Here is a 71201-nt window from a genome sequence, read left to right on the forward strand (position 1 = left end):
ACTTGTTAGTTTCACATGCTCCACATGAACATTATTGTAATTAGTGACTAGACAGCATTCAGAAAGTGATAACATGTGATCGAAATATCTGTTTCTACTTTCAATTGCAGGGAGATCTGAGAGAGCTTGTATAAACAGCATGGCTCAGATTGATGCAAAAACGTAAGATTTTTGTTCCTTTCTTTTCTAAGTTATATTAGCTTGCGGACAATGGGTTCTTTCCAATTTTGTTGCCTACTCTTGCCATAATATTCTGATTTCTGAGTACTTAACTATCACTTTTACAACATGTATCCACTAGCGGCATGCAAATAACGGAGGCTCTGCGGTTACAACTGGATGTCCAGAAGCGTCTTCATGAGCAGCTAGAAGTATGACTCCCCTGCCTTTTGCCTTCTTTTTTCACATATTTATATCATCATAAGATAATGACATTCTTTTTCTATCTCATCCTTTTCCTTGTTGAATCAGATTCAGCGAAATCTACAAATGCGGATTGAAGAACAAGGGAGGCAACTCAAGAAGATGTTTGAGCAGCAACAGAAAGCAAACAAGAACTGGTTTGAGACCCAAAACTTGGACATCATGTTCCCAGATGACCAATCAAACAGTCATGAAGATGCTCAGGTTTCTACTGTAGGTGAAGGATCAGAGGATGCCAACTTTACATCCAAAACTGACAACCAAGATACTTCCCATCCAAGATAAGTTCACCAGTTTTTGAAAGCTTGTTTTAAGCAGGATATTCATTTGTCCATTAAATGTAAGCCATGGGTTATTACAACTTTGACTCAATGCAACAGAATCAACACAATCTCATGTTTCTTGGTGATTTTGGAAATTTATTATGAGCAAACAGGGTGGCCAATTTACATGTATATTTCTTCTTGTCTTGAGCTAAAAGACTTGAATCACTCTTTGATGCACTTTGTAAACTGAAAAAAAAAAAAAAGAAAAGAAAATCTTGCATACAAATTTCTTCACTTTTCCATAACATCTCTTGGCTTGCAACTGAACCCTCGGATGGGTAGGCCTTATCTTGGTTCGGGTGGGTTAGAATTGGGTTGGCCCAACCCAAGTTCTGGTCTTACTAGAACTAGGGTCGCCAGCAAGCCAAGTTTGCATCAGGGATACCTGATACGATTCGATCTGGTCATCAAATTTAGGGTGTAAAACTGTAAATCATTTCAGAATTGTAAATCCTTGGATCTGGTCATCTTTGGCTGAATCCATATCCAGCGGTTAATCGGATTATAACTGATATCCGAGTCATTGCAATTTGCAACTTCATTAAAGGGAAGCCTTATTCGGGTAACCCGCTAGAACCGACTGCTTTCTTTTGCAGTTGACCCGAATGATCTATTATTGACGATATCGGTTTGCTAAACGGTAAGCGCGTTTAACATGACCCGACGCAGTTACATGCCAAACCCCACATGAGATTTTGGAGGAATCCATCAATCCAATGTCCCTCACGGCATTACCAGCCCGCCTAGGCCTCTAGTTCAACCTCAAAAAAGAGTAAGGGACAGAAGAGGAAAGGGTGACAATGGAGGATTTGAAGAGGAGGAAGCTCGACGAGGCGGGCATCGGGCAGCTTCTTTCTGTGCCGTCGGCAGAACAGCTGCAAGGGCTTCTTGACCCCCTAAGGAAAGACCAACTGTTCGATCTCCTCGTCAAGCTGTAAGACTAACGGAAAACCCAGAACCCATTTTCCTAAATTCATAAAAAGATACACCAGTTTGACCTCTGCTTCGTTTTTTATCCTCTTCGAGATTTCTGAGGTTGTTTTAGATTATCGTTTTAAGAACTTTCGGGGTTAACCTTGCTTCAAATATTTACGAGAAGGGCCTGCTTAGAACTTTAATATATCTTTTTTTGTTCTTTTTACGAAGCTGCGCTATAGAATTACGAAAAGTAGAACCTTCATTGTTTTTCGAAAACTTTGGTTTCAATGGTCCGGGTTATTTCGTATGATCCTAAATGGTTATGGTTTTTTTTTTTTTGAGAAAGGTAAGGTAAAATTTTTATTAATAGAACAACAAATTACAACAGAGGTCCCCAAAGACAAGGAGACAAACACACTAATCAAACTGCATTACATCATAATTCAAGAAGGTCCCTAGATCTCAACTGAGAGCAGAGGACTGAGTTTTGAAGACCCAAGAAATGAGCTTGCCAAAAGGAAAGGAAATCAAGCAATCTAAATCAGTAGCTTTACTTTGAAAGATCCTCCTATTTCTTTCAATTTAAATCAAGCAATCTAAACGGTTATGGGTTTATCCTAATTTATCAAAAAAAAAAAAAAAAAAAAAAAGAAAAAAGGTTTTAACTTGTACAACCATATGAGGCTTGATCATAAGTTACAATTTGTAACACCACCAAATCTAGAGCCTTGGTATCAGTGTTGGGAACCTTGATCCTAACCAAGGGGTTATTCACTACCGCGGCAGGGGTTAAAAGATCGCATGACTGTTGGTATGCATGTTATGTTTTGGAAAATATATTTTGTTTGCATAATGATTTCAAGGAAACTAGAAAAAAAGGAACATCTTTTAAATTATATTTTTTTTTTCTTTCTCATTGTTTTAGTTCTTTCTGGCTCTTTTGTTTTGTTTTTTCTTAAATATTGGATACGTAGCAGAATCTTGAAAGCAATCAATGCCGATTTAAAGGATTTCTGTGTTATCGTCAATTATTAGGATTCCCATTATTATTTGCTTATTTACTTCTCTGTTTGACTGGGTTTGTAAGAATTTTAGGTGGGTTCTAACCACTGCTTTAGTTATGAGGTCTTCTTCGGGTATGAATCATTTCAGACTCTGAGCTTTAGATATTTGATACCTCTACTAGGATACTAGGATAATACTGGGCATTCTGGGTAGAAATTCTGGTCTGTTGCTAACAATCCAGTTACAAGTACCTACTTTCACATAATTTCTGGTATTGTTCTTTCCTTTTGTTCGTGGCTTGTCTTGTGATACTACTTCAGAAACCCTGTGTGCTGTGAGTGCATTAATAATTGCCAATCGTGTGCTTGGATTGTCTGTGGAGTGGTTGCTTGTACATAAGAGTATAAGACTTAGAACAAAATCATCCCTCACTTTTAGAAGCATTTTGCTTCATTTATTGAGCATGAATATTTTCTTATTATTTTAGTTGGAGTGGATTGATCGGAACCTCATTATTGACTTATTGACGGCATCTTTTCAGGCATTTTGGGTTCATTGGGAAATTGAGGAAGGAGCTGTGATCATTGACAAAGCTACAGGAAAATCACGAGGATATGGGTTCATTACATACAAACATATGGAGTCAACTCAGAGTGCTTTGAGAGAACCTAGGAAATTGATTGATTTAAGCAGAATATCAATATTGTCTTGTCTAATGTGGTTACTCTTCTTTGAATCTTAGATCAACACAGTTTTTTTATTTTTTTTTCACTCATGGAAAAACAACCTCTGAAAATGAGAAGAATAAGTTGCAACTGGTAAGAGCAAATTGCCTTTAACTTGATATTGCATGGGGTAACCCAATAGGCAAAAACTTCCTCTTTACTTCAACTATTTTCTGGTGAGTACCAGCAGATGATTATTATGATTCATGGGCAATAATATGATACAATATTATATGGTATTTTTATTTCCTGAAAGGAAGGACAAAGTGATGCTAGCCTCTGGGATTACCTTTTAAAATTTTGTGATAATGCATTTGGAACCATTATCTTCTGTATTGCTTCCATTTTGGCCCCTCTTTCTCTGCTGCCTTCCTCCTTAAGAATGTAGTTTCCTACCACCTATTCATTATTTCATTAAAATGTTTCATGTTATAAAATTTTGGGGTAATTTTAGCATTATAGAAAGATCAGTGCCCCTTCTCTTGTGGCAGTTATGAACATCCACTCCCGATTGTCCTTGTTCTTGTCATGGCAATGGCCGTATGCATCTTGAGTGCATGCAGTTTTGTGATATTTCCAGGGTCGCATAGCTGTCTGCAATCTTGCTTGTGAGGGCTTAAGCAGTTCCTGTGTAACCGCTGACCAAGCCCTGAGGAAGCTCTATATTGGAGGCCTATCACCAGAAATTACTAGTGAGATGCTGCTGAATTTCTTTGGCAGGCATGGTGAGATAGAAGAAGGCTCTGTTGCTTATGACAAGGAAACAAACAAATCATGGTACAAACCATGCATTCTCTTCTCTATTCTGTAGAAGAGGAGTATTTTCCCTTTGCATTGGTGTAGCATCCCTTTTTTCAGTGCAATTAACTTTTTATTTTTCTCATTGGCAGTGGTTTTGGTTTTGTTACATACAAGACAGTGGAGGCTGCAAGGAAGGCCATAGAGGATCCAAACAAGATCCTTGGGGTAAGGCAAGATGGCACCAAATTGCTAGTTTTTCTTGCATAATGAAAAATAGCATAAATTCTTCATTTTATTAAGATTTTTTTTATTGTTTTATAGAATAATGCCTAGAAGTCAAGCTTTATATGTTCAGACTTATTTGACAGGGTCACTTTCACTTCATCACAGTAAAGGAAGAAAAACAAACAAGAAGACAAACATACCAAAAAGGGAATGATTTTTTTTTTTTTATTGTTTTATAGAGTAATGCCTAGAAGTCATGCTTTATATGTTCAGACTTATTTGACAGGGTCACTTTCACTTATCCGTGTTATAGAGGGACAGAAGATGAACTTGGAAAACTGTTCTTTCTGACACTTGTTAAATCATGACTATGCTGACAAATATATTAATGTGTAAACGCTTAGACAAAATTCTGTTTAAGTTCATATGATGCGGCAAAGTTTTTCACCACTTCTTTCTTATCTTCTTTCCCTTTTTGGTATGTTTGTCTTCTTGTTTGTTTTTCTTCCTTTACTGTGATGAAGTGGAATATCACAAAATTCTATAATTAAGAAGACATCTAAGAATGAACATGTAATTGATTAGGTTTCTCCCGACAGTTAGGTGAAGCTTCTTCAATCTGGATGGAATTGAATGAAGTTTTCCAACATCAGTCAAGTCTCAGTTTAGCATTGCCTTCGTACTTTATCTGTTTTAGTGTTTCCTTTATTATTTTAGGATATGGTATCGTGAATTGATATATACTAAATTAATTTATTATAATCTTGTGATTCTTTGGAAGGCCCAGTATTCATCAAATTAGTCCTAAAAATTTTCTCCTTGTAACTGGGCCTGCTCATTTATAGTCAGATAGTATTTTCAACCCACAGTTGAACTGGCTGGTTGGGCTTGTTGACCTGTCATCCGGCTAGAATTCTGGGTCCACTTTGCCACTGAACTGCTAGCTTGCAAAAAAACCTTTAACTCAGTCAATGACCCAGTGACCCTACCAGTTGAAACTTGAACCATTGAACCATTTGACCCAGTCAGTGGTCATGGGTTACATACTTATATATTAATTCTCTTTGTTCTGTTTTTTTTTTTTTTGTAGTTTTTAGCAATTTCCATCATTAAAAAATATTTTTTATTTATCACACTTAATTTGGTTTATATTGTATTAGAGATATGCCCAATTTTTTTTACATAGTTTCAGTATTTTCCGTATTTTTTGTAATATTATCTATTTTCAAGTTTTTATTATTTAATTATGACACCATGAATTACCTATTTGACCCAGATGGGTGAACTCCACTAACCTGCCACTGAGATGGAGAAGCAGTTCTGTTTTGTGTAAGTGGTAAAAACACTGAGGCTATTGTGGAGTTGTTGTGGGGGGAATAGAATAACAAAGGTGGTGGAATTGCTACTATGGTGCCCATTTGGAAAAGTTGTAGCACATCCTACATTATGAGTTTCTTTTCACTTGATAATTCTTTGTACCTAACTCTGCAGCGATTTGAAGGCAATTTTAATTTGCTTTTGCCTTGTTCTGCTGTTGCAGGGGAGGAACCTTACTGTCAAGCTGGCTGACACCCAAAACAGAGGAACCTTGTTCTTCTGCAACCCTTTCCCAGGTATTATTATTTCCCATTTGGCATTCCGTGCTTTAAACTTCCTTTCTTCTGGGTATCATCTTTAATTTCTGTTCCTGGTTTGTTTTTTGCAGTGCTTCATGGTTGAGATTTGTGTATCTGGGGAGAGATAAATGCTGGGGTCTGTTACAGAAGACAAGGGTAAAGAATTACAAATGTTCTAGAGGAATTTTTAGTGGGCTAGGAAACATAAGTTCTGATTTTGAAAGTGTATTTAATAGTATTATTCAGTGAAACATTGTTGTGGGTTTCTTGTAATTTAATTGAAGAGTACCGTCTCCCCCCCCCCCCCCCCTCTCTCTCTCTCTCTCTCTCTCTCTCTAACATGATGCAAAGTCGGATCTGACACTTTAATGTGGTTTTGACATTTAATCGTTCTTTGCTGAAATTCCCTCATCCTGAATCCATTGACAAGAAAGTTCGCGTTGAATCAAGACATCAATTAGATACAAATGCCCACGATTGATGAACTTGAGGTCCTCGATTCTTAGAATCTTAATGAAGGCGTTTTTGTCGGAAGATGCCATGTCCTCAGATTTAGTGGGGTCTCTGTTGCAGAAATGCATGAAATTGAAATCTCTGCAACAGGGTAAGCAGATCCATGCTCAGTTATTAACCAGAGGAGTGGACATTACAACTGGATCTCTGAACAAAAAGCTCGTAGGGGTATATGCGGGTTGTGGTGATGTGCAATCGGCGAGGCTAATATTTGAAAATATTCGAAGGCCATCTGTTTTCGCTTGGAACTGGATGATCTCAGCTCTAGCATTTCAAGGACACTCTGAGGATGCAGTTAGATACTTCTCCCATATGCAGGAAGCAGGGATTCTTCCAAACAAATTCACTTTATCTTCTGTCCTCAAGGCTTGCGTAGGTCTGATGGATATAAATATGGGGAAGGAACTCCACTGCATAATAAACAGAATGGGTTTCGAATCTGACGTTCAAGTGGCAAATGCTCTGATAGATATGTACTCTAAATGCGGGAAGCTAGACTCTGCTCGTCAGCTGTTTGACAGAATGCCGAAAAGAGATATTGCATCATGGACATCCATGATTTGTGGATATTCACGTGGAGGGAAGCTTAAGCAGTCGTTGATACTTTTTGAGCAAATGAAGCTAGAAGACTTGGAACCTAATGACTTTACATGGAATGCTATTATTGCAGGTTATGCTCAGAATGGAGATTGTGATCGAGCTTTTGAGCTCTTCTCTAAAATGAGGAAAGAAAGATCGGTCCCTGATTTGGTTACCTGGAATGCTATGATAACAGGTTATGTTCAAAACCATCAGAATCTCAAAGCTATACAGTTGTTCAAGGACATGTTGGTCTCTGGGCTTAAACCCAATTCAGTAACCATTGCTAGCCTGCTCCCTGCTTTTGGGTTGATAGGCTCACTACATAGGGGGAAACAAGTTCATTGTCTGATCATCAGATTGGGGCTTAGTATTAATATTTTTGTCAGTACTGCTCTTATTGACATGTATTCAAAATGTGGGAGTGTGAAATATGCTTGGAATGTGTTTGATCAGGTTGCAACAAAAAATGTTGCTTCATGGAATGCCATAATTGGGTGCTATGGGAAGCATGGTTTAGTTGATACCTCAATCCAACTATTTGGGAGAATGCAGGAAGAAGGCGTTCGGGCAAACCAAGTCACTTTCACTTGTCTTCTTTCTGCTTGCAGTCATGGCGGTTTGGTCAAGAAAGGTTTAGAGATTTTCAGGTCAATAAAAGAGACTTCCGGGACTGAGGTCAGCAAGGAGCACTATGCATGTACAGTTGATCTTTTGTGCCGTTCAGGAAAGCTTGAAGAAGCCTATGAGTTGATAAAGGACATGCCGGTGGATGTCAATGATTCCATTGTTGGAGCCTTCTTGAATGGCTGTAGAATGCATGGAAGAAATGACTTAGCTAAAAAAATGGTGCAGGAGATTCTAGAGATGGAGAAACCGGGAGGCTTTGTGACCCTGTCAAATATTTTTGCTGCAGATGGAGAGTGGACAGGAGTTGAGAATGTGAGGAAGGTAATGAAGGAGAAGAGTATCTTTAAGAAGCCAGGTTGTAGTTGGGTTGAGAAGAAGGATCTATTTGTTGGGTTCAAAGTAAGGGAAACAGTAGTTGAGGCCTAAGAATTTGGTTTTCTTTTCTCAACTATAAAATTGTATGCAAACTTCATGTCATCAAACTATGTCTGATATTTATTATTTTCCAAAATCAAGCTTCTTAACAGTACAGTGACATCATATCTCAAACTCTACTTCCAAATTCAGGCAAATATACAGCCCCAACTGCCTACCAAGTACGATCAGTAAGAAACAAACATCTTAATCCAAGTTTTATATCTCGCTGTGGTCAGAGAGTGATTATCTATCATGAGAGAATTTATGTTGCCAGTTGCAGAATAAGCTGCAGAATCTTTCCAAATGTAGTAAAGTAGCAACCTCGGCGGGCTGGGATCTTAATGGTTTATAATACTCCTCTGAGTTGTGATATCAAGCTTGAAACCTGAGCCAACCACGGAAATTATAGAGGAGAGGTGTATTCAAGCGGACTCAAGATATCTGGCTATTTGAGCTCAGTTATTAAAAAAACTATGATGGTTCAAGTTAGATTTAAATTAGAGACTTGATATCTAATTCGGTTCGTCTCGAAAATTCATACAGTTCGTTGAGATTAAGTTCCAATATGAGCCAAACTTTTTATAAAAAAAAATACGCCTAATTGAGCTTTTCACGAGACAAGCTCAGATACATCTTAAAAATCTCGATTATGTCCGAGAGAGTACAATAATTTATCCCTGTTTGCTGCATGTCAAGATGAGACTGGAGATGCCTCATTTCTTAGATAAACTCTTAATTCTGTAATTGTTATCTTCTGTACATAGTTATCCTCTTGTAATCAGTTCTCTATTTAAATGACTCAAGAGACCAGTCATTCTTGAATGAGTCATTCCCTTCTCATTGTTCTAGTATTGCTCTTATATGGTATCGGAGTCATTTGATGAATGTCATGGCTTCAGAGACAAGCACCACTACTCATGTCATCCAGAGACAAATGCAACCTGAATCGACAGATGGTCGAACCATTATGGTGGTATCCCTTTCCAATTTTATGAATGTGGTTTTAGTAAAACTGGATTGTACTAACTTCCTGCTTTGGAGCTCTCAAACTACACAAGCTCTTAGAGGGCATCGTTTATATGGCTATGTGGACGAATCTTTTCCTTGTCCTCCACTCTTCTTAAAAACAATAAAAAAACAGACAACCTGAGTTTTAGATGTTATAGGAAAAATCCATATATATTTGCTGTAAGCATTAACAAAAATCAAATAATAGTGAAAATCGTGTCTTGTAGAGACAGGAGCTGGTCCCCAAACATCAGAAAATAAAAGTTCTAATGGATACTTTGCAACAAAAGTACTATTAGAAAACGACAAAGTATGACTCTTGCCTAGTGGACAGGATGGACAAAAAGAGATATCTTTATTTGAAACTGGAAGCTGAAATGAAGATAAGATGTGGGCAGCAACTCGCTTGCTAGGATGTCCTAGCCGCTGATGCCATACAGAAATCGATACTTTCTCACCAATGAATGTCGATGGAGCTTTAGTTGTGCAATTTGTCTTCAGTTGATAGAGCCCTCCCTTAAGCAGCCCTTGGAGGAGAATTTTCCCGGTCGCTTTGTCCTTAACAAAGAAGTCAATAGCGTCAAAAAGAAAAGTTGCATTATTATCCTTACAAAACTGACTGATAGAGAGCAAGTTCTTAGATATATTAAGAACTTTGAGAATATTATTCAAGACAATGGACCCATAATCAATATTCAAAACAGAAGAGCCAATATGAAATATGTCTAGACCCGTACCATTGCCGACTAGGATATGATCTGTTCCATGATATTCATTGTGAAGAGAGAGATTTTCCCAAGATCTTAAGTCATATGATTAGTTGGTCCAGAATCAGGGTACCTGTTTTCATCACGAGCAGATCGTAAAGATGAGGTTGTATGAGTTTGCTTGGTATTCTTATTGGCAATGAGTTCCAGATAACAACGACAAGTAGCTATTGTATGGTCAGGATACCTACAGAGTTGGAAAACCACTGTGGCATTCTTGGAATTGGATCTACTGCGATTATTGTTATTATAGGAAGTTTTCTTGGAATTGTTAGAACCACCATCATTATTAAATTGTCAAGATTTATAAGAAAATGATTGATTGCAATTGAAGTTTCTCTTCTTATTGGCCAAATTAGCAGAAGGAGAACTGGTTATAAGATTAAGAGATGTCCAGATGGGTCCATTGAAAGATACAAGGCGCGATTGGTGGCTCAAGGGTTTACTCAACAAGCCGGTATTGACTTTGCTGAGACCTTTAGTCCAGTTGTTAAACCAACCACTATTCGGTTAATAATATCTCTCGCATTTCACTATGGCTGGAATCTTAGACAACTTGATGTGAGTAATGCCTTCCTTCATGGCTACCTCAGTGAAGAAGTTTTTATGAAACAGCCCATGGGTTTCGTTGATCTAGCACAACCACATTTTGTATGTCATCTTAAACGTTCCCTTTATGGTTTGAAACAAGCCCCACATGCCTGGTTTATTTGATTAAGGGGTCATTTGGTTCACCTTGGTTTTCTAGAATCCCGAGCCGATAGTTCTTTATTCATGTGGCAGACTGGCGCTAATGTCATATTTCTTCTTGTATATGTGGATGACTTATTGATCACCGGATCTTCTAATTCTGCTCTTACTCAACTCATTTCTCAGCTCTCTACCACTTTTGCTCTTTAAGATCTTGGGGAAGCTCAATATTTCCTAGGTTTGGAACTACATCGCAATTCAAATGGGATGCACCTATCCCAATGTAAATATATTCATGATCTTCTCGTCAAGACCAAGATGCATGAGGCTAAACCAATTCATACGCCTATGGCAGCATCTACCAGTCCATGCAAATAGTCCACGGTTTGTTGCTCCAGCACAGAATCAGAATACCGTAGTCTTGCCTCCACTGCCGCTGAAATTCTTTGGCTCTAGATGTTACTCATGGAGCTTGGATTGAAGCTCCCTCGCCCACCTGTCATCTGGTGTGACAATTTGAGTGCCAAGTTTCTCTCCTCCAATCCTATCCACCATTCTTGCACCAAGCACATCGAATTGGATGTTCACTTTATATGGGAAAAAGTATCCCAGTTATGATCAAATTGCAGACATTCTTACCAAACCTTTGCCATCAACAAGGTTTAATGACCTTACAACCGCTTACCGTCTCCAAGAGACCGCTAAGCTTGTGGGGGGATGTTAGAGTATCTCAATAGTTATGATAGATTTGTAACTAGGATCGCTATATTTGATAGCTATCCTAGATAACTGATCACCTTATCTCATTATCATGTAGCTTATTCTCTGATAATTTCCTAGATAAACTCTAACTCTGTAATTGTTATCTTATGTACATAGTTATCCTCTTGTAACCGATTCTCTATTTAAATGACTCAAGAGACCGGTCATTCTTGATTGAGTCATTCCCTTCTCATTGTTCTAGTATTGCTCTTATATTGACCCATTTATATGTTTAATTCTTTTACGATGCAAACTCTCTGCAGGTTCATTGTACTTGCTCGATAAAAAAGTGGGGGGTTTCCGTCTCCATTTTCTTAGCCTCAGAGTTCATAATTAATTAGACTGGACAAGTTGGCTATTCATCTCGAAATGGAAACAGAAGGCCAGAGAAAGGTTACCAAGAAAGATTGCTCCACCCGGTTTCAAATGTTAATTTGTTTATAGTAATTAATGATCAACGGTAACGCACATGAACAAGGAATCCGGTTTGGTGGTGCTTGGGTTGGAACTTGGGAAGGACATTGCAAGTTATTTGTCTAATTCCTATTTTTTTCCATCTATGGCAAAAAAAAAAATTGTTCTAAGTGAGCCTATAATTTTTCTTTTCATTGTGATTTATGACTGCATGATTTGGGTGTAACCCTTCCACAGACAGCAAGTGTTCCGTCTTCATTGTGCCCAGTTTTGGCTGAACAAATCTGTGCGTCGATTGTCTTCTCAACAAACATGTATAGTTTTCATTGTCTTCCATGGGCGTCTTGTATCTTCCTGTCAAACTGTTGATCACTATCTTGGAGACTTGGAGTCACCTTCTAGCCATAGATTAGTAGTGTTTTTCCATAGTATAGCTTTCCTTTACTGTCACTGCTTCAGCTACCTTGATTCTGGTAATATTTCATGCCAATATCCTGGTGGGCTCTATCATTCCAAACAGTGAGTTGTTGGGTTTAATTGTGGATGGATGGATCAATTTTGACAACTAATCCAAGATGGGTATTTGCCAAATAAGCCAGAATCAATCTATACAGGGTAAGCCAAAGTCCACTACAAACTCTTGGGCGCTCAAATTAAATCTAGAGAAAAAAAAACTTCTAAATCTGATCCATAAGGCCTTCAAAATTAGATTATCAGCATTGTCAAAGTTCAAGTGTTCGACTTAATTTTGCAACCGGTTATCGGTTCAACTAATCCAATAATCCTAACAACTGGTATAGGTGCTCAGCACTTGGCAGTAGAGTCGGAAGTGAGACCAGATGCCCAGATCCAAGCTCAAAGCAAGAGAAATCGTGAAGTAAACTGGGATGGCTAGCTCACCAAGGGGTACAAACTGCACATGCCATGCTGTGCAGACCGTTCAAAAAACCACTTGAGATCAATCTCAATACTGTAGGCTAAAAGCTGGCTACAAATAGCACATCAAGAGAAGATGAGATGCACCATCTATAAGCAACTCATATTGAATGGTTATATGCACCAGATCAAATTAATTAGGCTGATGTAGGGAAAAAAAATCAATTTATTAATAGAGGGAATAATTATATGTGCAGCTTATAATGGATATACTAATATTGAATTTATTTGACAGAATTGAAGCTTATTTTTGTATTGATGTTTAATGTGTACCGTAGTTTGTCTCTTTAAAGTAAGTAATCCCCTTTCCTTTGATCTCTCATACAAGTAATACCAACATCAAAGCTTCCCAAACTAAAATCAATAAATTTCCTATGACTCCCCTCCGGAGGGACACTGAAAAACCATATGCAATCATGATCGGAAACCGACATTCTCCAACTGATGGATCCACATCAGTCACCACTGCTAGACCAGAGAAATCACAGTCCCAATTCCTCTGGTTGTTCCATTGATAAAACATATTAAAGGAATACGACGCATTCCCTCGGACATCCAGGTGGTTGCATGAAGACCCATATCCCAGAGCTGTGCAATCGGAGAAGCTACAAGCATACTGGAAATTGGATGATAATTCTGTGAGATCATCAGCGTTGGGATTCATTACACACCATCTCATAGGGAAGTATTCCACATTTTCTGCCCCAATGAGCCCCTTGTTTTCTTCATGGCCAGACAGATCGAACTCGTACTTGGGCTTCCCATCAAACTCGAATATACCCCAGTGCCTCTCGAAGTTGCCTGGTGCAATACTCTTGGCATTTTCATCAAGAAGGCTAAACAAGTAAACATTAATCCTTCCTCTTTTCATTGGGGTTCCTTTCCCACTGAGCACATGTCGCAGGAGACCCTGATTGAACCTCTTTGCGTTCTTAATGTTAGCATGCTTGTCACCATCAGTAGGCCAGCCAACTTCTCCCACCATTATCTGCATGCTGGGGTAGCCAGCTCTCTTCAGTGACCACAAGAGCGTGTCGAGGTTCGCATCAAACACATTGGTGTAGGCAACATCTCCATCCTTGATGGGCTTCTTTGTGCCGTCGAAGAATGCATAATCCACAGGGAAGTAGGGATCCCCGTAAAGACTGAGGAATGGGTAAATGTTTACAGTGAAGGGTGCATTGTTATTGTAGAGAAATTCGACTACTTCAAGCACAAGGTCACGTATCTCCCTGCGGAAGTCACCAGCAGATGGGACTGGATTTGAGGCCGGCGAATTGTAGATATCGGCATTGAAGGGGACTGTTGCTTTGATTCGGGACCCAAGGTCAGCATCATCCAGGGCTCTCTGGATGTTCTGCAGGGCTGGCAGTGTAACCTTCAGAAAGGTGCCATTGTAAGATCGAAGAAAGGGTTCATTTCCCACAGCAACGTACCTGCTGAAATTGATCAGCAAATTAGGAAACTGAACTGTGAACAGTCAAAATAAGAACTCAGGCGGGTTTTCTTTTCTCACAAGTGGCATAGAAACAGAATATGAAGCACTTGAATAAATATTTTCTGAACAGAAATCCCAAAAGAAGATAGGAATTGAAAAAGATAGTAGTAAAATTCTTCAAACAAGTTGAAAAACCCATTTGAATCAGAAAAGCATCTCATATATGAAAAATTAGAAAGCAAAAAGCAAAAAGGAGAAGAAAATCAAGATTGGAAAAAGAAATGGCATGGGCATCAGGCAATGGAAGTTTTCCGAAGAAAGAAATGAAATAAGCTAGAAAGGTTAAAGGATCGAGAACTCGACTTGATATTTACTCCGCCATTATTGAGGTAGCTGGTCACATTCTCTTCAACCCAATTGGCAGCCAAATCGGGATCAACCATGTCCTGCAACATGTTGTTCGGAATAGCAAGCATAACCTCGATATCAGTCCCAATCAAAGCTCGGAGAATCCCTTCGTGGGCTTCAAACAACTTCACCTTGTCGAAACCATTTACACGTAACATCTCCACAACCATTTCAGGGGGGAGGTGGTGGGTGGCCATTGTCCCCCAGTTCACTCCAACTCCTCCCACATTCAAGACCAATGCCATGAACAGAACAAAATGAAATGGGATAGCTTTGGAATCCATCTTTATTTCTCCCGCTGCTCTCTTTTATGAATCTGCAATGCTTCATAAAAGAGAGATGAATGACGCGTGTTCTTTACAAGAGCTTAGAGACGCCTCGACGGGTGGAAAATTTTCAACAGAAGAAGATTGGCCTGTCTCTCTGTCAACCTATTAAAAAAGGTCACTGGAGTCATTTAAATTAAGAAGTTAGCTACACTCGGTTCTGATTCTCACAAACGCCTTCACACTTTTGAAGTTAGTTAATAACGATATTTATTTGGGAGCTCCATAATAAAAGGGTTAATAATAAATGGCAAATTAGAAAAAAAAAAACAATTATTCTTGACAGGTAAAATGGCGCTTCTAAATGCTAAAATGAATACAATGCCACAATTTTTCATGAGTTCTTTTAAATTTCCCCAAAATATCATTGATGAAATTGATAAAAGCCAAAAGAACTTCTTATGGACAAATTCTAGTGAAAAAAAAAAAATGGTTCATTTTATTGGTTGGAACAATGTGTGTACCCTAAAATGTTGGAGTGGTTTGGGACTAAAAAACCCCCATTGGGTTAATAAAGTCAACTTAGCAAAGTTGGGCTGGAAAATATTATTTAACAGTGATAACCTTTGGATTAAAATTATTAAAACAAAGTATCTTCAAAATGATACTTTTAGAATGTGAAGGAAAAGAAATGTATATCATGGGCTTGGAGAAGTATCCTTAAGGGGAGAGATCTCCTTAAAAAAGAGTTAGGCTGGGAAATAAACAATGGCAAATCTATCAAGTTTTGAAAAGATACGTGGGTTGGCAATACCTCCTTGGATCAAATTATTCCTCCTGATAGGATTGAAAATGACAATCTTCTTCTTAGTGAAGTTATTGATTAGAATAGGAGTGTATGGATTGAAAATATAATTTGTAGCTTGGTTCCTTCGAATATTCTGGGGAAAATAAAATTTATCTTTATCCCCTCAAATAAAAAAAAAAAAAGATAAATTAGTGTGGAGACTTAGCTATGATGGAAAATTCTCAATTAAGCCAACTTATAAATTAAAATGTAACTTGCCTATTCATGAAGAGTTGAATCCAAAGTGGAATTTGACTGTTTGGAAGGTTAATTGTCCGCCCAAATTGAAAACTTTTCTCTATTCCTTCTTAATTAAAGACTACCAACAAAATTGCTTATGCAAAATAGAGATTTAAGTGTAGATGGAAAATGAAGATTTTGTGGAGATAATGAGGATGTGGGTCATATTTTTAAAAATTGTACAGTTGTTAAATAAATTTGTGATGCAATAAATTCCTTTTTGGAGGGTCCTTCAGGATTTAATCTTTCATTGGAAGATTGGTGGCTTAAAATTGATAAGAAAATTTCAAATGGAGGAAACAATGAAAGAGAAAAGTGTGCATTCTTATTATGGTACATCTGGAAAAATAAAAACAAAAAATCCCTTAATAATGCGCCAACCCCTATTCAAGTGGTGATTGAAAGAGCTCTCTCTATCAGCCTTTTCGGAATATTATGAAACCAATTTGAAGACCAATGGGGTTGATTCTCATAAGTCATGCAAATATATTGTATGGCAAACTCCAAAAATTGGTACTATCAAAATTAACTTCGATAAGTTCTAGCTAAACAATGGATTGTGCTCAGCTATAACTAGGAACTTCATAGGTGAGGTGGTAGATTACAAGGCTTACCACTTAGGTTCTATGACAATCAACTTGGCGGAAGCTTGGGCTGCGTGAGAGACCCACAACTTGGCAATGAATTTTCCAAACCATTCCATCATCATTGAAGGCAACTCCTTGATTGTGATTTCTTGTCTGAAACAACTCATCGACCCCCCTGAAACCTCCGGAACATCATTGAAGAGTATTTGGATTTGAAGAATTGAACAAACGAAGACTTGGTCTACAATGATGTCTATCAGGAAGCTAATCAAGTGGCAGACTGATTGGCCAATCAAGCCTTTTCGTCCCTATAGGGTACAGTCTCAATTTTAGTGATATTCCTTGGAATTATGGGAACGTGCATTGACATTTAACGCCCGAACCTAAACCTTAACTTGCGAGTTGCGAACAACAGATACCAATACTCAAATGGGGTGATGATGGGCCCAGGCCCAGGCCCTGAAATTTGTGGGCCTGATGCGACCCTTAGTCCTGAACGTAAAACCTGATCCCAAGCCTGGAATTTCTGGGCCGGGCAGGGCAGAAATGATCACTCACGGTCGCAAGTGCAAGTTCACGTATTATGTGCTCTTACACAAGTATAAAAGGGAAACCAGCGATGTACGTGTACCTCCTTAGCTAGAAATGTCTAAGACCCCTTTGAGATTCATGAATGCTAATAGTTGAAATCGTGGAACAAACGAAACATGATAAAATTATGGATTTAAGATTTTAAGGGGAACTTTGTTAGAAATGTCTAAGACCATATCAGAAACGACAAAGGAGACTTTTAATTTTGTGTTTTGTCTATTTTTTTTTTTTAGTGTTAATCTATGAGAGTAAAGCTAGAATTGAAAAAGGCCCTTCATAATTTTAATTACTTTTCAATTCTATCATTTGTTACTGAAAATCTGAAACAATTGGATTACAAAATTTTAACCGTTAGCTTGCGCAGATTTCAGTTTTCCAATGAACATCGATATTCAAGTTTTCTCCCCTGTTCTATCACTTCTTTTTATATCTTTAACAAAATTATAATTTAATTCCATTATTTTAAGGAAAAAATAATTTCAAAGCATTAGTAGTAAATGATATTAATGTTGAAGGTCTGCCGCAAAACTAGATATAACAAATGGGATGATAGATCCCCTTACAAATGAATAACAAAATCAAAATTCCAAAATAAAAAAAAAAAAAAAAAAACAAACAAACAAACAAACAAATAAACACCAAAATTTGACACTTCACGGGTGTCTGTTGAGTGTAGGCTCATTGGTGAATGCTCCCGCTGGTTGAAGTAGTCTGGGATCAAATTCTGGCAATAAAACCTTGTTCGTTATTCCAAATAACATTAACTATGGTATGGACTCTTATTAGCTTCCAATCCAGGAACATATTTGGAATATTTCTTAATTTTTAGAATTAACTATTGACCTTATATGCTCGCCTTCAACTCAGACAAATAATCCCCTCAGTCCACTTGACCAAGACAACCAAATCCTAGAACCCCAATTAGAAAACTGAAGAGGTTAAAAAGAGAAGAGGGAGGGGCGGGGAGGAGGGAATGGGGAAGGAATTAAATGCTCCAACCAATCTCGACCAGACTTAACTAACCATCAAATTAAACATTCCAAGGCTAGTATCAAAACTCAAACCCCAGATTGAAGCCCAACATATGAGGCTTAACATCCTTCTACCTCTGTTTCAAATCTCAACGTTTCAGTGTACATTCCAATCTTACATTTCTATGCTTTTTTTATCTGTTTAGTTGTATTTTGCTTCCAACCAAGTGTGGGATGTCATTAACATAATGGAGAAATTTGAGGAAACGCTAGGGGAAAATCCATGGACTAGCTACCCAACACTCTTGCAGATCCTCAAGGTTTGAATTCTGAAAACCTTGAACCCACATTAAAATATTTGAATTCTTAAAATTTGTACCCTAAACTGAATCAAGGTTTCTCCAGATCCTCTATGTTGGGGGAATCAAGCAAAAACAGTTTCACACTGCCCTTACTCTTGATCTTCCTTTTTCCCCTCATTTATGATGCTATAGAATTACAATGCTCCATGGGTGCTCAATGTTACAGACCAAAGACAGAACATATTAATGTTGGCTTGGCATTGCCATGTTAGGCATTTACAAGTAACCTGACTTGAGGAGCCAGCTTTGTCAAAAGCACATATGAAATTGAGATTGGCATCAAACAAATTACTGTCAAGAAGAAAAGTAAAAAGAAACACATTTTGTTAGAGATCTGCATGAAATTATATTCCTGAATTCAGCATTTTCACTTTTAGCTGTATGTTTCCTACTTAGCTAATCTAGGATCAATTTATTAGGGGAAAAAGAAGAATCAGTTTCCAACCTTGAGGTTGATACATAAAGCAACAGGATTGACTCTACTCATTGGATTTGAAACTCCCCTTGGGAAGATTGGAGGGTAACATCGGTGACAACTTCATTGAAACAGGCCTCATCAGGAAGCCTAAAGCTTAAGCAATACATCACCTAAAACATCAATATAAATCAACAAACCGAACAATCAGAAGATGCTTATGATTTTAAGATCAAGCATGCAAAATGACTCATATAAATTCATACCTTGTTTGGAGCAACGTCCCGAACCCTGTGGAATATAGGGCCTTGTATCCTGGCACTTAAGTTGGACTCTGCCTCCTGCATAAGGGTTGGAAAGACAACTAAAATAAGCAACAAAAACAAATGAAAGAAAAGAAGAGTTCTTTTATAAGTAGAAAACAAGAAGACGAAAACAAAGTCGAAGGCACTGCCAAATAGATGGAACCCATCATAGTGTAGGTTGTTTGATCCAATTAGTTGCCTGGTGAGCTGCAAACAAGTTCCCTAGCAAAAGGTTTAGTGAACAAAAAAGGATTGACTGACATCCAATATATTGCCTGATTAATCAATTATCACCAAATTAAAGTCATCCTTTTTCATCTGGAGAAGATGGGAAAGCCAACTTTTTGGTGTCTCTTCCACTTTATGCAAAGCACCAATTGAAGGAAAAACAGAAAATACCAAATGCCCATAGCATGTCTTCTTTAAAAGGAGCACTTGAAATCAATCCTCAAGCACAAACTCTGTAAGATGAAGAAAGACGGCCAAAGGGGAATGGTTCTATTCCCAAATGCTTGCTAGGTAGGGTAGCAGGGTGTTGCTTGGTTTTTTGGTGGTGTGGTTCAATTTGCTTATTTGGTAAGGAGCATGTCATCATGTGGAGGCACATCTTGTTTTTGGTAGTATGAGGGAAATGGAGCTATTGTAAGGATTATAGCCTGGGCCCAGGCTGCACTTTGGACCTAAGGCCACTAAATATATATATATATATATATATATTATTTTATATTATATGGCATATACTTTATGTAAAATATATGATATAATCTACATGATATAAAATATTACATAATATATAAAATATGTTTTATGTTATAATATTTATTATACATAATATAATATAATTAGAATATAAAACATACACAAGTATATATTTAATATATATAAATAATATATTGAGGGCCAGGCCAGGCTGGGCTAAGAATGATCACCCCTAGTTTTGAGCCACTTTTTTTTTTTTTTGCTTTTTGTTCAAGTACATTTTCTTATAGTGTACCCTCTGTGATTCAAGAGTTTTGTCTCTAGGAGACAGGTGTTAATTAATGATCTTTTTGTTTTCCCTTATTTCTGTTTGTATTCACTGTTATATATACCTTTTTCTTTAATGTATAATCTACTATCCATCAGAAGATAAACAAATATTAGCAAAAGTTTGGAAGAATGAAAAGCATGTGCCAGAAAAGACAGCCCTAGTACTTGCTTCCTTCATTATCACTTGAGCTTAAGGAAATATGTAGAAATATTGGCTGTAAGAACTGTCAAGAGTGACATATTGTGTTAGATACTTCAATTTTTAGTGCAAATTTCATTCTGGTACTGTATCCAACCATGTCCTTGCCATATCTGGGTAACATAGTTTAAAACAATTGATTGTTTTTCTCCCCCCGCCCTTTTTTTGTGGAATCAATTTTGGCCAAAAACCCTAAATGGCATTGCTATATGTTTAGGACAAGCTCTTCTTTATGGGAACTTGTAAAAAGAAAAAATCAAAAGCTTGGTGATCAATATAAGTTGCACAGACTTCAATAAACAGTGGGGCATAGAGCTGAGATAGACTGCAGGATTGAACACTAAGCCAATCTAGAAGGTCTCAAATTGAAGGACTGCCTGGATTACCCACAAGATTCCTCCACGTGGCAGGTAAGCCTGTCTAGGCCCTCTAGGGAGCCTTACATGTGGGCGTCTGTGTGTTAGGGGAATAGGGTGAGAATGGATTTGCCGATCAAGTCGTATGGTGAAATCCAAACAACCCAGAAATGTCCCACTTCGCAAGATGGTAAAACTCCCTAAAGAGACTATGGCTTGATCTCACTACACTGTTAATAGAGGAAATTTCATCCTCAAAAATTTTCCAAATGCCTAGAAAAGCCTTACTTTTTGGACATGTCATATACTAAAAATTAATGAATATGTATTTGATGTCATCTGTGTGACTGTTTGTTGTGATTGGTAACAGTTCAAGACATTTTGTTGCAAAACTTTTAATGTCAGTGCATGTGCTGAGAGAGAGGTACAAACATCTGAAGAAAGTAACTTACAGAAAGTATTGATTCTTCTGTTTCAGTTGATCTCATGAAGCAATAGCAATGAATCCAAGGTAAAGGTCCTTTCCAGTATCTTCTCTGGATAAGGCCCTTAAAAGCATCTGTAAGAAGGATTATAACAACAAATCACAATAGCAACAAAATAGAATAGAACCACATAGGCTTCCTAGAACTTGAGCAAAACAAGGAAATCAACATGGTAACATGAAAATAACTTTACTGAAACTGTTATTTTGAACAGCAAAATAGTTAGATCCATACACACCAAGTGGCAATTGTAGATAGAAATAACTATCTTATCAATGGAAATTAGGTACTTGGACAAATGAAGAGAACTATTGTAAGATTCTGTTCCTTAGGAAGAATTAGTGAGATATATTGCACAAGATACAATTCTTGTAAGACAATAATTCCCCCCTCTGCCAATTCCATATAATAAATTATGTGCCAGAGGGACAACAAACAGAGGGCATGTACCTACCAAGAAATTGTAAGGCAGAAGCAGGTAGATTCATAATCACATGATCAACATGCTCCCAAGTCTTCATATTGGAAAACACAGGGCCTTTCATCCTCTTTTTCATGTTGCCCTTTCTCCCACTGCCTGCAGGAACACCAGCACCATCCACACTTCTATTTTCTGCATAGGAAAATACACGGAATAAAAACAACTCTGTCAATCAAGTAATTATATCCACAACTTACAGCAAATTCAGAATGTTTGCATAGCTTTAGCTTATCATGTATGATGCCTAACATCAAAGAACATCATGTCAACATTGTATCTTAGGTACATAAACTATGGTAACCTAGGATATAGCTACTTAGCTAGGTGATTCCAGACTCCAAGCACTTACACAATTACCAGCTTCTACTAGTCAATGCACAGGACCAAGTTGATAATCAACGAATGCTCCTTGAGGCAAGCCCAAACAAGTCTGTGCAGTGGTTTGGGGCAGCACCTCTGACTTAAATGATTGGCCCATTTATATAAAGGAGTTGGTTTTCTAGTCGCAGTTCTATTTCCGGATTACAGATGAGATATTAGTTGTACTGCTGTTGCCTCTTTAGTGAAATTTTTACCATTTGAGACCTGTTTGTAAGAACTAGGGCTTCAGGTATTTGAAAGGTCTTTTTTAATTCTAAAAGCTAATAGACCATTACTAGTGTAGAGTACAAATAGCAATAGAAGATAATCTAAAAGTTGATAAACCATTACAAACGGGCAAAACCGCAAAACACAAAAATCTACAAAAATAAAAACCAAAAATGCATATTTAAAAAAGGTTTGCATCTGGGCTGAGGCACAGGGCACACCAGGCCCGTAACTTTTGAAAGAGGACTGCACTTGGGTTCAAAGCAAGGTAAATGCCTCAAATGCACCTCGCTGGCCAGGCAAGCCCTTAAAACATGAGAAGCCCATGGATACTGATAAAAAAAAAAAAAAACATGAGAAACCCATGGAGTGTATGAGTCTCAATCCATAGTTGATCTCCCCAGGTTCCATAATGGATATTGTGTTTTTAATATCTTGCCTCTTATTTATTTATTTTTTATATAACTGTTTCTCCCCCCATTGATCAAAAGAAAAGTTATGATATTGTTTTTTTATTTAGCATTCAGTTCTTATTTCTTAATAATTTAAATATTAGGACATTAAATAAGTTATTGTCTGTGTGTAGACACACACACACACACACACACACATCTTAAAAGGTGTTGGAGCCTTACAACTGGAGGTGCACCTCCAGGAAAGGCGCCCCCCAAAATGCCCTGAGGTGCATGCCAAAGGTGTTGATGCTTCTGAGGTGTGCGTCTCAGGTGCATGAGGTGTAGGCTTCAAATGCCTTTTGCATGAGTCGTACACCTCATGCACGTTTCATACAAAAAGAAAGAAAGAAAGAAGGAAGAAAAAGTGAAAAGACAAGAAAAGGAAGGGGAGGGAAAGAAAATTTTACTTATCAATAAAAAAGGGAAAGAAAGCTTGGGCCAGGGGATCTGCCCCCAGACCCTCCAACACCTTTTTAATGCAGCCCAATTTGGTTTTCTTGTGCTCAGGAGGAGTATGCCTCTTTCGTTCTGAACTACACCTCATGCCTCCAGGTAGAGGAACAACTCACGACACACCTCTGCATTTTAAAATATTGCTATACATATTATGTGATTTTGTGTTATTAATTGTTATCTTAAGTTATTTGTTACCAGCATTTTTTTCTATTGCCTAGGCCATGCAGCCTAGTTATGTCAGCTGCACCTTGGAAAACTATAAGTGGCAGGATGCATTACCATGTAATTAATTCAACTATTGCTTAAGTTACCTTCCTCACAAATTTCCGCATGTCTTTTACCAGCAACATTTGCAGTGTCAATAGTCAAACATGAACTTTCAATACCCTCATCTTTTGAGCCATGTAAGAGCACTTCTTGCATCTGAACTGCAAGAGATACACAAGTCAGCAAGCAATATTCAGTGAAGGAAACAAATATTCTGATATACATATTAACTATTGACTTCAGTCACTAGATGAGATCCAGAGGCTCTCGCTCATAACCTCCTTAAAAACTTATATACTAAATAATAAAGCAATAAGTCATTCAGTTAAGCCATTTCAGATGTTAATAGATCGGCTCCTGAGACATCCTTCTCCTATTCCTCTATGAGGAAGATCATTTGAGGAGTTGCAGGATAAACCATAAATGGAAGGAGGGGAATGCTAGTCTTCTCTAGTAAAAAGAATCAGATGGAAGTACTGATTTGATCTTGTTACCAACTTACCATGCTGTTCATTGGTTCCATACTTAGGAGTAGTTTAGTGATCTATTGGTTGATGATAGTGCACAAGGTTAGTCTCATGTGCCTGGTCATCAACCCATAGACTGATTACAGAGAGGCATGGGTCCCCCATGGAATAGTCATGCTGAAAGTGGATAGCTGTTCCTCCTGAAAATCCAGGCCCTTCAGGAGTAGGTGGTGCATTTGGGAGTCAGGAGACTATGAGAGAGAGAGAGAGAGAGAGAGAGAGAGAGAGAGAGAGAGATGTGCTATACTCTCGACCAGTTGGTTCAGGAGACTATCAGAGAAGAGATTCTGGCTCTTCTTCAGATACTATAGATGATTCTCTCTTTATTCACCTTAGTGGAGATTGAAGGTGACTCACCAATAATGATTGGTTGGATGAGGGTTTTGAGGGGTCATGGAACTTGCAACACTATATTAGGGAGGCCAGACCACTAGGTCTCTGACTTATAGAGTGAAATCCTCATTCTGGTGGATTAATAGATTATCCAACTCATGGACACACACTTTCTCTACAGGAGTTCAGAGAACTGACTTGCATTGGGGCTGATGTCTATAAGGATTGATTCAGACAATGAGCTTGTAGTTAGACTATGTAGGCTGATGTCTACCAGGATAAATTCAAGCAATGGGCTTGTAGTTGTACATCTTTTTTTTTATGTGGATATATACTGATCAAAATGGAGTAATGGGTTTTGTTTACTATTGGAATTTGCTATTGCCAACAAAAACAAAAAGCACCTGTTGGCCGTCTATTTTCAGAGTCTGCCTCATTGTCAGCTTTTAAGCCATATCCTTCACAAGTTCTGAGTGTGAGAAGCTTGGATTCTGGTTCAGCCTCACAACCTGGAACTGTCATTAACTGAGATATGAATGCTCTTGCATCCATATTGTAAACACAAACATGATCCTCAATCTTGTTGATCTCTGCGTTTATCTTCAAATAGCAAACACTATCTGGGTTTAAGTCATTTGCATACACTGTACATCCTTTCTGTGCTGCTGGAATCGCAAAAGGGCCAATGCCAGCAAACATGTCACAAATTATATCTCCTTCCCGGAACTGAGAAACCAATCTCATATGTTCATGTTCCAGTCTTGAGTTCCAGTACACTAAGCCATAATCAAGCTTGAATGTTGCTCCGTACTGCTTCACTTCTGTAACCATATCATCTTTTCCTGCCAGAATTTCAAATTTTGGCACACGAAACTCATTGGTAATTGTTCCAACTTTATTTACAACAGTTTTGATTCTTGGTTGGTTTTTCTGCCAAAAGAAGTACAGGAAATAAATTAGGAAATTAAAAAGGGCTTCCTCAGAAGAAAGAACACCAAGGATAAATTTAAGCAACTGATGGTAGGCTCTAGATACAAGCTCTTGTAATTATACCATAAATAAATCTCTTTGCCCTATTGCTTATCCAAAAAAAAAATATAGAATTTAAAATGAATATACTTTTCTCATTCAAATTTATTTTTCCTTAAAAATAAGATCTCATGGGGTATAAACCCCATGCGTTAAGGATTGCTCCTCAAATACCTGAAGTTCCAATACCTTGCTTCACATATCCACCTTTTAAAATATTTGTTTTCCTACTTTTCCCAACCATTGAAATCTAATAAAAGTCTGTTAGATTTGTTCTTTTTTTTTTTGGCTCAAGGAAAAATAGTATTAGTTTCCTTTTATTTAACCTACTAATTAAGTATAATAGGAACATTTGATCACTTTAATGCAAACTTTGCACACAAAAGAAGTAAGAATTTAACTCAAAGAAAAAGTCCTATACATTGTGATTTTATTTTCAAATAGCAGTACATGTTTGTGTGTCTATAGACCAAATCTACTTTAAGATGCAAAGGGAAACATTAATGTCTTATGTAACATCAGACATACATCATAAATAACTTTTGCAATAACATCCTTGTAAGGGAGCAGTTCGCCGGAGATATTCAGATGAGCAATATGGCCTGAATGAACAAAAAACATGTTGGTTCAGTACTTAAAAAAAAACGCCCCAGAAGCTGAAATAATACAAACAGATCTTCTAGAAGCTAAAGTCAAAGAGAAAAAGTGCATCCAATAAAATAATAAGAAAAATCAGATTACAAATTTTAGGGGATAATACAAATAAGACTACTTAACTATTGTTTCAAAAGATGAAGGAACCTCCACTCCAGGGGGCAATATCTGCTTCAAAACATGGTCTAGAAACCCAAAAAGAAGAAAACGATGAGTTAAAGGATTGTTAATAAGCAACGTAATAGAGCAAATTGCAAATTAGTCTCAAGCAATAGCTTGATCAAATCTCAAAACTGATCAAAAGATTCAAAACTCGATAGAAATTCAATAGCTTACCCAAAAAATTAGAAATTCACTAAAAATAGCTTTTGCAGATCTCAATAGAAATTATAAAGGTTACAGACATGCAAAGCTTCTGTTTACTAATATATTAGAGCTGGACAGATTGAACATTGAAAGTTGTTGGTGGACATGGTCGTTTCATGGAAGGGAGGTATACAATTGATATTAGAATTTTGGCCCTTCTAGCGGTGATTTAACAGGGAAGAAGAATTTAGAGAGAGAGAGAGAGAGAGAGAGAGAGAGAAGGGGTAGAATCTCATGACCCAGTCCTAATTCATAAGGAATAAGGAATCCTTTTTTAGCTAAGCATGAGGAATATGAAATCTTAACCTCTAAAGAAACAAGTTTTTTGTCTTTTTATTGGTAATGGATGAACAATTTTTTTTAATCAGAACGGACTGGCGAAACAGAAATCATGTAGCCCACCCCATATAGTTGGGATAAGGCCTGGATGATGATGACGTGAAAAGAATAGATTATGTACAACTGTCATGCACCCCAAACTTGGCCTGGCCTGGTTATGGCCAATCACCCTGCCCACTTTTATCCCTTTTTCTTTTTTCATTCTAACATCACACGGTACCCAGAAAACCCCAAAACAAGTTTTCTCTATCTACCCCAAAACAAGAAAGGGAAAGCCTATTGGAGCACGCTGACTCATGCAGTACTATGGGGGGTGTGGGAAGAAAGAAACAAGTGAACTTTTTGAAAACAAGGCAACAATCACTGAAGAAATTATTTCCTACAGAACATTTTTGTGCAATACATGGGTAACAAGCACAGAGATTTTCAAAGGCTTCACTCCTTCAAACTTACAGAGGAACTTAGTGGAAACTTTACACTCATCTCCCTTGACTATAAACACTCTTCAGGTTCCCCCAGTTAGGGAGGAACTGAGGCAGTGGGGACAAATTTAAGCTTCAATAGAAGTGCTATGGGAAATTCAGGGGAGGTTGGGATTGGAGGTGTGATCAAGGAGGAAGACGGAAATATTTACTGGGCCTTTAGTACACAATAGGGATTGCAGTCTCCTCAATAGCTGAGATTATGGCTGTCTTAACAGGACTCTGAGTTGCAAAAAGTTTGGGGCTCTCTCCTAACCATTGAAGGAGACTCTGCAGACACCATTAAATGGTTAGAGGAGGACAGTGGCCCCTGGAGACTAGTACACTTTCTGGATGAGGCAAGAGACATTATGGCCTAGATGACTATAAAGACTAGGTAGATCCCTAGACAACTTAACTCTTTGGCTGATGGTTTAGCCAAATCTGGGGTCCATAGGGACTCTTTGTTTAGTGATTGCTTCCTGCCCTTGTAATCTCTCTGGAGAGTTTTCAGTTGTAAATCTTCTTATGTACCCTGTTTCTTTTTTTCTATTAATGAATTTCATTACTTCCTTCAAAAAAAAAAAAAAAAAAGCTTTCTCTATCTACCCCTTGTTTTTCCATTGCATCTACAAACCCATTAGTGGATCTGTGTACCACTATGTTTTATGTGGTTATTCCTTTATTAAAAAGGGCATTCTTGAGACTTTTGTCACAAATTAGCATTTTAAAACAGTGATTTTGGCATACTACACTGTATTCTATTATTTTATTTGGCTTTACTTAAGTTTAATCAATAAACAAGCAAAAAGCATACCTGGAAGACATACACACATTAATTGTTCTTTACTGATAACATTAATTGTTTCTTTCAATGCATGGCAAATCATCATATCTAAAAGACAATAGAATTTTATATTTTTAATTTAAATATTCCAAACATAACACTATAATATTATAAGTATTTAATGGGAAATTGCATATCTAAAGCTGTAAACAACTAAAGAAGGCTATAATTTTTTTTGATAAGTAACTACAGAAGGCTATAATTTTAAACTAATAAAATTTAAGAGAAAGGAAAAGAGGAAAAAAACAAGGGGTGGAGCCCCTATTCTATTTCTGTGTGTGTGTGTGTGTGAGAGAGAGAGAGAGAAAGAGAGAAAGAGAGGGAGAGGGAGAGCAACTGCAGGAACAGAAAGAAAAAAAAGAAAAAAAAAAACAAAACAAAAAAGAAATTCTCTTTTTTCTTTTGATTCTGTCAATACCCTCAACATTGATTGAACAATTTGGCTACAAATAAAGAAACTTCATATTGTTTAAAAGAAAAGGGCAACCAACCTGCACCCCAATAGGAATATCCGAGAGTCAATGAATAGGGAACTACTTCAATTTTGCATAATTTCTTCACTCCATCAAGTGTTTGGTCTGGAATGTCAGATAAGTCTGTTTCATAAAGAAATTCCCCATTAACGAATAATCATAACAAGAAGAACAAACTGCACTCAAACATGTAGGCATATTATATATAAATATTTTAGGGCAAAAACTGTAATATGAAGCCATCAGCCACAAGTCCATAGTATAAAAGCTTACCGTTCTTCATAGATTAAGTGGGAGAAACTAAGTATAAATGTAAAGTAACAAAAATGAAAAGAACATTGTTCAAACTTCAAAGTGATACGTGCATGCATGCAGCAGCCGAAGACCCGGTCAAAGTGGATAGCAGCAGAAGACCCGGTCATGTTAGCTCTTAATTGGGATAAGCCTTATCCATTCAGTTTTAATTCTGTTAGAATAGATAAGTCTTCAATTCTGCTCCTAGATAAGTGCATTAGATAAGTCTTCAATTTCTGTTCCTAGATAAGTGCATTCTGTTTCCTAGATAAGTGCATTCTGTTTTTTTGTTGATAAGCTCCTAAGATTAAGGGGCAGTAGTTCCTATTTCTACTCCTAGTTTGTAGCACCATAAGGCTATAAATATAGCCTGAATGAATGGAGTTGGCATTGGCTTTTCTACAAACAAACTCTCTTCTCTCTTCTCCTTATTCTAGATCCTTCTCCCTCTTGTTAGATAACTTGAGCGTATCATTGGTATCAGAGCCGGTTCGACCATGGACACCCGTGGAAAGACGAACGCGGAGTTCCGCAATGAGGTCAATGAAACCTTAGCACGACATGAGTCGAGCTTCGACCAAATGAACACTGTCTTGCAAGCAGTGTTAACTGAACTCCAAGCCCTTCGAGCCTCACGAACCACTCCCAATACCACTCCCGAGACCAACCCCTTCGCCCATGAAGAATCCTCACAGCCCCATACTTCCCGTTCAAGCTCCACCCATGACCACCCTCATCAACACGTCAAGCTGTCATTCCCAAAATTTAATGGGGATGATCCGAGCGGTTGGATTTACAAGGCGGAGCAGTATTTTGAATTTCAAAATATTGTTCCGGACCAACAGGTGCAGCTAGCTTCCTTCCATTTGGAAGGCATCGCCTTACAGTGGCACAGGTGGTTGACCAAGCATCGCGGACCGCTCACATGGGAAGAACTCTCCAAAGCGGTGTTACAACGGTTCGGCCCCACCGACTACGAGGACCCATCAGAGGCATTAACCCGCCTAAAGCAACCCACCACTGTGACGGCTTATCAAGAAGCCTTCGAGAGGCTCTCTCACCAAGTTGACGGCCTGCCCGAGAGCTTTCTCATTGGCTGTTTCATTGCAGGACTTCGTGATGACGTTCGTTTAGATGTGAAGATCAAGCAGCCTCGAACTTTGATAGAGGCGATTGGAGTGGCCCGGTTAATTGAGGAACGAAATCACTTACAGCGGAGAGCTAGCCAACCGATTCGATCCCCATCAGCCATGACAACCCAGAAGGCGTCACCCAACCCCATGGCTGGTGTACTTGGGCCTCCACCAAGCTCGCGCGCGAACCAGGTTTCCAGTGCTCCTTCCTCAACATTCCGGCGACTCACCAACCAGGAGGCGTGAGAACGTCGTGAGAAGGGGCTGTGTTACTACTGTGATGAGAAGTTCACCTCCGGCCACCATTGTGCACGTCCACAACTGTTCATGATTGAGGATCCGGAACCGGCGGACGCGGAGACTGTCGAATCAGAGGAGGAAAACCAAGAAGCCATCCCTGAAATCTCCTTCCACGCTATTGCAGGAGCTGAGCACCCGCAAACCATACGTGTTCTTGGGAAACTGAAAAAGAAGAACGTGACCGTATTAATTGATGGCGGCAGCACCCACAACTTCATTGACCAAGCCATCGTCTCCAAGCTCGGGTTGCTAGTGAACCGAGACAAGAAATTTCAAGTTATGGTGGCCAACCGTGAAAAGATCGAGTGTATGGGGCAGTGCCGATCTCTCACCCTCGCCATTCAAGGACACCCCGTTACCGCTGACTATTATGTTCTTCCCGTCGCAGCATGCCGGTTGGTGTTGGGAGTACAGTGGCTAGAGACGCTTGGACCCGTCGAGATGGATTACAAACAACTAACCTTGACGTTCAAAAAGGAGGGACTCTCTTGCACCTTCCAAGGATTGGGACGAGCCAGCATCGAAGCCTTAACCAACAAGGAATGCAATGGGTTACAAGGTACGGGATTTTTTTTTCAAATAGTTCCTTCACATAGCAACGGCCAACCAGGTTTTCTTCCACCCAAGATGGACCACCTTCTCACCGAATTTTCCCATGTGTTTGAGCCGCCCACAAGCCTGCCTCCTAAACGACCACATGACCACCGGATTGCACTGCTTCCCGACAAAGGACCGGTGAGTGTGAGGCCATATCGATACCCGTATTACCAGAAAACCGAAATAGAGAAGATGGTGAAGGAGCTTTTGCAGACAGGGCTGATAAGACCAAGCAATAGCCCATTCTCATCGCCGGTTTTGCTAGTGAAGAAGGCTGATGGAGCTTGGCGGTTTTGCGTGGATTACAGAGCACTGAACGAAATCACTATTAAAAACAAGTATCCCATTCCCGTGATTGATGAATTATTAGATGAGCTCTACGGCACCAAATTTTACTCCAAACTAGATCTACGGTCGGGATACCATCAGATTCGAGTGCAAGAAGAAGACGTTCCTAAAACGGCTTTCCGAACACATGAAGGGCATTACGAGTTCTTAGTGATGCCGTTCGGCTTGACGAATGCACCTGCAACTTTTCAAAGCCTCATGAACGACCTCTTCCGCCCATACCTCCGGAAATTTATTTTGGTCTTCTTCGACGACATTCTGGTTTATTCTAAATCATGGGAAGACCACCTATCTCATTTGAGAGTTGTTCTAACTGTATTATCCTCTAACAAATAATTTGCAAAAATGTCAAAATGTCAATTTGGGGTTTCGCAGGTCGAGTACTTGGGTCATGTGATTTCAGAACAAGGCGTGTCCGTTGATCCAGCCAAAATACAAGCTGTTCTCGCATGGCCTACACCGACATCAGCAAAGGGGGTCCGTGGCTTCCTCGGGTTAGCAAGATATTACCGGAAGTTCATCCGCGACTTCGGAAGCATTGCAGCTCCCTTAACCCAACTGTTGACCAAAGGGGGATTTCAATGGAACGAGGCAGCAGAGCTGGCCTTTCAGCAATTGAAGAAGGCACTCACTTCACCGCCAATCCTACGTCTACCAGATTTCTCCCAACGGTTTGTGATTGAATGCGATGCGAGTGGAACCGGGATTGGCGCCATCCTCATCCAGCAAAACCGACCGGTGGCCTACTTCAGTGAAGCATTGAAAGGTTCAGCCTTGGCATTATCCACCTATGAGAAGGAGATGTTAGCTATTGTCAAAGCCGTTAAGAAATGGCGCCCATATCTGCTTGGGAAACCATTCACAGTCCGCACCGACCAAAAAAGTCTTAAATATTTACTCGAGCAGAGGATAACCACACCGGCACAAACGCGGTGGCTGCCAAAGATACTGGGCTACGACTATGAGATCGAGTATAAAAAAGGGGCTGAGAACCAAGGTGCGGATTCCTTGTCACGTATGGCTGAATTTCAGTTTCTTTCCATCTCTATACCACACGCAGACTGGTGGCCGACGCTACAAGAAGAGGTCAAACAAGACACCTTTTATGGGGAATTGATGAAAAAGCGACCCTCCCACAAGTTGCTTCAACGGGATGGGGTATAGTTCAAGGGGGACAAGATTTATTTGAGCCCCACCTCCACCTTGATTTCAAAGGTGGTGGCGGACTGCCACTCATCCCCTGTAGGGGGACACTTTGGGTTTCATAAGACCCTCTCTCGCATCAAGCACAGCTTCCTTTGGCCCCACATGTGTCGGACGGTGAAGGAGTTCTTGCAACAATGTGACGTATGTCAGCGCTTCAAAACAGATTGCATGAGACCAACGGGATTGCTTCAGCCATTACCAATTCCTACTCAAATGTGGACAGACATCTCCATGGACTTCATCGAAGGATTGCCTTCCTCCAATGGGTACACGGTTATCATGGTAATTGTGGATCGGTTGACAAAATATGCCCACTTCATTCCCTTAAAACACCCATTCACTGCCACCACAGTCGCGAAGGCATTTGTTGCCAACGTTGTCCGCCTACACGGAGTACCAACATCCATTGTTAGCGACCGTGACAAGGTATTCATCAGCTCATTCTGGCAGACACTTTTTCAGATGCATGGGACGAAATTGTGTATGAGCTCCAGTTACCACCCCCAAACCGATGGGCAAACCGAAGTTGTTAACCGGACGTTGGAGCAATATCTACGGTGCTTTGCAGGTGACCAGCTGCGAAAATGGGTAGAGTGGGTTCCTTGGGCAGAATACAGCTACAACACCTCCACTCACTCTTCCACCAAAATGACACCCTTCGAAGCAGTCTACGGAATCCCACCCCCTAGTCTCCTGACCTATGTACCGGGTACAGCTCGAGTAGGGGCAGTTGACGAATACTTGCGTGACCGGGACATCATCCTACGCGAGCTACAACATAACCTCCAGGTAGCCCGGAACCGGATGAAATGTCAAGCGGACCAGCACCGACGAGAAGTCTCGTTCGTAGCAGGTGACTTCGTGTATGTGAAGCTACAGCCTTACCGGCAGACCTCGGTGGCGTTTCGGCGTTCCATGAAGCTCGCCCCACGTTATTTTGGGCCGTACCCAATCATTGAGAAGATTGGTCCAGTAGCCTACCGCTTAGCCTTGCCCCCCGGCTCTCAAATCCACAATGTGTTTCATGTCAGTTTGCTGCGGAAGCACTTGGGACCCATCACCCCTACTTCCACTCAGCTTCCTCCAATCTCGGATACTTCGACCATCCTACCCCAACCGGAAGCAATCCTGGATCGCCGTATTATTCACAAGGGCAAATACCGCCCAAAATCCGAAGTCTTGGTCAAATGGATTGGGGCGCCAGCTGAGGATGCAACCTGGGAGAATGAATGGCGCTTCAGAAAAGCTTATCCCGACTTCCTTGCGGACAAGGGTCCTTCAGGGGGGGAGGAGAATGATACGTGCATGCATGCAGCAGCCGAAGACCCGGTCAAAGTGGATAGCAGCAGAAGACCCGGTCATGTTAGCTCTTAATTGGGATAAGCCTTATCCATTCAGTTTTAATTCTGTTAGAATAGATAAGTCTTCAATTCTGCTCCTAGATAAGTGCATTCTGTTTCCTAGATAAGTGCATTAGATAAGTCTTCAATTTCTGTTCCTAGATAAGTGCATTCTGTTTCCTAAATAAGTGCATTCTGTTTTTTTGTTGATAAACTCCTAAGATTAAGGGGCAGTAGTTCCTATTTCTACTCCCAGTTTGTAGCACCATAAGGCTATAAATATAGCCTGAATGAATGGAGTTGGCATTGGCTTTTCTACAAACAAACTCTCTCTCTCTCTTCTCCTTATTCTAGATCCTTCTCCCTCTTGTTAGATAACTTGAGCGTATCACAAAGCACCTAGAAGCATCCAATCACCCTTAGACAAGAACTCTAATCTTTGCATAAAATTGGACTTGCCACAACCTACTACATTCCAAAACAAGTTTGACTGAAGGAGATGGTTCTATATATCACAACGTGCTCAAAATACTAGAGCAGAAATGTTTGAATATCAAATCATATCCAGTCTATGATCAAGTTGAGCAAAACTTGCGGCAGAATTTTGAACGTGATCATGGATGCACAGAGCAACAAATGGTGTATCTGATACGTTTGCAAGGCAAGGGGTGAGTGTAATTGAGTTTATTCTCAAGCAAAAAGGGGTTAGATGGCATCTCTTCTAGCCTTACTAATATGTCCTGCACCTTTGTATATATCATTCTTTTGCGATATCAAATAAAGTTCAAAATTACCAATCAAAAACAAAAAAAAAAAGGAAAAAGCTATAAGTCATTCAGTTCAACCACCTCAGCCCTCAGCTATGATAAAGCAACCCCTAAAACTTGTGAGAAAAATCAAAGAAGGCATCATTGGACACTCTCACTGCAAATGTGTTTTCTTGGTAAGGTAGTTGCAGAACCACTACCAGTTTACTAATCTCTCATCCTTATATAAACATGGGAACACTTTCTTGCTCTTTTAGTCCTAGATGGACTCATTTTCTCCCCCAATAAGCAAAGGGGAAAGATACGGTGGCCATACAAGAGAGGTTAATAGAGAAAAATCATTCAGAAAAGAGATATCAACAAACAATCCCGAAGATCTTTTCCCAAGTTGAACACCAATGCAGAATGAAGCATAATCAGGGAAAAGCACACAGTAAATTGCCCAAACTAACAAAGCCCAGTTTAAAAACAACTTAGCCAAGCAACAGACCATTGCCTCTCACTGTAATCAATTGAGAAAATAAGCAAAAGCAAATTTAAGCATGAACTATTAATAGCTGGGTTTTTTTTCTTCTACAATAATCATATATTTACTGCAAGCACCAATTATTCTATATTTCTATGTATATATCTTACTACTCTCTTACCAGGATTTTGAATTTTTTCAGATAATATCATATAACGGCTTTTTTCACATGATGGATCTTCAGTGATGGGTTTGACACGGGGCTTATCAAGCAAATATCTGCAAAAGAAAAGTCCCATAAATTTCATGATTAAGTAAATGGGTAGAAGTCACAGGGAAAGAACATTTAAGACATGCTAGTGGAGAATATTGTAAAGATCCAAACTTTGTAAAAAGATTGAAACTAAGATTCCAACTGTAAATAGCCAGGTCGTATACCCCACAAAGTCATAAGCTACAATTGACAATATGCAGGCTAGAAACTAGTTTTTGTAATGCTCTACCAAAATATATGTGCTATAAGAGCAAGGAAAAGTTAAAAGTCCAGCAGAACTAAGCTTTTTATTTCCACATTGAGACCTTCTGGTTACCTATTGGACACAGTGTTTTAATACATAAACATAACATATAAAACATACTCAAGCATGCAAAACTTTCAATCTCTTTATTTTTTTTCCCAATTGCATTACTTCAAATAGCTGTTGTGATGTTAAACATCATGCATTCCTGATTCTACAAGCAACCTTTGTACCAACCCCCCCCCAAGGCAAGCCCAAACAAGTCCATATCAGAGTCTATGCACAAATTAGCACCTGGGCTGAATCGCAACGTGCACCAGGGGCACACCTTGTGAAAGTGCTGTGCCTAGGACCTAGGCAAGGCGCATAGCCTACAATGTGCCTTGTCTGTGTGCCTAGGCAAACCTTTTAAATCATAGCTATTAGTGGGATCTATTGTTAAATTTCCAATAGGAATGCACCTTTGACTGTGTAAAAACAGACTACAGATTGTATTCACATGGCAGTCCGCAGGATGCATTTGGTGATTGTGCAAAAAGTGAATGCAAATTAGTTCAAATAGAAGGATGAAAACCTGGTTTGGTTTTGCACTCATAAATTTACAATGTCTTGTTTGTTTGTGATGGGTGAAAACACATCCAAATAATTCCTAAAAAAGTCAGCAAAAGGATACTTAAAGAAGCATGTGGGAATAACAATATTGATAAGGAGTGAAGGATTTAACCAAGATAAATTAACCAAATATGTCATGTAAGAAACACTATACGGATACAACCATATTATGCTAAAAATAGTTTGTCTATGTATAATATATGCTACAAATACTTAAACAAGGACAGCTGCTGCCTTGTTGCTGAGTTGACTTAGAGCTTTCGTTACACATATGAATAGGAGGGGAGAAAAGGACTGCTCTCCATTGGCACAATCATAAACCCCTTGATCTTTTGTAATAAAACTTCAGACACTACATTTACTAGGATCAAAACATGAGCTGCCTGAGTTCATGATTGCATATATTTATCCGTTATCCCTTTACCCGGTATAGCCCCTTCCGCAATAAAAGATAAAAGAGTTACTTATCAAAAAAATAAATAAATAAATAAAAGATAAAGAGTTGATAGTGGTAAAAGGATTTTCTTTTTAACCATTGCTCTACATAAGCAACTATAATAACAGAGCATTCATTTATAACGACATTATTACCAACCGAAAAGACATTGATAAGCCCATGAGGACAAGAGAATATCAGTTTATCTATAACATTGATTCCTAGAGGAGAACATCGAGGTGGATGAAGATAAATCTAAACATTAAACGCAAATTCAACGTAATGCTACTTCTAATTCCAGCTACCAAAGCAAAGAAATCTGCATCCGAACCAAATTGTTCACATTTGGAACTTGTTGAAAAAGAAAAAGTGTGCAGTAGCATATTTCAATGACGCAGAAGACATGAAATACCCATTAAGCATGCGACTGACTGTCTTGCAAAGTTCGCGAGGAATTCGAAGTGCCCACAACTGGAGATGCAAATCGAATTTACTTTCGTCCAACATGACGTGGTGGCCAACACTGAATTCACAACCACAGATAACAAAATGTCCATCCTCAGAGTTTACATGACAGAAGCTAATAAATAACTTAACAGATAGGCATATACAACATTTCCGTCTGGGAATTTAACTGCAATAACGTCAAGCCCCCAAACAGTGAGGGAGGAGAGAGAGTTACCCGGCTTGCTCGCCGGCGATTTGTCCTGCGTCGTCGGGGAGCATGGAGAAAACACTTCGAAGTTCGAACTTGAATTCCAAGTGGTAAGGGTTTAGGGTCTGGTACCCTGGTCTTTGTCGGATCTGAGTTCCATAAGAGCAATGGGCCAATAAGGCAGAACCTTAGAATGGGCCAGGTCCACCCGCCGAAAGATGAAGCCCAGGCCATATCCAAGCCGGGCCCTCGAAATCTGTTTAAAAATAGACCAAATCCAGTCCACTAAAGCTGAAAATTATATGGACGAACCAATGATAGCTAAAAAAACAAAAAAACACTCTGCTGAAACCAGAAACAACAAAATAATTTCAATTCTAGAACCAATCTGTATATTCTAAAAACAAAACAAGTGCCACGCCAGCAAAAATAATACATTGTTTGCTGACGTGGCAGGGTTTTTTTTAGAGAACAAAACCATATACACTGCACATTGGGGAACACTCTCAATCTGCCATCGGTTTGGTATATAATGAAGTGGTCTTGGTCCACATCAGTTTATTCTCTCTTATCCTCTCCTCTTTGCTCCCTAACCCCCTCGAGAATTTATAATATTTTTAGAATATCTGAAAAATAGAAAAAGAAACATCAAATATGAGCTTGTTTAACAACCAAATCAATTTATTTATTTTATTAAGAAATTAAATCCAATTACTCCCTTATAAATTAAAAGTGTGGAGTATACCCAAAGCCCGAGCCCGAAAATGTGTAAAATGCTCATGGGCTGGGCCCAAAGCCTGGACCCTGAACAGGCCTAGATTTGAATTTCAAATTCATTAGTTGTACCAGGTGACATGGATGCATATGTGGATGACTTATTAAAATATCCAACTTCAGCTTCAGTCATTAAGGATCCCACAACCTCCTTAAAAACTTATTTGACAAAACAATAAGCTGTTCAGTACTGTAGGATCCACCTCTAATCCAGATTCCAAATCAACAACTGAGACAGATGGGTGGAGAAAGCATATATTAATTATACCTTAGTATTTCTCCACATAAAATAACATGTTTGAGCTGGAATATCATGATATGTCTAAGTAAAAAATAAGCAAAAATAAATAAATAAAGGGCAATTATCGTTGCCTGGGCTGGCTCATCTTTCTTCTTGTCTTGTAAGAGAAGAGAGACAGCTGCATCATGGGGAGACTACCACAGATTCCTCTGATCATCAATAGAATGAAATGAGTGGTTGATAAATGAAAAACCATGTTCCCAAATCTATGGGACACAAGCAAGGAGAATATCATATCATGCCTCCCCAATTTCATCACCTATCCTCACTATTTTGGGCCCATGGAGGACCAATTTTTTTTCTTTAATTTAATAGTTCAATTGCACAAAAACCACAAATTGCAACATTTGTTCATTGATATACTAGAAATGTTCATAAGAGTGAAAATTTTTCCTTTTCCCTGGTATAGCAATATTGGCCCACTTGCTTGTTTGAAAGAAAAAAGAAAAAAGAAAAAATAGATAGCAGCTGTCTTTCAACATACCTGATTTGGGTGAAAAGGGAGGGAGCAGGTCTCAAGCATTGTGGGTGTAGGGCATCACAACACAACAAAAACCGAATATGGGGTACTTTGTTTGGCTGTCAGGCCCTCTTCTCCACAGAAAAGAAAAGGGAATAAGAACAACCTTACCTGATTTAAAATTGTGGTTTTGTTTTGTGTTTTGTGGGTTGATGTATGGCTTGTTGCCCATACACAGCTAGCATCCCTTTGAAATAAAGAAGAGAAGAGGAGGCACAATACTGATGAAAACATCCTTGTAGCCGTAAAGAGACCCTTTGTTCCAAATTCTAAGAATTTGGATTGATGGTTGAATTAAACCATGCATTGTTTTTGAATTAAACCAAAGCCTATTCATTTTATAACCAGATTGATGGTTGAACCAAATTCTAAGAAAACATGAGGGTTTTCTGGTCTCTTTATTCCAAAAGAGACCCTTTTGTTTTTGAATGAGAAGACACCATTCTCTATTAAATCTGAGTTGAGTTTTCGAGGATTATAGACACTTTGTTTTGAATGCACGGCAAGACAACATTCTCTATCAAGGCTGAGTTGAGTTTTCAAGGATTACAGACCTTTTGGATTCAAACTATTCAATGCAGTTTGTTGAAATCTCAGAAGTATTCTCTTACTGCACCACACCAAGTGAAATGTTTCATTTCATCCAACATGTCTATTCTCAAGAACAAAACATGCATTGGCAAATATCATTTTCATGACAAAAGTCCATATCTGTTGTAACAATCCTTGCTCCATACGAGCATACTAATTGATACAGAGATGTCAAATCATTGATGTTCACTTGGGTCCTCTGAAAGCTTGGGTTCACACCTGGAATCTGTTCAGTTCCATAGCATCCAAAATTCAAATGGAAATGAAATGACTGATTGAAGAGGGGATGATGGTCAAGGAAGAAGAAAAGGCCACTACATGTATCCTATACATGGCATGTGTCCATGTTAGTCTTCAATGGCTGGAATATCATGGAACTGTAGAGTTCATGACCAGTCAGGATCAAAGATGCCAACAAATTGGGGGGGCATAATTCATTGTAGAAAATCTGTTTGCACATGATTCTCTGCTTATAACCAAATATCAACTTTGGATGATATTCATGGACACTGGGTATGACTTCATTTGGACATGTGTCGCATGTCCATTGGACAAAACCCACTGCTAATTTGGGTAAATAGAAGAACTCTAAGCCAATAATTCTATGTGAGATTGGAAGATTTGTTCTTATCAACAGGATTGAAATTCATCTAGGCGCCATTACTTGGCATTACCGAAAAATCTCGGTCTGACAAGTGCGAGAACGTGGGTTTGAATCTGAAAGTGGCCAAGATTATCCAGTCTATCCTTCCCAAGATCAACATTGGGTGATGGACCAATGACCCTTTTAGATTTAGGGTTGAAATTCATCTCCAAGAACATGACTTGGGCTTGGGCTTATTTGTTAGAAGTCCTTGAAATCTACATCTCTAATGCTGGGCCTGATCGAGAAAAACGGGGAATTCTACTCCAACAGGCAACAGTCAAACTAAACTTTTACTTAAAACTCCAAAGAAGGTAGAAACTGTAAGTTATCATCAATTGATCTCGGAAGATTGTATAGAAGTTTCCTTTTGATTAGCTAGCAACACGTTGGAAAGCCATGTGAAGTGAGATTATTTAATTCAAAAACTTTGGCGCTTAACCTTGAACTAACAGCGTCACCAACTAAAACCAAATCCCTCGATAAGCTATCATTCAATTTGGTGCATGTTGAATATTGTTTACGATATGATATTTATTTATTATTAAAATTAAGGTTCAAAATATCGATACGTTCAATATACCGAAAAGGGTGTATTGTCGGAAGGGGCATATTGGGGGTTTTGACCGCACACTTTTTTTCTCCTTTTTTGTTTTATTTTTTTTCAAAACTGAACAGGTGTCGGTGTAAGGCCAGTGTACCCCTTGAATTGGGTCAAAACCCTAAAAGGCTTGACTTAATAACCTATAAATACGATATGTATCAGCCGATATGTTATTTGTGAAGATTTGATATTGATTAAAATGAATCCAAAAAATGTTAAACAAGGAAATCAAAAAAATTAGAATGTAGATTGGATAAATAGACAGACATCAAAGGGTCCACCCACAAATTCAGTATGGATTTTAAGTTTTAACACAGTAAAACTTTGAAGGATAAGGGGACATCAGTGAAAACGAGCTTGGAATGATTCTGCCAGAGCTGTTGAAAGCAATTTCTGTATAGGAAGCACTTCATGTCAGCAGTGAGTGACTAAGGTCCAGAAGTGGCACGGCTTGACCTAATCCGTATGGTTGGCATTACCCAATAAAATGTCTATGAATTGCTCTGTGTTTGTCATCAGTAGTCATACCAGCTTATCCATTTGTGGCTTTGTCCGACAACCAAAATCAGTCCCAATCGTATGATCACAAGTCTTAACCACCTCGCCAACTGAATCATTTCTGAGACCTGAAAGAAATAAATCACTTAGAAAAGAAAGGCTAGGCGGCTATACCCAATTGACTTTTGGGCCATGGGCCCTCATGGATCAGCCAATTGGTTGTTCTAGTATCAGCATTACCATTGATTTAGCTTATTAGTTGAATGGCTTATCTTATCTCCATGTTATTACTTGGTTGATGGGGTTAATCTATTTTTGGGCTGGGCTCTCCAATTGCTCAGTTTTGATCTATAACTATGTCTTGTCATGTGGTTGATCCAGATTTTCCTTCTTTTTTTTTTTTTTGTTTTATAAGGTTATCTGAAACTCCCCCTCACTTTTGAGAATTGAGAAATCTCTTAAACTAATTCTCAGTTTTTGAGGCATCTGCCATTAATGGCGGACTTTAACACCCCTTAACGCCATGAAACCTGATGGAGCGCAATCCAGCCGGTCTTATCTGTCAACGAATTTGCCTTTGAGCTGGAGCGTTGGGGGCCTGAAATGAGGAAGATGAGAGAGCTCCGGGGGGAACCCGGTGTGATAACTTCAAAGTTCAAGTCAGTAATCTCTCAAAGGCAAATTGAAGACCAGATAGCGCAAAGTTCACATACCTTGTTTGTTGGGGTTAGGGGGTTCTTATAATCACTTCGCGCACTCGCTCCGAGGCCCTTGTCAGGTCGGATATGATCGCCCTTGCGTCTGTCAATTCGACCGCCGTCCTTTCTGCTGGGACAGAACCGTCACTGCCTAACCGTTTCTCTAACTAGAGATGGCGGTGTCGGGTGGCGGTGGCAGGTGGCCGTTTAGAGTGCGGCCGTCAAGCGTCAGATCCCAAGTTAGTCCGGTGCGGCGCCCTCGGGTACGGACTTCCTCAGTGTTAGGCATGGTACGATTTGTTTGGTTTTGATGCTCGGAAGGTGACGCGGAGTGGTGAGCGAGGCGAAGTCTTGAGTTCGGAGGTATGTATAGGGCGGGACCAGTTCGGCGAGGTGTACCCCGAACTGTTACAAGGTTGGCCAATTCGGCGAGGTGTACCCCGAACTGTTACAAGGTTGGCCAGTTCGGCGAGGTGAATCCCGAACTGTTGCAAGGTTGGCCAGCTCGGTGAAGTGTATCCCAAACTGTTACAAGGTTGGCCAGTTCGGCGAAGTGTATCCCGAACTGTTACAAGGTAGGCCAGTTCGGATTACTTTCTGGTTTGGGGCCAAGGGTGACTTCGGGCCCCCAATAGGGAGTTCGGTCCGCTAGTGTCTCCTCTTGATGTTCGTGCCTTATGCTCGCTTTTGTGCCGAGCTGTTGTTTTTACCATGTAGCGCATAACTGTGAGGTCGGGCCAAATCTTCCTTCATCAAAATCTAAACTAATTGTCGTCACACTTTAGATGTTCTAGTATGAAGGTGTTCCCAATACACAGTGATAATGTCCTGTGAGTATGGATGTGAGAACAATTTGTAGGTAGGAGATTCGAACTCAGTTCTTCAATTATGTCCCTTCTCTCATTAACAGATATAAACATATCAAAGATATTAAATTCTACTAACTTTCCTTCTCCCCGTCATATATTTCAACCTTCGTCGATTTTGAGTTCTTAGTCAAAATTCTTCCAGCTTTATAGTCGTTTTTTTTTCTTTGTTTTCTGTAATTATGTTTTCTTGTTTCATATAATGGTTCGGAGGCCACTCAGACTCGGGGAATGCTGTTTTATATATGGATTAATTTGGTCAATTCTTGATCTTTCCTATCCACAAACTATTCCCAAATCTATACCCTCACGACATTCCATTTACTGGAATATTTTTCATGAATGATAATAGAGATATTCTCAATGCACATATGTAGTGTTCTGTGACCAGAACAGTTTATATATAGGAGATTCAAAATTAGTTCGATCAAATTTTTTGGGTATTTGATAATACACATGATACTATTAACCCTTTCCTCAGAATCGATGATTAATGTAAGAATCGAATCCACATTTATACTGAAAAGAAATCAGTTGACATACCAACTGGACCATCCCTCAATCGAGAAGTGAGAAGATAGCCGGGTCATCTGTCTTTTTATCATTAACGGTGTTAGAACGGAAGATGAGTTTTTTTAAACTGGGGTCTGTCTGGTGTGGAAGATGAGTTTTTTAAACTGGGGTCTGTGTGGAGGGATCAATTTTTGAGTCCTGGCTTCATTAAAAGCAGTACTTTTCTAACTAAGGCCGTCCTGGGGCGGGAAATTTCTTAGCTCGATGCAGATTTATGAAGAAACCCAAAAAAAAAAAAAAAAAAAAAAAGATCTAGATTTATCTGGGCCCATTGATGGAAAATTTTATGTTTCTTTACAAGTATGGTATTGTGGCTGGGTTATCCTTTCATTGCTATAATTAGTGCCAAAGCTAATTATATCAGGAAACAAAGAAAAGAATATATAAAAACGATGACTCAGTGGGCCAGCTCTAGATACAGCTCCGATTCGTTCAAGGGGCTCTGGAACCCTAGCGGCCCAACTAGACCCGGTTCATCATCATGTTAAACCCGGCCTGACATTGACAACCCTGAAACAGAAGGATTATCTCGTTTCAATTGGTTTGAATTTTGAAAAGAAAAATTAAATTAAAACCGTCGGTTTCCACTATTCAGCCGGGATATAAGGATTACATCTCTCACAAAATCAATTAAAATTAAAATATTTGATTAATTTCGCATAAAATAACCATAAGAAAAACAGGTGGGTTTAAATCCTATTGACAGAATGATAATGTTCACAGTTTACACTCAGCTAAGCTCTGAAACTCATATTTCCTTTATTGGTCAGTGGAAAATCACTAATTTTTCAAGGATGTTTTGGTAAAGTCATCCGCTATAGCTGTTTTTTTTATTTTTATTTTTTTAAGAAAAAGTTATTTTAATTATTGTTAGACTGCTAATTAATTGGTATAAAAGCGAGTCAATCGAATTCCAAAAGTCATCAATAAAAATTAAAGTCATGAATGGGTTTTAATTATTTTATATTGTTTTATACGAAACTGAAGATGATTTATTTTAGCAATATTATTATTTTCTTACAGAGCAGATCAACAAATGTATCTTCACCTCTCTTTTTCTCTCCTGTTATCTTCTCTCAGTCTTTGCCATCTGGGTGACTGGGTTCCTCTTAGAGCTCAGATGATGGTTGATTAACTTCTTCCAATTTGTAACTCCTTGCTGAGATTTCTGTTTTATTGTATTGATTTCTGATCTGGGTTCGCACTCTTTTTGCTTCAAAATTGTAGTTTCCACTTTCCACCCATAATCCGTGCTTCTCCATTTCCACTGTAGAGAACATTGATTGGGAACGGACCTCTGCTCTGGGTCTGTCGAAGTTTTTGTTCTCTTTCTTAAAACGGATTCAGAGAAATGGGTTTTATGCAGGAGATGCAGCAAACAGTATTTTCATATGAGGTTAGTTTCATTTTCTAGTTCTTATTCATTTGCTTCTCTTTTTATGATATTATACTGGGAGTCTTGTTATATATGTTCTTTTCTTGTTAGATGGGTTTTGGAATCTGGATTTCGATAGCTATTGCTTTGAGTCTGATGGCTAATTCAGTTCCTGCTTTATTTTTCCTGATGTGTTTCTCCCTCTGCTGAGTGTTGAAAGTTAACTTGACAAATTTTCCTTTGCATTAATTATCCCCAGCAAGGTGGTTTCCTTTTTCTGCTTCAGAATCAACCTTTTAATTTAATGGAATGGGCTGTTGGAAAGTTTTGTGTTGTTTGAAAAGATGATTATTTGAGTTTTGATTCTTAGACTTCTTCTCTTCGTCCGCTTCCAACTTCTCCTTCATTCTCATGTCTGAGTCTTATTTGGGATCCAAACCTCTTTTTCATGGAACGCTTTGCTCCATGCCCGTGTTATTCAATTCTACACTGAACTTGTCTTATTTCACGCCAAGATAATGTAAATTTGCTATTTTACTATTATATATTTGTTACAAAATGAAGCTTTTATTCGTTTCTCTTTCTTTTTTTTGTGTTTTTTTTCTTTTTTAAGTTTGTTTTTCTTAAGGTCATCCTCGTTGGTGTGCAGAGTGCAAACGATGATTCTTTAAGTAAGATTCTCAGTCCTGACTAATTTTTTTTTTTTTTTCCTTCTTTCTTTTATTTCCTCATTTATTTTCTGATATACACATATTTTTTAAGTATTAATTTTGATAAAAAATTTTCATATCGACTTTTTCTTGTCTTCTAATCTCTGTAGTTTACTTGTTGTTGTTGCAACTCATGCAGTTCTTTTATTTCAATTGTGCTTCACGATCCATTTCTTTTTTCCGCTGCAGAAATTATCTTTAACTTTTTGAGCTTTTCCATTTTGAGCACACTGGGATCATGGGTAGAGGAAGAGGAAAGGGAAAGAAATCGACTGTAGTTGCCAATCATGAGGATCCTGGAAGTGGTGGGGAAGAATCGCTTCCTGCATACAAGAGAAGGGGAAGACCTCAGAAGCCATTGAAAAATGAAATTGATGAAGAAGTTGAAAAGATAGAAGAGGAAGATGGGGAGAATACAAAACCGGCTGCCACATCCAAAGAGGTGAAAAGTCAAGCTGCAGCAGAGAATGGAAAGAAGAGGAAGAGGTACTCACAGGTAAAAGAGAAGACTGACTCAACCAAGGAGGAGAATGGTGTTGGAAACAGATTGAGCACTGACAACTCAATCAAATCAAATGGTTTTCGACAGAATGGAAACAGGCGTAAAAGCAAGCCTCGGCGAGCTGCTGAAGCTGGTGTTGAGTGTAAGTGAGATTTGGTTAGTGACGTTAGTCATTGTGATAGGTTTCTTCTTTTTCCCTACTCCAGATAACTCTTGTATCTGGGAGTTAAGTATAGTTGGTGCATCTCTATTTCTTATTTTTCATTTGCTTTTTAGCCTTTTTTTTTGTATTTTCTGATTTCCCTGTTCCTTGTTCTTGAATGATTTTATTTGGGAGATTCAGAACAGGCTACTGCCATGTAATCTTCCATAACACTACTACCATTGAGTCACTAGTTTTTTTTTTCACTTAGTATTTTTTTTTTTATGTGGCTTGCATAACTAGAAGCTTCCATGTCCTTCTGTTCACCTTATAAAATTTTCTGAAAAGGTCTAAAACAGGACTAGCTTGGTAGTATTATTGGCATGCACTTGTTCTGCTGTGCATCTTATGGTTGTGTCTGTGAATGCATTCTTTCTGAGATTTGCTTTGAAACATTTCAACTGTTTAATTCTTCTATCCTGCTCTGAACTTGGAAGGTTCAAGTCCAGCATACTGTGCTTATGAATACCATTTGTCTGGTTTTTCCTTAAAGATAGGAAAACCTGTTCTATTCACAACTACCATGGAAGTCATCCTGCTAAATGTGAGGCAATTCCCTGTGCAAATCTTGGAATCAGTGTGCTTCTAAAATGTTCATAAAGTTCGTGTCTGTATGTTAATATGTGTACCAAGTAAATCTTTATGGAAATGTTTTCCCAACCTAAACACTTGATACCACACTTATTCTCAACAATTTTCTCTACAAACTCGGTCCTTTTTTGGTTTAACCTAGGTAGTTGTATTAATAAATAAGTATGGTATTCAGAATGAAATGAGGCCTAAGCCATGTATGCAAGGATTTTATTTGGTAATGGGTTAAAAGCATTTACAAACTATACATGTATATGTATAAACATTAAAAAAAAATTAAAGGTAATTGTTATCAGGAACAATAACCTGAGAATTTTATTCAATTGATGAAGTAAACAGGAGAGAACCCCCCCCCCCCCCCCCCCCATAACTGTAACAAAGCTTCTTCTGAAGCTTAGGTCATCAATATGGCTACAGGGTTTATTAGGAGTTGGTTGTCTATACATACTGTGTTTAAAGATGACATGTCTGATAGTATTTTGTTGAGGATGGCTTTTTTTTGAGGTCCAACTTGTCAGATTTTGTACAGATTAAAATAACTGTAATAAAATGGACCAATACAAACAATTAAAAGTAATTGGGCCCCATTAGCTTCCAAATTGAGTGGAGTTAAATCCTTTGAAGTCTTTCAAAGTGGTCCACCACACCATTCACCTCTCTATTTTGCCTATTACTCCAATGTGGAGATTTTACTCCTAGAGATTTACATAGCACATTTCTTCCATTGACATTCCTTGGGATAACCTACTCCTCACTTAAGAGGGCTATAAAACTGAGTCCATACTCTTTCAGAATATGAACATTTTTTCTCCATCTCTCCCTCTAGATATGAAATGATCAATGGTGTCCATCATTGACATCTGCACAGTGAATGGTATATTTGGATAATTGGATGCAACATTTCCCTCCCAAATCAAGGACATGCATCTCCTGCTGTCCACAAATTGCCTTCCTTGTCCTTGAATCTCCAGATCCACTTACATGAAGCACCTTGTTATTTAATTTAAGTGGCATCAGCTCTATACCACCCTGCTCCTTTTGGACTGCATGCTTATGTTAATTCTAATCAACTAGGTGACACAAGTTGCTGCTCTCAGACTTGCACCCACATTCTCATGCTTGTCAGCCCAAGATTTTACACTGCACCAAGCAGTGGCCACTTATTAAATCCATAGTGCTTGGAAAAAGAACACCCTGAATCCAAGGTGGCCAAAAATCTGTGATTTGCTCCCAAGGCCAACCAGAACATGAACTGGCAGCATCATGAGCTTTCAATCTAAGTCTCTTGCGAAGTCTCAATTTTGAGGACTTTCCTTACTAATTACTATAAATACATCACTTTTTGATAAAATTAGTTCTTAGGTTTCTTATGTCCTTGAAGCAAGGGTACATCTCAGGAGAAAGTTTAATCATATCTTCACAAGGTGGCAGGTGAAGGATAATTGGACTTCCATACTGACTGTTAATTAAGCAAAGCAAAATAAGGCATGACACTACCTTGTCTATGGAAAAGCAATCCAAGAGTTACATAAATTCATTGATTTCTAAAATTCTTCTAACCAAATTAGAGAATATACAAGAAATGCAGAGCCAGATCTTGCTTTTCCATTTAAAGTCAACATATATATGAAGCATATGATTGATGAAATTCCTATTAATAGTCACAAGCCTTTTCCATGTCCATTTTGCATGTATATGCTGCACTTCTAACTTTTCATCCTGGAATTGATGCATTTGTTTACATTTATAACCCTGATTGGGATATGCCTCCAGGCCTCCCTTCCTCAAAAGCAGTTTTAAAAGGAGAGATGTTCTTCTCTAACATCGGCTTTACACTATAAGAGAGGATATTAGTTACCATTTTGTACTTTATATATAGTTTCCTTTTGGATTCAAATTGGGTAATGGTGTTTTATATAGTTTACTTTTCTTAGGAAAAAGATTATATATGTGCTATACAGTGGCCTAATAGGTGTTAAGTCCTTTATGGCAATGTATCTTTTGCTTCTTCAGGATGTGAGCTATGATAAGGAAGCATCTGCACTCTTCCCAAAGGGATCTTCAGAATGAAATTCTCTAAGTTCTTAATGAAATTTTTATTGATCATTTCCTGTCTCTTTTTATAAAACGACTTTGCCATTTATCTGATGTGAGAGCTGTTTCATTGTCCAGGTCTCCTAAGGTGATGATTTCCTCCAAGAATGGTCTTTCCCATCAACCCCATTACTTCAGTCTTAAATATGAAATCAAACCTTTTAAAGGACCATAGCATTCTGGTAGAAAAATCTTATATTCTTGTCCCTTTTGTTCTACCACTTCAACTTGTTCTTTTTTGCCTTCAAGGCACCTTCTCCATGTCTTCTAAAGGGCAGCCCAGTGCAAAAGGCTCCTGCCAATGCGGGGTCTAGGAAGGGACGGATGTACTCAGCCTTACCCCTGCAGACACAGATAAGCTGTTTCCAAGAGTTGAACCTTGGTCACCCAGGTCGCAATGGAGCAACCCAACTGTTGCACCTTCTCCATGTCTTCTATCTCCTTGAATTCTTCCTTGGATTCTAGTGTCTGACTTCTCTTCTAATAGAGAGAAGACTATTGTTTGGTCTAGCTTTACAACAGATCCCAGGTATTTTCTTGTCAGAGATGCTAATCATACTTCCTTTGGTAGGATAATCAATGTACTCTTACCATTGCTTTTCACATGGGGGTGCTTTGGTAATTACACCACCTTACATAAAATGTTGAAAAGAAATAAAGAGAGCACAATCTCTAATTCTACTTGCAAGAGTAGGATTAGCATTCTTCTTTTCTTCTTAACACCTCCAAGCCGTTGAGCATGGCCTTTATTCCACCTTTCCAACTCAAGCTTCATGGCCTTGGGCAATGGGACTTGTTGAAGTTAATTCTCAACTCGATTAAACTTCATTCCTACTATATGGAATTGACTGCATCGATCCCATTCAGCCATTTCACTCTGTTCAGTATCATATCCATTGTTAAATTATGGGTCCTCAAATCATTTGTCACTATTTCAACTTACGTCCTTTTTGGGCCGCCTATAGCTCTTGTAGATCCTTCAACTTGCCACAGATCACTTCTCAATGGTGATGTAAATGGTCTTCTCTGCACATAAAAAAACCATCTTAGTCTGTTTCCCCTCATTTTTTCATCTATGGGGGCTGCAATATTCTGACAAAAATGTTCATTTTTTATCCTACCCTTCCTAGTTTTCCCATTCATCCATCTCAATATTTGCATTTCTGCTACATCCATCTCAACTCTTTATTTTTTTTTTTGAAGGTGAAGTCCTTTGTGGAGCAGGTCCTATTACAGTGTCAGTGAGTAACTATATTATAGTCTAATTCCTAAACACATAAATAAAGAAAGAGGCTTCTTAGACAAAAAATAGAAGCACCCAGGTTCCTCAGATCTTTCTTGGCAACCAACCTAGAACACACGGTTGCTACTTCTCACCTTGTTACCTCCATTACGTCCACTCCCTGATTTTCAAATATTCTATTGTTTCTCTCACTCCAGTGCACCTAGCAGATTGCAGGTGGTACAATGCTACAAGTTACTCATCCTTTTTCTTTAAGCTCCCTCACCTTCCAACCCTGGATAGTCTGAAGGTTTTTGGGAAAACACCAGCCAAGGCCAATACCATTCAAGAAGTATTCCCACACCTTTTACACTGGAAGGGCAGTGGATAAATAGGCGCTCCACCTCCAATTCCTTTTGCATAGAACACAATCATAGAAAAGTAATTCCACACCCCTTTTCAATAGTTGTTGTCTGGAGAGGCATTTTCCCAGCATTGTTGCCCACACATGAAAGCCAATTTAGAGGGCTTTCAAGCTTTGAAATTATTTACTGGATGGAAACTTTGTTCACTTGATTTCAAGTTTTTGAGCTATGTTATTTCATTTGTAAACCAGTTCATATCAACTTAAACTTATTTGCCCCAGTGATAACAGAGCAATGGTTCTCAATAGTAATGTTGTATGGAGGTTTAGATGATTGTATTCTCTATGAATGTTGCATGGAAGACCCAATATTGTTTTGCCATTGCCTCACCTCCATTTTGATTACCCAAGTCATGAAAAGCTGTTAAACTTGCCAGTTCCTTTGATTTAACTTTCTTCTAGGCTTTGTCTCCAAATAATATATACTTTAGGGTAAGGACCAAATATGATGTAAAATTTCAGTTGAAACTTGGAGAAATGTTTTACTAAATGAGATGAGAAACCAAATGCGATGTAGGGGAATAATTGGATAAACCTGCAAAAGGAGCTGATGATATGCTGAACTATTCAGATCTGAGTTATTGTTAGTAAGGTGTTTTCTGACCTTCATCCTAGTTTCGGTTTAGAATGTTAAATGATTGCATGCTATTACTTCGCTGGTTAGCCTCATATTGACATCATAGTGTATCATACTGTTGGGTCACTTGTATCATTATATTTGAAGTTTTGAACACCACTCAGGAACTTAAATGCATTCAGATGGTAGAAGACAAATGAATCATTTAGGCTCAGTTTGGGAAGAGTGCAAATAAAAAAATGTGTAGTGCAATTCATGGAAGTAATAAAAAATGGTTACTTGCATCTCTTGCAAATGATTTTGTTCTGAGTACCTAATATGACCACTTTTGTTGTACCTAAAAAAATATAACAAGTTTTGTTACTTTGGGGGCTACAAGACACCTGAAAGAGTGAGCTATCATAGACAGCCCCTGGGTATGGATAAGACTAGGCTGTGTGGTTAATTGCATTGAGAATGCCATTTTTATTGCCATCTTCGACAGAAAATTGAAGCAGGTTTGTGGGAATACTGTTTTTATGCTTGCTTTCGTCAATCATGGCTTGGTGTTGGAGCTGCACATTCATAAATCAGGTAACTTAGTTGGACAGGGTCTGAGTTACAATGTGGTAATCTTCCGCGTTTGTTTGAGGTGGAAACTCGAACCAGTGTAAAGTTTACATCTGTTTGTTTGAGGTGTTGGTTTACACTGTAAATCAGCGTAAAACTCCACTATGCCCAAGTTTTACATCGACAATCGGTGGAAATTTATCATCGAGAAAATCGATGTAAAATTCCATCGTCTTCCCCACTGGTGTAAAACTCCCTCCTCAGATCTCCTCTAGTCATTGCAACGTTCAAACAATCACCAATACTGTTCTTTGTCGGCAACGATGCAAGTAGTCTTCCATCATTTTTTCCGATCTGGAGGAGCAAATATGAGGAACAAATGCATCAGTCTCATATCTGCACCATTTTGTTCCCATTTGATGAATAAATCCGAGGAAGGGGATGCATTGTTCTCAGATCTGCCCCCATTTTTTCTTACTTTTTCCTCAGATCCGCCCCCATCGTTCTCATCAGTTTTTTATTTCTCACTATTTTTCTGCTCTGATAATGGTCCTGTTCATTGTCCTCAACATTCCAAAGCTCCAAACAACATCGGCGATTAGAGCTTAATTTTTTTTTTCTTGTTCTCCGATTCCCTTATCTTCCTCCTATTCTCTCCGCTTCCCCTTCCATCTTCCTTGTCACTAGTAGCCATTACTGATCGCCTTCTCCGACAAAAGCAGGGGAGTTGCAGTGGCGAGTCCCTCCTCTTCGTTCTCACTTGAATCCAGTTGAAAACCCCTGGGTTCCTTTTTTATTCCTTCATATATTTTCTACAACATCTCACCATTTCTACCACTCTAGTCGTGGGTCGACCACCCTGAACTGCCTCATCTCTGCCTCATGGAACAGAGCTACCTGTACCTAATGTTTTTTTATTAGTCTGAGACTTCAATGTGCACATAGGCTAGATAGCAAAAGAATAGTTAAGTAACACTTGCCAAGTGACTTCAATGTTAAATTTTAAACAATCAAATATTAAATTTTAATGGACTGCCAAGTGACTTCAATGGCAGGCATTATTTATTAGTGGAGTTTTACCTCGATGGGATGTTATCCAAACACCTGCAGAAAGAAGTGATTGCTTCGACTTCGTGCCATGGAGATCTGCATTTGATGGAATCTGGCAATCTGTCACTTTGATAGGCTTATAGAGTGATAATGTAGCCCAGTCAGCGAGGGTGTGGACTCGAATTTACAAATTACAATGTGGTTGCATTTATAATTACCATTTGCTTTGGGCTTTGAGAATAGAAGTAGACCAGTTTATGGGCCGGATTTGGGCTTAGCTTTTTCAAAATTTTTGAGCCCAAGCTCAAAGCAGAGTAAAATGTTCATGGGCCGAGCCTGTAAAGAGATCTAAATGAAAGTCTAATGAAAAAGAAATCTCGAATAATGTAAGCTACATTCTGATAATTTCAATTCTCGGTTGCATTGCGCCTTACAACACATCCCCGCCGTGTATTGGAAACATCTCCCGGTGATAGTACCAGAACTGATGATGTCATCATTGGGAGATGTTCTCAATACACGGTAGGGATGTGCTGTGGGACGATGTGGGGTGCAGATGTGAACTCACTTTTGAAAAGTAGAATTAAGAAGAGAGAAGGAAGGAGACGGAGAAAATAATGGAAAAAAAAAAGGAGCCTGTTGGTGTGAGGAGAGAAAGTATTGATGTCGCTGCATTGGGCTGCAAATGGTACATGTTCATCCGAATTTGATGTGGTTAAGGGCGATGCGAAATCGATGGGTATAATATTGATCCATCCCTGCCCCGATTTAATCTGATTCAATTTGATTTAGATGCATACCATTACCATTCATGCTCTGGCCCTGGGCTTTGTTAATCAAAGTTGAAGCAGAAAGGGTCGTACAATTGGTTAAAAACATGACAATGTATTGGTGCATACCGTACAATGTTTAGTTTAAAGTTATTAAAGTTTCCAAGCATTAATGCGTATCGTACAATACCCATTAGATTAGGCATGAGTTCATGTTTGTAAACTTTCCATGGGTTACAAGTTGTGCTGAAATTTGGTTGATTATTGTACCGGCATCAACTATTTCAAAGAATGAGAGTAAACTTTCCACGGATCGAGTGAGCCTAAAAAATTTCTTGGCTTCAAGCATCAATTCCGGCATCAGCACATTTGTTTTCGTCTGTAAAGAATGAGAGTAAACCTCATACCACCCTAGAACATGCATGATTCTTTTGTAAGTGTATTCTATCGACCAAGGATAACATAACATACCCTTGATAACATGAAGAAGAACCTTATTATATCTTTTAACTAAGAGTCTAAGAGAAGACCATCAAGGAGTGGAGTTCGCATCTCCGCCCCACTGCGCCTCACCCCACACAATGTGTGATTGACACCTGTCTAGTCGCATGCGGTGGGGCATTCCCATGTCGGGGCTAACGGAATGGTTGTTAACCCCACTCGTTAGCCCCAAAATGATCTCAAAATGTCAAAGTTCGAGCTTCTCCCATATTCCCACCCCGAACCTCAAACCGGAATCTCTGACCCCCGTTCTAGCCTGAGCTCGGATCTCCGGCATCGGTGGTCGCTCCGGTGACCAGGTAAGCTCCAACCCTCGTTTTTTGTGTGGGTGTTTGGTTTTTTCATTTCAAACTAGAGAAACCCTCTTTTGATGTTTTGTTTTTCATTTCAAACCAGAGACATTTTTTACCCTCTTCCACCTCCTTCTCTAGCACCAACAATCACTCTGACCACCGGTACCAAGTATGCTCCAACCTTCATTATTTTTTTGTGTGGGTGTTTTTCATTTCAAGAAACCAGTGCTCTATGAAGAAAAAACTAAGCACACTTCACGAAATCAGTGCTCAACCAAACATCGGTGCCGGATTGATTGTTGATGCCAGAGAGGGAGGTGGAAGAGGGTAAAAAATGTCTCTAGTTTGAAATGAAAAACAAAACATCAAAGGAGGGTTTCTCTGGTTTGAAATGAAAAAACCAAACACCTACACAAAAAATGAGGGTTGGAGCTTACCTAGTGACCAAAGCGATCACCAGTGCCGGAGATAAGAGCTCGGGCTAGAACAAGGGGCCAGAGACTCTGATTTGAGGTTCAGGGGGTGGGAATATGGGAGAAGCTCAAACTTTGCCCTTTTGAGATTGTTTTGGGGCTAACGTTCGTCCCGTTAGCCCCACACATGGGAATGCCCCACTGCATGCGATTGGACAGGTGTCAATCGCACATTATGTGGGGCGATTGTGGGGTGAGGCGCGATGGGGCATAGATGCGAACTCCAAACAGTGCTAGAAGTGGCATGGCCATAATACTTAGGCTCTGTTCATTTTTCGGTAAGTTATTTACCTAGGTAAATGCACTTACTTGGGTAAGTATTTCCCAAGAAAGATTTACCCAGGTAAGTGCATTTACCCATGTTCTTTTATTCCCCATGTGAATAAGGCAATGACCATTTTATCTATAAAAATCCAATTTTAAAAGGGACATTTTTGTCCCATTCAAGTGTTGGCAACTTTCTGCCCAGGTGGGAAAGTTATTTACCCACCTATGAGATGGATATCATTTATTAAGTTAAGTAATACCTGAGAAAATAAACTTTCCCTAATCCACACATTAATCTAAAAAAAATAATATGAATTTCTTGGTCAATGGGATTTTGGCCAAACTACATTTATATCCCTAATTATCATCAATATTTAATTTGAAACCAAACCGTATAGGGAGTTTTCAAGAAATCCATCTAACCTTTCTTCTCCTAACTTCTTTAATTTGGGTATTCAAGGCATGAAGAATAAGAGAATTGGCTTGACCAGATTTTGGGTTTTTCTGAGTAGCAAGTATATCACGGAGCCAATACAACCACATAAAATGAAGTACCAAGTAACAATCTAAAATCTAGGCCATCAAAACAGCACCCTATGATTGATTAACTTCAATCAATCAATCATCCAAATAGTTGGACCATCAAAATTGTTTCTTGAGATTGGCAAATTAATCTTAACCATCGTACAAGGATTTCAATTAATTTCGCTATACAAGTAATATATGAAAATCTCTAAAAAAGTCTAGGCCATTTAAAATAACATGTCAAGTAAAACCTAAGGGTCCGTTTGCTTTGCAGGAATAGGGGTCTGGAATCGGAATCAGAATGGACTATTCCAATTCCAACTGTTTGGTTGGGTGGAATCAGAATCCCATTCTCATTCCTGCTGGAATGACATTCTCCCATTTGATGGAATGGCTATTCCCTGCATTTCTCTTGGGAATGAAATTTCATTCCTGCTGATTTTAAATCCCATTCCCATTCTTGTCTGAACCAAACAGATTATAGGAATGGACCATTCCGATTCCGATTACGACTCTGACTACAAACCAAACGGAACCTAATATTTGGATCATCAATTAGGTCTCTTTAAATATATTAGTTGCAACTAGGGCTGTCAATAGGTTGGTCCAATCCAATGGACCCGAAAAGTTCTGTTTCTTGATCTATTGTCCGATTATTATTGGTAAAGAATCAGTTTTATATATATATGTATGTATGTATGTATGTATTATAGCATTTTTAGTAAATTTATTAAAATTGGATCAAACCTGATTGTTCCAAGAACCATATAGGGTTTGATACGGTTCTAATTCCTTAATATTTCTTGTTGAATCGGTTCTGGTTCTACCCAAACCTGATCCAGACTTGATCTGTTGATAGTCCTAATTTCAACCATCCAAGTAAAACCTAAGATCTGAACCATCCAAAAGGCCTCCTAAAAATCAGTCCATTCAAATGATGGAAGCAAATCAATCCAAAAGATCCAAACCATTAAAGTAGTTTCATAATATTGGCAAATTAATCTCGACTATCCTACTAACATACCACTATTTTAACAAATCAAGGCTATCCAAATAATGTGCAAGATTAACCCAAAAATCCCAGCCATTAAAGTGATCTAGTAGGGTAGTAGATTAATATCATCCAAGTGATGTACCAATATTTTAACCATAAGCTAGCATTTTCCAAAATTACATTGGACCCATTATTTACATAGACTTAATTTTTTAGAAAATTTTTAATCAAATGACTAGATATTAGTACATGATTGGATGGTCATGATTAATTTAATTCAATTTTTTTTTTTCGGGTGAGCAAGAGGCCACTTTGTTAGTATAGATTATTGGGTTAACTTATTAAAATGGCTCACATTGCTTTTTTTTTTTTTTTGGTATTTACATTGATTGAAATCTAAGTACATCACTTGGATGGTTGAATTTGGTACATCAATTACGTCGCCTGAATTTGGTACAACACTTGAAGCACATTGATCGCTGGATTGATATTGGGACATCACATTGATGGACCATATCTTCAGTTTTATCTACAATTCCACCTCCATGCCTCAGATTACTTAGAACCTTTGTACATTCAGATCTTTGAATAGAATATCATGATTGGATTTTTTTTATAGTATCCATGAAAACAAGTAAAGCCATCCTAAAATCTGACAAGGCATATAGGCATATTTTGATGGAATGCTAGTAAGTTTTTCTTTTGTTTTTTTATTGAGGTGGGGCCGTGGAGGAGAGGAATCTGACACAATAAATTAGTTCAGGGAACTAAGTGATAGAATTTACCTTATTATTTTACTATTTTATCCATTAAAAGACAAAACAATAATTCATTCAGTTCTCCTGTTATGGAAGGGCCTACGAGACAGTAAACTTGTGGGAACCAAACAAGTCATTATTTAAAAAAAAACAAATGAGAGTGATATATAGTAGATGTGGTGGTTATTTCTGTCTAGATGGATAATCTTTCTAAGGTTGGTTTGAAGCTCCAAGGAAAACAAAAAAGAAAAGAAACAAACCGAAATCTGTACTATCCAAAGTTAGAATGCTAGATAGATATCTTCGGATCTTGTTGCAGCCTTACTGCTTTGCCATTATTTATGTGAAAGGGAAAGACTGTTAATAGTGTTACCTTGGTGGGGACCTGTAAAAAAAATACCCATATGGATTATGAACAGAGAACAGATTAAAGCTCAAGGACAGACTGATGGGGTTGGTCAGCACAGTCAAATTTCCCTGTTCCACTTTTTTTTTTTCTTTTGTTTTACCATCATCATTATCTTCTTCTTCTTCTTCTTCTTCTTCTTCTTCTTCTTCTTCTGCTTCTGTTTCTGCTTCTGCTTCTTCTGCTTAATTGAGACCATAAGCAATGGAGACTGGAGAGATCGATCATTTGAGGAATCTGAACAATGGATTGGCCCACCACAAAGCGATGGAAGTTGTAGGGAATCTCTTGAACCACATGTTCATCAGGCTGGGTGAAGTGAAGTAAAGCCACGCCTAGCAAGCTGTGGCAGCTGAGCAAGATAGTGCCAACCACATTGGAGTCAGATTGGGTCAGTACTGGAGCTGGAGGACGAATGGTGTCAGCGGAGGAGCCATTAATCGTGTTTGGGGTCAATTTGGTCGGCTGATCTCAACGGAAGACACCTCCCTTTGTTCCAGCTTTTCTGATAATTTCCGTGGTTCCAGCTAGACTCCTCTCATTTGGATTTTTGGACTAGAGACTAGATCAGGGGCAGCAACAGTTTCGAGTTACAACTTGTGCTTGGTTTTAAGTCTTTTGAACAGAATAAGCAAGTACAGAGTGCACAGGCCAAAATTTTAAACAAGGAAATATGTTCCCCACATTCATAAATTGACCTTCTCCACCTGACCAGTGACCAGAGAGCAGCACCAAGCACCAAGTCACCAACCCTGTTTGTGCCAAGAGTGATCATGTGGCCAATCTACATCTTTCTCTAGACTGTTTCTGAAGTATTTGGATTGGCCATATTTACTTGCTTGTTCAGTTGCCACTGGCTTTAGGCCCAATACTTGTCCTAGTGAATGGCTATTGGCTACATCTTTAGCCCTAGTAACAGAATTGTAGTGGTGTAATTTATTACTAAAGTCAGAGCACATGCCATGTTTGGGGCTTGTAGCTTGTGGGTGTTATCCTTTTTGTTACAACTTAGAATTACAATGGAGAGGGAAGATTTACTTTTAATAAGATAAGCATCACGCAGGCCCTACTGCTCAGGCAATGGCATAGCCTCATTGGTCACAGAGTTTAAAAATTAAATGCAGATGAAGAATCTCCTATTACTTTAGATAGTATCAGAGTAAAGTAGTAAACACAAACAAACCAGGAGTCCTCCATGGTGACCAACCAATACAAGCCAAACAAGTAGCTTTATCAGCATAACCTCTGCTGAGCTCTGGCAGCTTCTTCAGAAATTATTTAAGGGGGTTGGGGGGTTTAAACTTCACAGTGTAGTTTTGGTGGTATGAGAGGAGTTTTGGGACAGAAAGGAACAGAACCAACTTGTTTTTTTTTCTTCTCTAAAATTTTCTTGTTTAAAGCCAGAATGCTTGTTACTTTGGTTAAGATGGTGATTTGAAGTCATAAAGAGGGAGTAATATACACTTGGGTTGCAAATTAAGAGATCTGGACTAGATGCAGATGAATCCATTCATCACAATTTGTGAATGTACTACAGTGGGAGAACCCACAGCTGTCTGATGTGGCATGTGATGATGCAGCAGCATCTACTCAGTTGGATTTATGGGGATTCTTTTTTCAAGGTGAGAATTTCAGCTAAACACTATTCTGCCAATGCCATATACTATTGTTCCATTCTCCCACCTAACTACATAGCCAGGAAGTTGCTTCCACCCTTCTTTTGGTTTGTTCTTGCCATCTTGTGATCACTCTTTTAGAAGCACAAAGATGTAATGAAACTTTTCCTTGGGAAAACTGTCACAGGAAGCCACATGACAATGATACTTAATGATGGAGCGCAATCCGGTCGGTCTTAGCTGTCAATGATTTCGCCTCTGACTGGAGCGACGGAGAGCCTGAAATGGAGAAGATGAGGGAACTCCGGGGGGAACCTGGTGAGATAACTCCGAAGCTCAAGTTAGTATTCTCTCAAAGGCAAAGTAAAAACCAGATGGTGCAAAGTTCACATACCTTGTTGTTGGGGGTAGGGGGCCTTTTATAACCACTTCGCCTACTCACTCAGAGGCCTCTGTCAGGTCAGGTATGATTACCTCTGTTTTCTGCCAGTTCGGGTGTCGTCCTTTCTGCTGGGACAGAACCGCCACTGCTCCTTGTCGGAGCCGTCTCTGTAACTGGAGATGGCGATGTCAGGTGGCCGTGGCAGGTGGCCGTTTGAAGTGCAACCGTCAAGCGTCAAATCCCAAGTAAGTCAGGCCCCTGGGTACGAACTTCCTCGATGTCAGGCATGGTAAGTTTTGTTCATTTTGGCACCCTGGAGGCGAAGTGCTGGAGTGGTAAGCGAGGTGAAGTCTTGAGTTCGGAGGTATGTCCTGTATTGCCATAGTGCAAACTAGTTCGGTGAGGTGAGTCCCGAACTGCTATAAGGCAGGCCAATTCGACGAGGTGTGTCATGAACTGCTATAAGGTGGGCCAGTTCGGCGAGGTGTGTCCTGAACTGCTATAAGGCAGGCCAGTTCGGGTTACTGTCCTTTGAGTGGCTTGGGGCCTAAAGGAGAGTTCGGGCTTCTAGTAGGGAGTTCGGACTACTGGTAGGGGAGTTCGGTCTGCTGGTTCCTCCCCTTGGTGCTCGCGCCTTAGGCGTGCTTTTGTGCCGAGCTGTTGCCTTTGCCACCTGTTGCGTAACTATGAGGTCGGGCCAAATCTTCCTTCATCAATTGCCCCCACTCCTCGCGCCAAGGGTCTTGCCCTGGCGTGGGGAGTTTGCGAGGTGGTAGGTGGATTTGTCTCGTTCTTCGAATCTTGATAGCGTGAGGTGCTTTGTCAGGGTTCTTCGGTTTTCTGGAGTGTCCAAAAAGGCGGGAGACGCGCCTACCTGCTTACAAATGTTGACAGATGTGAGGCGTGCGTTTATTTTAAATTTCAAAAAAATCGCGCCACTGGGAGACGTGACAGCGGGTCTTTTGATTTTGAAAAAAAAAAAACGTGCCACCGCCGTTTTGAGGAGATGTGCGCTAGCAGTTGTCAGTTGCAGAAAGACGTGTGCGGCGCATTATCAGTTTCAGAAAGACGTGCACCGGCGCATCATCGGTTTCAAAAAGACGTGCATTGACGTTTCGTCCATTTCAGAGAGACGTGCGCCAATCACGTCTTGGTCTTAGGGAACGTACGGTTAGCGCGAATGTGGGCTGTCGGATTGGCTTTGATCTGTGTTGTTGGTTCTTGGTTACTGTAGCTATAAATAGTAGGGGACCTAGTCGATTTGTCACTTCTGTGGTTTGATTCTTGAGCTCGCGTCCAATTTTTCAGCTCTCGCCCAAGCCTTTCAGTTCGCGTCTAGGCTTTTTATTTCGCCTCCAAGTTCTTCTTGCTTGTTTCAATTTTCGGAGCCTTCGAAACATTTTTTTTCGGATGAGTACTTTCTTGAATCCACCTTTTTTCCTCGATGTCTAGCTTGGATAGCTCAAACGATTCTTCGAGTAGGTCTGGTGTAGGTTCTACGAACTGAGTCTCATCCCCCGATGGCCTTAGTGATCCTGAGGTGGAACTTGGTGACGACTTCGAACCCATAGGCCGAGCCGCTTCGGGCAATTTGGCGTCTACCTCTCTCGAGGTTAGATGCTAGATAGGTTTGGTCCTTCGACCATATGCCTAAGGAGCTCCAATCTCTTATTATTTCTTACAATTTGCCCAGTGGGTACACCTATTTCATTCCTTCGGGTAGCTTTCCTTGGGAACATGATCCTGATGAGATCGTGAAATTTCGGGAGCAGCTCGCTGCGGGGCTACGATTGCCTTTCCACCCCTTCTCGTCGAGGTCATAAACCACTTCGGCGTTACTGTTAGCCAGCTTCATTCGAACTCTATTCGGAACTTGGTGGGGACAACCTCCCTTTTTTGCGAACAGGGCTTCCCTTTGGACTTGGAGATATTCTCCTCTATTTTAATGCTCAAGAAACAAGCGGGTTCTCTTCCCGGGGGAAGGTGGGCGTATTACATGTCTCCTAGCCCAGGTTTTAAGCTTCTGCACGAACTCCCCAACAAGGTCCTGGCATAGAAGCGGGACTACTTCGGGGAGCAAAGTGCACAAGGGTGGCCTTTTCAGACCGGGTGGGGGGAGGCCGCTCCTGATTCTAGTGTCACTCTCGATAAAGAGACGGTGAAGGGCCTCCAGCAATGGGCACGGCAAGGGTTAAAATGCCATCAATACCTAATGGAGGCCAAGCTTATTGCGGGCGGCCTGAGTTCGAGTAGGTTTCTTGCTCAGAGGTTTCTTGTTCACTTTGTTCCTTCATTTTTTCTGATGCCGAACTCTTTTCTGCAAGTGTGATGGACTCAGAGAGGACTCGTGGGGGGCGCCTGTTCCAAGGCATGAAGAGGAGGAAGCGGGTCGCCAAGCGAACTCGTACCGAGCTGCCCCAGGATGAGGAACCACAAGTTCTAGACCACACGCCGGAGGATCTGCCCAGGGAGCCCGAGGTGGCTCCTTCAATGCAGGAAGCGGCAGGGGCCCCTTATGCCGAGACCAATCACACGGGTGCTGCCGCCTAGTCTAGTGCTCTCGCTTACTCTGGGTCCGCTCATGAACGAGCTGTGCCCTCGGGCTTGAGGGCTCAAGGAGAGTTCAGGAGCGTGTTGTCGCTGAACTGCGCTCTTCAAAAGAGTAGGGAGGCCACTTTCCCCGAGGAGATCACGGTGTGGACCGATCTTCCCTTGAACCAGATTGCCTGTCGTGCCGTAACTCATGCTATGGTGGTGAGTTAAATTTTGTCTGCCCTCTTTGTTTTCTATCCTTCTTGCTGTCGTTAATCCTTTGTTCCTTTTGGTAGGTAAACTCTTCTATTCATGCCTTAGCGGCCCAGGTGGAGAGGAGCTCGAGGCAGGCGCGAACTGCCGAGACGAATACCCGAGCTGCTAAAGCGGCTGCTTGAGTTGCTATGGCCAGGCAAGCGATGTCTCAGCGGGATGCCGAGGCCATTGGGGTAGTCGTGAAGCATATGACAGATCTGAGGTTGGATCTACAGCATCAGGTCGAATATCTTCAGGAGGACATCAGAGAGAAAATGTAGATCTTTTCCCAAGGTTTTGAAGATGCCAAGAAGAAGGCCGTTGATGATTACATTGCCTCGCCGCGTTTTGACGATCTGATGGTGGATTCTTACAGAAGGGGATTCAAATTGAGCCGGTGGATGATTCGGAATACGTACCCGACCTCGATATTAGTGCCATATCCACTTCACGTATAACCCAGGAGATGGCCAACGCTGCTAATGGCGAGCCGGATTCCGAGGGCGAGGCAAGGCCTTTGGGAGTCGTTGAAGTGCCTTTTGATGGGGAAGAAGTAGCTCCGGGCTTGTAAAAATTTTATTTTATTTATTATTATTATTATTTATTATTATTTTTATTTATTTTTATGTACTCTTCCTTTTCTTGCAATGAAATAGGCAATCTTTTCGGTTAAGTGTTGTTCTTTTTTTCGAACTGGTATTTTGTCGAACTGATAATATGCCCAATCTGTTTCTTGCCCGGGTTATTGCACTCGCGCAACCTATTTTGGTGTTTAATACTTAGTCTCTGCTTCGCTTTAGTCTTGACTGATATTTTTCCGAATTGATAATAGGCCCGACTTTTCTTTGCTTGCCTATGTCGAGGTTCCTCTTGTTAGCTGGGCATCCTGGCCCTTAGGCTCTTGTAGAGATTTTGTCCATTTCGCTTGGCGGTCTATAGGTGGTATCGCCTTAAGTTGACGATGTTCCACGCTCGGGGTACTTGTTTGCCTTCTAAGGTTTTGAGTTCATATGCCCCCCCGAGTGCTCTCTTTACTCTATAGGGCCCTTCCCAATTTGGTCCAAGTTTACCCACGCCGGGTTCGGGCACCATAATCTTACGGAGAACTAGGTCACCGACTCGGAAGCTTCGCTTCTTTACTCTGGCATTGTAGTACCGAGCTACCTGCTACTGATAGGCCACTGTCCGGATGTGTGCAAGGTCTCTTACCTCGTCCAGTAGGTCAAGGTTGGTACGTAACTTGTCTCCGTTAGTCTGATCGTCATATGTTTCTAGTCACAGTGTAGGTACTTCGATTTCCACTGGGATTACCGCTTCATTGCCGTAGGTGAGGTTGAAGGGGGTCTCTCCCGTGGCGGTTTTTTCTATAGTTTGGTGAGCCCATAAAACACTTGGTAGCTATTCCGCCCACAACCCTTTAGTTCGGTCTAGACACGCCTTCAGCCTGCGTAGGATGGCTCTGTTCATTACTTCTGTCTGACCGTTTGCCTGCGGGTGCGCGATCGATGTGAAGTTCTGCCGAATTCTCATACTCTGGCACCATTCTTGGAACTTGATGTCCTCGAATTGTTTGTCGTTGTTGGAGATCAGTACCCGAGGTAACCCGAAGCGACATACTATGTTCTTCCAAAAGAAGTTTTGTATGTTTCGGGCTGTAACTGTTGTCAGAGGTTCGGCTTCTATCCACTTTGTGAAGTAATCTATTGCCACCACTAGGAACTTTCTCCCACCTGTTGCTGGTAGAAATGGCCCCAGGAGGTTGATGCCCCATTGTGCGAAGGGCCATGGGCCGGTGAGGTATTTGAGGTCAGAAGTAGGTTGATGGTGGATATTGGCGTGCTTCTAACACTTGTCGCATTTTCTGACGAGCTCGACGACTTCTGCCTTCATCGTTGGCCAGTAGTATCCTTGTCGAAGTGCCTTTTGGGTGAGTGCTTTGCCCCCCAGATGTCCGCCGCACAGACCTTCATGAATGTCATGGAGTACAAGCTCGGCTTCGGCAGGTCACGGGCAACGCAAGTAGGGGAGCGTGTAGGACCGTCTGTACAACTGTTCGTCTATTATGATGTATTTGGCTGCCTGGCGCTGCACCCTCTTGGCTGCATTGCGATCTGCAGGGAGGGTTCCATCTAGCAAGAAGCTCGTGAGCGGGTCAATCCATCTCGACTCTGCTTCAAGGACGGGAGTGACCTCTTCTGCCCCACCGAGAATGCTAGGCCGAGGTAAGTCTTCTATGTACACGGTTCTCATGCTGTTGTGACTCGTGCTGGCTAACCGGGACAGAGCGTCGGCCTCAGTGTTCTCTGACCTCGGGATTTGCCTGATGAAGTGTGATTGGAAGTTGAGCAGGGCCTCTTTTACTTTCGCTAAGTATGCGATCATGGAGAGCTCGCGTGCTTCGTACTTGCCCGTAACCTGGTTGACCACGAGCTGGGAATCGCTGCAGATGACTATGTGCTTTGCTCTTATCTTTTGCACTAGGTTCAGCCCGACTATCAGTGCTTCGTACTCTGCCTTGTTGTTGGATGCTGCGAACTCAAAGCGTAGTGCGTATTCCAATTTTGTGCCACCCGGGCCGCATAAGACTATTCCAGCCCCACTGCCTTGCTGGTTCGAGGAACCATCTACGTGAAGGATCCAGGGCTCCTCATCCCAGTTCGCGCTTGGCCTGACCAGGAGAGATGCCACACTGGATGCTACTTCACGGGGTTCAGACTCTATTGGCTTGGGAGCTCCGGGTTCACCCGAACTGGGGATCTCGGGCTCAACCTGCTCAGGGGCTTCGAGGCTGAATGTGCACTCGGCGATAAAATCTGCTAAGGCTTGGGCTTAATGGTGGTCCGTGGTTTGTATTGGAGATCATACTCGCTGAGTTCGATGGCCCACTTCGTCAGCCGACCGGAAACCTCGGGCTTGAGCAAGACTTGTCTCAGAGGTTTGTCAGTTAAGACGACGACGGTGTGAGCTTGGAAGTACGGGCGAAGTTTTTGAGCTGAAATCACCAGTGCGCACACTATTTTTTCTATTTGCGGGTATCTCGTCTCTGCTCCCTGCAGAATTTTACTAACATAATAGACAGACCAATGGACCCGATCTACTTCCTTTATTAGTACCGAACTGACCACCTCGTCGCTCACCGAGAGGTATAGTTCTAAGACCTCACCCTCCTCGGGTCTGGCTAAGGTTGGCATAGTGGTGAAGTAGGTTTTTAGCTCATCGAATGCGAGCTGGCAATCTCGGGTCCATTCGAACCCTTTGCCTTTGATTGCCTTAAAGAAAGGCATGCAGCGGTCTGCTGATTTGGACATGAAGCGGCTCAGAGCGGCTATGCGACTGTTTAGCCTCTGAACCTCTTTTATTTTTCGGGGTGGTCTCATATCTAGGATGGTCTTTATTTTGTCCGGGTTGGCCTCAGTACCGCGCCGATTGACAATGTACCCTAGGAGCTTACCCGAGGTGACACCGAAGACACACTTGTTTGGGTTCAGTCTCATTTTATATTGACGCAGGATTTGGAAAACATAATTTAAGTCTTTTATTAATTCCTGTGAGAACTGTGTTTTGACGACCATGTCGTCTACATAACATTCTATTTTCGTGCCAATTAAGGGCCGAAAAAGATTATTTACAAGTCTTTGGAAGCTCGCCCCTGCATTCTTTAGTCTGAAGGGCATGACTTTGTAACAGTATGGGCCAAACTCGGTTATGAAGCTGGTTTTTTCCTCGTCGGACTAGTCCATCTTGATTTGGTTGTAGCTTGATTAGGCATCCAGGAAGCTTAGCAGCTCATGTCCCGAGGTTGCATCCACTAGGCAGTCAATTCCGGGTAGGGGGAAGCAGTCTTTTGGGCAAGATCGGTTCAGGTCGGTGTAGTCGATGCACATCTGCCACTTGTCGTTTGCTTTTTCCACTAGCACTGGGTTGGCTACCTAGCTCGGGTAATGAACTTCCCTTATGAAGTCCGTTGCGAGGAGCTTTTCGACTTCTTCGTCAACCGCCCTCCAACACTCCGGGGCTAAGTTGCGTTTCTTCTGTCTAATGGGTCTGACTACAGGGTCAGTGTTAAGTTTGAGTTATAAGGTTAGGGTCAATACCAGGTGTATCCGCCACGGACCATGCAAAAATATCTAAATTTTGAAGTAAGAAACTCACCAGTTCAGTTCATAGAGGCTCCTTGATGGAAGCACTGGTCTGTAGCGTTCGCGCTGGACCTATAGCCGAGGTCGGGACCGCGACTGTTTCCTTAGTGGGCGAAGCTCGTTCCTCGCCCTGCTCTGTAGGCCGCTCTAGTTCGAGGTCGTCGACTGCCTTGGTTTTTCCCTTTAGGGTGGCAACATAGCATTTGCGGGACTCAAGCTGGTTGCCCCGTGCTACCCCCACACCGAAGTCTGTGGGGAACTTCATTGCTAGATAGTAGGTGGAGACCATTGCCCGCAGAATATGCGTAATTGGCCGCCCTATTATGGCGTTGTATGGGGAGGGGGTCGCGACCACCAAGAAATCGTGGTTGAGTCTTACCGCGCACGGCCATGTGCTGACTTCCACAGGTACTGTTATCTTCCCCAGGGGCCTGACTTCCTCTCCGCTAAAGCCCACCAAAGGAGTGTGCGCGGGCTTCAACTCGCTTCTCTACAACTGTAATTGGTCGAACACCGATTTGAAGAGGATGTCCGCCGAACTGCCTGAGTCCACAAGTATGCGCCGGACTTCGAAGTCGGTGATCCTTAGTTTTATGACGGGCGCATTATCGTGGGGATAGTGAACACCTCACGCGTCGTCATCAATGAAAAAGATCAGTTCTTCCGTCTTCGGCCTCTTTGGAGGGTTTTGCTCCTCTTGGGCCACCTCGCAAACTGACATTTGTGCTGCTGCCGAAGTGCAACCTGCTACCACCGAACCGCCCACTATCACGTGGATGGTTCCCTGAACCAGCCTCTCTTCTGGGGCAGGTCGTTGCAAGGCTTCGGCCGGTCTGCTGCTAGACTCGGGGGCATCCTTTCCATGTTCCCCTTGCTGACTTGCTTTATTATTATTGTCGTTATGTACAAAATTTCTCAAGTATCCGCGACGGATGAGTCCCTCTATCTTGTCCCGGAGATTATTACATTGTTCGGTACTATGACCGTGATCTTTATGAAAACTACAATATAGATTTTTATTTCTCTTGTTTGGATTACTCTTTAGGCGAGGTGGCCACTTTATGTAGGGGCGATCGTCATCAAGATCTCTGTCCGCCTTGTGTTCAACGGCATGTAATCCGTCTGAACTGCTAAGGGAGCTCGGTACGGCTGGCTTGGCTTCGCCTCTTGGGCCTGGCTTCTTCTGTCGCCTGGGTTGGAGGGTTCGCATTCTCTTTTTCTTTTTTCGACCCCGCCTTCGGTTCTTTGGTTGATTTCTTCCTTTGTTCTCATGAACTTGTCCGCGAGCTTGAGGAAATCAGCCATGGTTGCTGGCTGGCTGGCCACCATGTGCCATTTGAATTCTTTGTGCGTTACCCCTCTTTTGGCCACTGCGAGCTGTACCATGGGGTCTAACCGTGGTATCTGCAAGCATGCTTCATTGAACTGCTTGATGTATCCGGATGGATTCTCCTTCCCTCTAGATTACCCCGAAGATACTTTCCTCGGTTCTAGGGCACCGCTTGCTGGTAACAAAGTGTGCGGTGAAGATTTGCGTGAACTGGGCCCAGCTTCTTATTGACCCGGGAGCTAGGTTCCGGTACCAGGTGCGGGCCACCCCCTAAAGGTGGTGGTGAAGGCCATGCACATGCATGACTCACTGGCCCTAGCGAGGTGCATTTGTAACTGGAATGCGTCGACGTGGTCGTTGGGGTCAAAGGACCCATCATACTTGTCCAGAGATGGAAGTTTGAAGTCTCTAGGCAAGGGGATTGCCAGAAGTTTTGATGAAAGGGGGGAAGAAACTGAGAGAATTGAGACAATTTTTACCTCGTCCGAGCTCGTCTCTTCCTTGCCTTTGAGCTCAGGTAGGACACGGGTAGCAGTTCGATGATTTCGCCAGCGCCTTCTTTAAGCAGGCCTGGTGCTGGCACTGCTGGCCTCCGTGTTGCCGAGCTTGATGGGCCCGAAATGTTGGTCTGTTGCTAGGGCGCTGAACCGGTTCTCCATGAGTGGGAACTCGGGCTTGGAGCGCCAAGGTGGCTTTGTGGGCGGGGTTCCTGACCCACCTGTGAATTGCGAGGCGGGGGTAATTTTTCTTTGCTTTCAGCCTGGGGATGAGGCCTGCCTATTAGGGGGGTTTTGGGGTTGGGAAGCTTCTCCTCAGTGAGGTCGTCCACCTTGAGGGGGGGCCTTAACCGGCTTCGAAACAGGGTGCCAGGGGGGAAGCAGTGACTGGTTTAGGGGTAGCTGAGGGAACTGCTACTGATAATGGTGTTGGGAGAGGTGGTGCAGTACCTGGTGTTGCTGGAGTTGGTGCTGCTGGAATTGTTGCATTTGGGCTTGCATTGCCCGCATGCATTGCATTAGGTCGTCTAGCAGGTTCTGGCGGGTTGCTAGTGGAACAGCAGCTGGTTCATCGAAGTTTGTTTCAATAGGGAGTGGAAGAGGGATGTTCAACAAAGGAGGGTTCAGGGGCGCCACTGCTTGTGGCACATTCAAATTGGGGATCCCATCCACTGAAAGAGGGATGGTGAACTGCCCAATGCACACCACGGGAACTTGGAGTTGTTCTCCGGTGGTGGCCGTTTCTGTTCCATGTCCGACATTGTTGGAGGAGGCCATGGGTGTTGGAGTTTTTGAAAGAAGGGTAGGTAAGAGAGGTAAGAGAGGTAAGAGAGATTTAGAGGGAGGCTTTTAGAAGCGTTCCCACAGACGGCGCCAATTGATGGAGCGCAATCCGACCGGTCTTAGCTGTCAACGGTTTCGCCTCTGATTGGAGTGACAGGGAGCCTGAAACGGAGAAGATGAGGGAACTCCAGGGGGAACCTGGTGAGATAACTCCGAAGCTCAAGTTAGTATTCTCTCAAAGGCAAAGTAAAGACCAGATGTCGCAAAGTTCACATACCTTGCTGTTGGGGGTAGGAGGCCTTTTATAACCACTTCGCGTACTCACTTCGAGGCCTCTGTCAGGTCGGGTATGATTACCTCTGTTTCTGCCAGTTTGGGTATCGTCCTTTCTGCTAGGGCAGAACCGCCACTGCTCCTTGTCGGAGTCGTCTCTGTAACTGGAGATGGCGGTGTCAGGTGGCCGTTTGAAGTGCAACCGTCAAGCGTCAGATCTCAAGTCAGTCAGGTGCGCCGCCCCTGGGTACGAACTTCCTCGGTGTCAGGCATGGTACGGTTTGTTCATTTTGGCACCCTAGAGGCGAAGTGCTGGAGTGGTGAGCGAGGTGAAGTCTTGAGTTTGTAGGTATGTCCTGTATTGCCATAGTGCAGACTAGTTCGGTGAGGTGAGTCCCGAACTGCTATAATGCAGACCAGTTCGGCGAGGTGTGTCCCGAACTACTATAAGGCGGGCCAGTTTGGCGAGGTGTGTCCCAAACTGCTATAAGGCAGGCTAGTTCGGGTTACTGTCCTTTGAGTGGCTTAGGGCCTAAGGGAGAGTTCATGCTTCTAATAGGGAGTTCGAACTGTTAGTAGGGGAGTTCGGTCCGCTGGTTCCTCCCCTTTGTGCTTGCGCCTTAGGCATGCTTTTGTGCCGAACTGTTGCCTTTGCCACATGTTGCGTAACTATGAGGTTGGGCCAAATCTTCTTTACAACTGATATTTGAGGGAACTGATGACTTCCCTAATTGTGTTTGGTTCAGTAGGCTTGGAATTAGCATTTGGAAATTATGTACCATTGAATTGGATTGGAGAGAATTAGGTTGGAGTGTTGGATATATTTGAAAATTTTGTTAGTTTAATTGCATTTTGGTTTTTAATCATATAGCAGGCTGTTGGTAGGACATGAATGGGAGGGTCTTGAATGGATCTAAATGGATCCATGAGTGCATATCCAATTAGGAAGGTTCTTGTTGGTTTTGAGGGTTTTAGATCTGAATAGAACATGATGTGCTGGATCCACTTTGGAATATGGATCTTTTGTGATGACCTGAACCCCTTATGTATAGTGAGAGAGAGTGAGAGAGAGATCATTTACATTTTGTGATTTGAAATAATGACGAAACTTTAGTGTCTAGACCACTCTATAAAGGGACCCACATTACTTAATTCCTTTTTCTAAGAGGGGACCTAAGCACCTTACTGTTTGAATAATGAGTTCTGCTGTCTGAAGGCTAAGCTTTAATATATCTACTAGTTAATGATCATGTACTTAATTCAAAGCAACTTACTATACATAATTATTTTGTTTGGGACCCACTAACCAAGTACTGAGCCTTGAAGCATGTAGAAGTGGTTTTGATTTTTGATCTAACAACATACTTTATCTAGAAGAATGGAACTCACATCAATGTAACATCTTGGAAGCCTTTATATAATTTGGATTTGACTTGTGATTAAGGGAAATGGCCTAACTTATTTCTAATCTAAATTGGGAAACACCATGACTTGGAGCTAGAATGGGACCCGGCAGCGGCCACACCACCCTACTTTTATATTCTTATTTTGAATGAACATTTATTTAACCCCTTTTTCCTTGATGGAGACCTAACCATAGGTTGAAGGAGAAGTCCTCATCTAAGGACTTCGCTTCAATATTGTTAGATACTTCAACAATTTCAACCATTTACATGAAATGGGCCTTTTTGATTTAACACCCCAGGTTGGATTCTAAAGCTGTGTGGGGAACTTGTTGTTTGTTTTTCTATGTTATGTCTGGTTGTTTGTCTTGTGTCTTAATTTCTTCTGTTTAATGGAACTTGTTTTTCTCCAAAAAAAAGAAACAGTTTCAACCGTTTGGTTTGACCATTTGGCTTACTAAGATAAATTGTGAAAAAAAAAACTAGAAAAATATAAAA

At 40.5% G+C, this 71201-nt stretch overlaps 3 protein-coding genes, 2 long non-coding RNA genes and 1 pseudogene across 16 annotated transcripts in view; 4 read left to right on the forward strand and 2 right to left on the reverse strand.

Moving 5' to 3' along the window:
• The window catches only part of LOC148844683 (myb-like HTH transcriptional regulator family protein), a 7762-nt gene extending 6884 nt beyond the window's left edge, over positions 1-878 (forward strand). For all 5 annotated transcript variants that reach the window (XM_088953642.1, XM_088953641.1, XM_088953643.1 and 2 more), the window contains 3 exons: positions 111-162; positions 302-371; positions 472-878. In XM_088953642.1, the coding sequence (XP_088809768.1) occupies positions 111-162; positions 302-371; positions 472-708 (359 nt within the window). In that variant the 3' untranslated portion in view covers positions 709-878. The remainder of the gene's footprint in view (positions 1-110; positions 163-301; positions 372-471) is intronic.
• Positions 879-1391: 513 nt separating this feature from the next.
• Positions 1392-8212, forward strand: LOC148844684 (pentatricopeptide repeat-containing protein At5g59600 pseudogene; annotated as a pseudogene). Of its 4 annotated transcripts, XR_016101979.1 has the most exons (6): positions 1392-1683; positions 3214-4174; positions 4288-4363; positions 5640-5692; positions 5904-5976; positions 6069-8212. The product of XR_016101979.1 is annotated as a pentatricopeptide repeat-containing protein At5g59600 pseudogene, transcript variant X3 (transcript). The 4 variants fall into 4 exon arrangements; XR_016101977.1 differs by lacking the exon at positions 5640-5692 and having other exon boundaries at positions 4288-4368; XR_016101978.1 differs by lacking the exon at positions 5640-5692.
• A 4706-nt stretch (positions 8213-12918) lies between these two features.
• Positions 12919-14936, reverse strand: LOC148844685 (O-Glycosyl hydrolases family 17 protein). 2 transcript variants are annotated; one of them, XM_088953649.1, is made up of 2 exons: positions 14497-14936; positions 12919-14131 (listed from the first exon to the last, which is right to left on the reverse strand). In XM_088953649.1, the coding sequence occupies exons 1-2, from the start codon at positions 14823-14825 to the stop codon at positions 13015-13017; spliced, it is 1446 nt and encodes a 481-aa protein (XP_088809775.1). In that variant the 5' UTR covers positions 14826-14936; the 3' UTR covers positions 12919-13014. The 2 variants fall into 2 exon arrangements, with proteins under 2 accessions (XP_088809775.1, XP_088809774.1); XM_088953648.1 differs by having other exon boundaries at positions 12919-14134.
• Positions 14937-18581: 3645 nt separating this feature from the next.
• On the reverse strand, positions 18582-37367 carry LOC148844686 (S-adenosyl-L-methionine-dependent methyltransferases superfamily protein). Of its 2 annotated transcripts, XM_088953647.1 has the most exons (13): positions 37170-37367; positions 36900-37010; positions 35103-35200; positions 28489-28593; positions 26107-26169; positions 25859-25932; positions 24706-25231; positions 23486-23602; positions 21649-21807; positions 21162-21268; positions 19087-19161; positions 18851-18993; positions 18582-18696 (listed from the first exon to the last, which is right to left on the reverse strand). In XM_088953647.1, exons 1-12 carry the CDS (start codon positions 37211-37213, stop codon positions 18889-18891), a joined length of 1584 nt encoding a protein of 527 aa, XP_088809773.1. In that variant the 5' UTR covers positions 37214-37367; the 3' UTR covers positions 18582-18696; positions 18851-18888. The 2 variants fall into 2 exon arrangements, with proteins under 2 accessions (XP_088809773.1, XP_088809772.1); XM_088953646.1 differs by lacking the exon at positions 18582-18696 and having other exon boundaries at positions 18727-18993.
• A 6547-nt stretch (positions 37368-43914) lies between these two features.
• On the forward strand, positions 43915-46200 carry LOC148844687 (uncharacterized). Of its 2 annotated transcripts, none has more exons than XR_016102189.1 (3): positions 43915-44012; positions 44484-44606; positions 45485-46200. It is a non-coding gene; the product is annotated as an uncharacterized LOC148844687 (long non-coding RNA). The 2 variants fall into 2 exon arrangements; XR_016102188.1 differs by lacking the exon at positions 43915-44012 and adding an exon at positions 44133-44358.
• A 776-nt stretch (positions 46201-46976) lies between these two features.
• On the forward strand, positions 46977-52898 carry LOC148844688 (uncharacterized). Its single transcript, XR_016102190.1, has 2 exons — positions 46977-50922; positions 52512-52898. It is a non-coding gene; the product is annotated as an uncharacterized LOC148844688 (long non-coding RNA).
• Positions 52899-71201: the final 18303 nt, after the last annotated feature.

This window comes from Nelumbo lutea, chromosome 7 (genome assembly GCF_056320005.1).
Source record: "Nelumbo lutea isolate HS-2025 chromosome 7, American lotus-T2T, whole genome shotgun sequence".
Lineage (NCBI taxonomy): Eukaryota > Viridiplantae > Streptophyta > Magnoliopsida > Proteales > Nelumbonaceae > Nelumbo > Nelumbo lutea.

Coding starts and splice junctions, on each gene's coding strand:
- LOC148844685 (XM_088953648.1), bottom strand. CDS start 14,825: ATGGATTCCAAAGCTATCCCATTTCATTTTGTTCTGTTCATGGCATTG. Junction 14,135..14,496: donor AATGGCGGAGTAAATATCAA/GTCGAGTTCTCG, acceptor GATCAATTTCAG/CAGGTACGTTGCTGTGGGAA.
- LOC148844686 (XM_088953647.1), bottom strand. CDS start 37,213: ATGCTCCCCGACGACGCAGGACAAATCGCCGGCGAGCAAGCCGG. Junction 37,011..37,169: donor ATCGCCGGCGAGCAAGCCGG/GTAACTCTCTCT, acceptor TTGTGAATTCAG/TGTTGGCCACCACGTCATGT. Junction 21,269..21,648: donor TTCTGCCTTACAATTTCTTG/GTAGGTACATGC, acceptor TCCTTCTTACAG/ATGCTTTTAAGGGCCTTATC.